This window comes from Diabrotica undecimpunctata, unplaced genomic scaffold (assembly GCF_040954645.1).
Source record: "Diabrotica undecimpunctata isolate CICGRU unplaced genomic scaffold, icDiaUnde3 ctg00000602.1, whole genome shotgun sequence".
Classification (NCBI taxonomy): Eukaryota; Metazoa; Arthropoda; class Insecta; order Coleoptera; family Chrysomelidae; genus Diabrotica; species Diabrotica undecimpunctata.
In genome coordinates this window covers 661,936-734,024 of record NW_027311910.1, presented here as the reverse complement: position 1 = coordinate 734,024, position 72,089 = coordinate 661,936, and the positions used below count along the sequence as shown (strand labels likewise).

At 32.9% G+C, this 72,089-nt stretch overlaps 3 protein-coding genes across 3 annotated transcripts; 1 reads left to right on the top strand and 2 right to left on the bottom strand.

The window, feature by feature from the left end:
- Window positions 1-1,442: 1,442 nt before the first annotated feature.
- LOC140431249 (alpha-tocopherol transfer protein-like) lies at window positions 1,443-16,296 on the bottom strand. The gene is made up of 5 exons (XM_072519185.1): window positions 16,090-16,296; window positions 15,542-15,830; window positions 15,306-15,489; window positions 2,865-3,041; window positions 1,443-1,764 (listed from the first exon to the last, which is right to left on the bottom strand). The coding sequence occupies exons 2-5, from the start codon at window positions 15,820-15,822 to the stop codon at window positions 1,582-1,584; spliced, it is 825 nt and encodes a 274-aa protein (XP_072375286.1). The 5' UTR covers window positions 15,823-15,830; window positions 16,090-16,296; the 3' UTR covers window positions 1,443-1,581.
- Window positions 16,297-21,822: 5,526 nt separating this feature from the next.
- On the bottom strand, window positions 21,823-38,337 carry LOC140431247 (alpha-tocopherol transfer protein-like). The gene is made up of 5 exons (XM_072519183.1): window positions 38,215-38,337; window positions 32,046-32,335; window positions 29,077-29,260; window positions 27,037-27,213; window positions 21,823-24,743 (listed from the first exon to the last, which is right to left on the bottom strand). The coding sequence occupies exons 2-5, from the start codon at window positions 32,324-32,326 to the stop codon at window positions 24,561-24,563; spliced, it is 825 nt and encodes a 274-aa protein (XP_072375284.1). The 5' UTR covers window positions 32,327-32,335; window positions 38,215-38,337; the 3' UTR covers window positions 21,823-24,560.
- A 27,156-nt stretch (window positions 38,338-65,493) lies between these two features.
- LOC140431253 (uncharacterized) lies at window positions 65,494-65,859 on the top strand. Its single transcript, XM_072519192.1, has one exon. It carries the CDS (start codon window positions 65,494-65,496, stop codon window positions 65,857-65,859), a length of 366 nt encoding a protein of 121 aa, XP_072375293.1.
- The last annotated feature ends 6,230 nt before the right edge of the window (window positions 65,860-72,089 follow it).

The window sequence follows — 72,089 nt, the reverse complement described above, 5'->3', positions numbered from 1 at the left end:
CCATTAAGACAAGTATTCGCAGATCTTAGAGGAGTAGAAGTGAAACAGAGAAACATAATACCGGGAGCTTTAAATGCCAAACGCAGAGTACAGTTGCTATTATGGTTATGGAGTAGGAATAATTTGTTCAGTGCTGTTAGAACACAATAACGTACCTGAATTAAAACACGAAATATAAATCAGTTTTCAGGAAGTGGAGATAGCCATAAATTCACTCAAAAATGGAATGTCACCAGGACCAGACGGAATAACCAACGAGCTTCTAAAACACGGAGGAGAAAGTATAACCCTCGCGATGACAAAACTTATAATACAAAAACTAATATTGCACTGCAAGATACCAGACGCATGGAGAAACAGCGTAATGATAACAATATTCAAGAAAGGAGGTAAAGAGGATCCCAACAATTATAGAGGTATACATCCACTGAACACAGCACTCAAGCTTACCACAAAAGTCATAACCAACAAAATCAATAAACCAACAACTTCATCAGATGAACAACAAGGATTCAGATCCAGAAGATCCTGCGTAGACGCTGTATTTGTACTAAGACAAATGTTAAAGAAGAAGTACGAAAACAAAGCTTAAAAGCAAGTAAAGTGTCGGGATCTCTTAATCACACAATCTGAAAGAACAAACACCTAAGACCAGACACAAAAACAAGATTCTATAAAGCAGCAATTAGACCTATATTAACATATACGGCGGAGTCAAGACCTGACACATCTAAAACGAGATGACTGTTAGAAACAACAGAGATGAAAATACTTCGACGAATATCAGGGAAAAGTCTGTTTGATAGACATTGGAAAGATCATGCAATATAGAAAACATAAATGGATGGGTGACAAAACGGAAACAGGAGTGGAACGAACAAATTAGTAGATTGGCAGAGGAAAGCATAGATAAGTCACCAAATGAATGAAGAAGTATTTGCAGACCAAGAAAAAGATAATGCGATAATTTAAACAATTTAGGACGCTAATATTGAAGAAGAAACAGGCTTTAAAGCCTACATACAAGAAGGAAGAAGAAGAAGCTTTATACCCAAAGTTGAGACGTTGATAGCTTCCTCTCAGTCGCACTCACCTCATAAAAATATCGGCTACGGTTGAATATAAAGAGTTCTTTTAACCTATCAAGATCACACGACTCTCGGAGGGCTCATTGTTCCTGCGGGTCTGTGACGCGACCCAACTCTCGCATTTATTCAGAATTACGGGACAGTTTTTAGATTTAAAATTGAATGCAAAGTTTTTTACGCCTTTTAAAGTGGCTATTTGCAAATGCTCAATTACCTATTCACAACTATTAATCTTTTTATTGAATATATTAAACTGGGAATACTTAATTTCATGGTTTCACTGATAATTGTCCGAAAACGTTGCGATGAAAATTGCTGAAAATTAATGAAAATAAATAGACCATTTAGACCAAAAATATTTACTTCATTGTGAGTTTTTTTTTAATTCTAAATATTAATTAAACGTCTAATTAATTTTTCTCAACATATTTAACAATAAAAAATATAATATAAATATAAAAACTTAAATGAACAGTAGAAAAACAATAAATTTTTATTTAGAAATCGTTTTTCTTAGCCTTTCTTCTTCTTTCCAGTACAACTCCCTTTCTTTATATAACATCAATGTGTTTCTGTTAAGTTCATCTTCTGACTCCAGCTCTCCTCCCACCTCCTTGGGCAAACAACTTTTCGGGAACACTTCTTCCACGTTCCATCCCACCGGATGCATGTGTATCTAAAAAAACAAATTTTGTCTAAAGACGACTAAACAACTCTTGAAACATCAAATTTTAAGAAGGATCATTACGAGAGGCGAGTTTCTGGCGCCTTAAAACTGGAACATGCCGACTAAGTTAAGAAACCCCAAAAGAAAATCCTGGTCCTCCAAGCTTGGGAGTTGGAGCGATGGGACAGTCCCTCATCATTCGTAAAAAACTCTTTTGGCTAAAAATTCTAAACGAAACTTACTCAAGGCATGACTCACAAGACAATGGAAATTTTAATTGAAATGACGAAGCAAAAAATGGACATCATAGTAATCTCGGAAACCAAAAAGAAATTCCAAGGAAATGAACAGATTAAAGACTACATTCATGTATGGTCAGGAGTAGAGAAACACGTACACGCTAAATCAGGGGTCTCAATTCTTATAAAAAAATCTTTAAAAAATATATAAAAGACACGTATATATGCGTACATCTCTGAAAACATTCTGACAAAACTGTCATATCATACGGCATCGTAACAATAGTTGTTGGAGTCTGTGCGCCAACAGACGATTCAAATTAACAGGTTAAAGATTCCTTTTATGAAGAGTTATCAAACATTTGTAATAAAATAAAAAGTCATCAAGAAATAATACTGTAAGGAGACCTAAATGCCAGAGTAGGCTTTCAAATAGACGATGACTTGGTGGGACGGCATGGAGAAATAGTTAGAAATGGTTCAGGGGACAGCTTAATTAAATTGAGTCAACTTTTTGGTTTAAAAATAATGAATACCCAATTCCAACTTCGATCCAACAGAAGTCGATCATAGACTATATAATAATGAGACAGAAATCAAAATTTAAGTGCCAAGACTGTAGAGCAAAAAGAGGATCTAACTGTGGTACAGATCACTACTTTCTTTTAGCTAAGGGTTCTATATAAACAGCAGGTTTCATATTACCACCTTCTCCTCTCTAAACCTTCTCCTAAGCAAAAGTTATATAAATAAATAGTTAAATAAATATTTAAATTTGTGTTTCAATTGATGCAAGTTACAATTAATATTAGCTATGAGCACGTGTGCTTGGTTCTACAATACCTTCCAGGTTAAAGTGAAAATACTTACCCTTCTTACAATATCCGGGTCAATAATCGCAACAAGAATATTGATTAATTGTTCCAGAAAATAATTCCCGTTTATAAAATGCAACCCTATAAAAGGAAAAGGCAGCCCCTTTCCAAAATACGTAAAAAATTTTCTCAAGGACTCTGGCCATAATTTGAAAACATGCATAATCCCGAACTAAAAAAAAAATTAAATTAATATTAAGGTAACAAAGCATACAATAATAAATCATAACTAACAAAACATCAACATGAATGGACAGGACAGATCATCATCATCATTGGTGCTACAGCCCTATAAAAGAGCCTCGACCTTCCCAAGTCTATTACGCCAGTCAGTTCTATCCATTGCCAACTGTTGCCAGTTTGTTGCGCCTATTTGTCTACCATCCTCATCTACACCATCCCTCCATCTGAGTTTTGGTCTACCCCTTTTTCTACTTCCCACAGGTTGTGACATAAGGATTCTTCTAGGAGGGTTGTTCTGCTTTGATCCTGCCAGATGTCCTGCCCATCTTAGTCTTCCTATTTTTATAAAGAATACTACGTCTTTACCACCAAATATATGTTTATATCTGTGATATATCTCGTAGTTGTACCTCCTTCTCCAAACACCATTTTCACAGATGCCACCAAATATTCTTCTCATGATCCTTTGTTCAAATATAAGCAGGAGATTTTCATCTGCCTTGGAAATGGTCCATGCCTCCGACCCATATGTCAACACTGGTTGTATAAGGGTTTTGTATATGGTTATTTTTGTTTTTTGGCTTAAGTTTCTGCTTCTCATATGTCTACTCAGTCCAAAATAGCATTTGTTTGCTAGGATTATTCTTCGCTTGATTTCATCCGTCATGACGTTCTCCTTGGTGATCAGGGAGCCTAAGTATGTGAATTTGTCCACCATTTCAAAGGTAGAATTATCAACCGTGAATTGGTGGCCGATGTTTCTGGCTCTATTGTTGGGTGTTGATGCCATTATCTTAGTTTTATTTTCATTTACTTGCAGGCCCATATTTTTGAGGCGTTTGACAAGGTGGTATACATTTCTTCTAGCTTGCGTGTTGTGCGGGCAACTAGATCAACATCATCTGCATATGCCAAAATTTGGGATGATTTATTAAAAATGTTTCCTCTGCTGTCTATTTGGGCATCCCTGACCGCCTTTTCCAAAGCTATGTTGAAAAGGAGACACGCCAGCGCATCTCCCTGTCGCAGCCCAACATGCGTTTCAAATGCCTGTGATTGTTCGCCCTGTATTTGGACTTTGCAAACAATTTTACGAATTGTAGCCTTAACCAATCTTATCAGTTTATCGGGGATGTGGAATTCATCCATGGCTTCATAAAATTTATTTCTTAGGACACTATCATAGGCCGATTTAAAATCTACGAAAAGATGGTATGTGTCGATATTAAATTCATTGGTTTATTCCAGTATTTGCCTTAGCACAAAGATCTGGTCTGTTGTTGATCGACCAGGCCTAAAACCACTTTGATATTCGCCAAGAAGCTCATCTGAATATTCACTCAGGCGACCATATAAAATACTCGAAAATATTTTGTATGCTGTATTAAGGAGGGTTATTCCCCTATAGTTTCTACATTCTAATTCATCGCCCTTTTTGTGTAGCGGGCAAACGATCCCAATACACCACTCTTCTGGGATTTGTTCCTCTTCCAGGCTCTCAGTATGATTTTATATATATGATTAGTCAGAGTAGCACCTCCACATTTAATAAGTTCCGCGGGTATACCATCACTTCCTGGAGATTTATTATTTTTTAGGTGTTTTATTGCATCCCGTACTTCCTGAATTGATGGAGGCTTCAATGGTGTATTGTTGTTTGCTCCTGGGGGTGGTTGATTTGGATCTTCTACTTCGATAGTAAGCAGTTCTTTATAGTGTTCCACCCACCTTTTCAATACTTCTTCTTTTGTATTGAGTATATGCCCCTCCTTATCCTTACATAGTCCGATCCTTGGTTTAAATTCTTTTCTTGCTTTATTTAGATTTTTATAGAATTTTCTTGTTTGATTTTCCTTTTTAAATGCCTCAAGTTCTTCCAATATTCTATTTTCATAAGTTCGCTTTTTTCTCCGATGGATGTACTTCTCTTCTCTTCTGAGATCTTTACATTTTTGTTCTTTTTCTCGGGTTCTTCTTTGCTGCATCAGTTTATATGCATTGTTCTTTCTTCTTGTAATGTCCTCGCACTCAGCATCGAACCACTCATTGCGTGGTGGTGGTCTTTGCGGCCCTAGTAGTAGAATGTTATTTGCTGCGCCTTTAATGTAATTTTTACACATTTCCCATTGTTCACTAATTGTTAGATTCTCTTTAGTTATGTATTTAGTTTCGATATAGTTTTGAAACCTTTCTATCGTTTGCGGGTTTTTGAGGAGTTCAATATTAAGGCGCCTTGTTTTGTTACGTCTCTCCTTCTTCGCATTTGAGATTCTAGCCCGAATTCTTGTGCCAACTAGAAAATGATCTGAATCAATATTGGCGCCTCGATAGGTGCGGACATCCATAAGGTTGGAGAAGTGTCTAGCATCTATGATCAGGTGATCAATTTGGTTGTTCGTTAATGCATCAGGCGAGGTCCAAGTCCCCATATGTATTTTTTTGTGTAGAAAACATGTGCTTCCTACGATCATGTTCTTTGAGGCTGAGAAGGTGACTTGCTCGGTGTCCATTCGAATTAGTATTACATATTATGGAGACTATATTTACCAATGTGCGGTAGATATATTTCTTCCCTTCCGATTTTTGCGTTCAGATCACCGATTATTATTTTAATGTCATTTCTGGGACAATTGTCATATGTTCTTTCTAATTCATCATAGAAATTGTCTTTTTCTTCGTCTTGCTTGTCCTCTGTTGGAGCATGTACATTAATAAGGCTAATATTAAAAAACTTGCCCCTGATCCTTAAGCAGCTCATTAGCGGATTTATCGGCTTAAAATCTATAACCAAGTGCTTGACTTTATTATTGACTATAAAGGCGGACAGGACATACAGGAAACGATAAAAAAGCAAATACACCAACTTATATATGAAATCTAGAAACAAGAAGAAATGCCGCACCTTTGGTTCAAAGTATATGTTCAATATACTTATAACAAAGCAATAAGGTTTACTGCGAAAATTACAGAGCTATATTAAACACTTGTTATAAAATAAGGTATATATAGGGTAATATATATATAAGGTAGTTATAAAATAGGTAAGTTAATCAGATACTAGGGTAGTACCAAAGTGGCTTCAGAAATAATAACTGTGACAAATCAAATATGTTTACAAAGGAAATATGAAACTCATTAAATATTATGTTTATATGGAGCAACAATTTTTTTATTTCGAATATTTTCGACATATTGGGTCATTGACACGGGAGCAAAGGTTTACAATAGTATAGAATTATAAGTATCTACATTACACTTAAGCAGTTAAAGAAACACAAAACACAATATTATGTAAATTATGTTTTGTTAAACAATTGTGTAGTCTTTAAGAAGTCTATTAAGCTCTTGAGTCGGCATGAACAGTTCAGAAGTTTAGAGAACATAAGATGATCGTATGTCAAACGTGTGTGATCTATCATCAGTATTCGTATTGTTATCTTATATTTTCTCTTCAGGGATGTTAGGCATAAATAACATTAATAGCATGTTAATAATAATTTGTATCTTTCTGAGCTTTGTGTCTTTGGTGAATTTTGATTTTATATCTTCTTGGAGCTGTTTGTTGTATTCTTCATTTCCTTGGATGCCGATATGGGAAGGTACTCATATTATTGTTATTGAAGTCCCTCGGAAGGTGTGGAAATGGATCGAATCTAGTATCTTTTACACTGTTGTTGATTGAACATATTTTCTAACGAATGAATTGCAGATAAGGAATAGGTACACAGAGCTACACTTTGATGATTGTCAAAATAAAATTCGAGAGCTTTTGAAATACTAAAGAGTTTTCCAGAAAACACGCTACATTCGTTGGACATTCGGCATTGCCCTAATAGTGTATCAACTGTGGTGACAGAACAGCCAACTTCATCTGCGTTTCGGGATGCATCTGTATAAAGCACCTTATCATAGTGGAATGTATTCACAATATCCTTAAAAGCTTGTCGAAAAATGATATTATTTGTCGGTTGCTTATTAAATTTACAGAAAGAAGTGGATAAAAGTAGGTGCTCTAGACCATGGCGGGAATTCTGATCTTATAGATGCAAGTGTTTGAGATAATTTTGTGTCTTGGTACAAGGGTTGTACGATCTGTGGGATAAAAAATATACATCTGGCGAGTTTACGAGTCCAAGTATTGGTGACGTCAGATTACAATTGTTAAAGTCGGTTCACAACACTGCTCTCGGAATATGCTTGATAGCATTTCGATCTAGTCCTGCTGAAAATCTCTATTGTGAATCTCATGAACTCCTCCTTTACCTTCGGAGACAATCACTACTTCTGTCTTATGCTAGCAGAATTTCATCGAATCCGGTTAAGCCACAATTGATTGTAATGAAAATTACATTTTACCATCAGTTCCTAAACTAGACATAGTTAGTGCAGTTGAAAAAGTTCTCATTCGATATGAATTATTAAGGAGGAATTATTATGGAGAAAATAAACATCTGATAGCCAAAAGACACTAACGAAGAGGAAATCAAATTTTTTGTTCATTGTGAGCAATTATTTGATATTGTGCATACAGCCTACATAAATGAGGAGGTAAAATACAAACAAGCTTAAGTCACAAATAAGTAATTTTTCAGGGAGGGCGAAAAACTTGTAGATTTGCTCTGAAAAAGGATAATGAGTTCTAATCAATGTTATGCAATAGTATTGGTTCCAAACATGCGATTAAAATACTCATTTCAGTTAGGGTAGCTAAAAATAGTTTAAAAAATGATTTTGTTTTGTCAATATGGCAATAAGACCTTTTGCACGAACTCAGTGGAAATAAGTCGTTTTGCATGTAAAATGTTGTGCATATAAACTGATTTACATGTAAATAAAGTAATAAAGAAATGAATTAAAGGTTTAAATAGTTTTCTGAATAAACTTTTATTTTTATAAAATAATAATATAGGCATTACCTAAGTGAGAAACATTGTCATAATAGGTAGTTAATGCAACAAACAGTTTTTTAAATATGCAAGTCACAGCATTCATCGTCGAGGAAGTCACACATTTATTTCTGCTTCTCACCAGCAGCTGCTGTAGTGGATTCATCAAAAATTAAACTCTTGTCCCAACCAAGGTGTGGATCAGAAGTAGACCAGTCTTCTCCAAACATTTTGTTCAAGTGTTTGTCAACGTCTTTGGTTAACACATAATGAAGTGGTAGTTCTTCCAGTCTGGCTTGTCTTAGATTATCTTTCCCTTTCTTTCTCAAAGATACAAAAACTCTTCTTCTTCATACCTCTAGTTTTCAAGCCTCTTGCCAACACAATATTTTTGTAAGACTTTCCTTTTTATTTTTTTCGGAGGTGTTCAATTTCTTCTTGTGTTCGGTAGCGTGTTTCAATTCTCTTCAGTTCACTAATTGATTAGATGTCCTTATAGTATTTACTTAGCTTCTTAGTATCAAGTAGTAGCCAATATTTTCCTAGTACTTTTATCTTTCCTATACCACTGTAGATGTCATGGTATTCCTGTTTAATTAAAATTATGTTTTTTTTGCAACTGCTTTTCTAGTCTTCCAAAAACATGGTCGGCCGGTAAAAAAACTATGTCCGCATACAGGAAAACACAATAAAATTTTTTGGATTAATGTTTTGTGTGTTTCCAAAAAATGAATAAGTGTTCTCAGGACAATATTATTTTTATTTTGAGAAACACCATCCATCCATCCATCCAATGGCGCTACAGCCCAAATCGGGCCTTGGCCTCGTTCAACAGGCTTCTCCAACCATCTCTATTTACCGCTGTTCTTTTCCATGAACGCGTTCCCAGGCAGTTCCTGGCATCCTCATCGACTTCATCTTCCCATCTCTTTTTAGGTCTTCCAACAGGTCTTTTTCCCTGCATTCTTGCATTTAATAATTTTCTGGGGATTCTATTCTCATGCATGCGGACCACGTGCCCTGCCCATCGTAATCTCTGCAGTTTAGTATGTTGTGCTAGAGTTGGTTCGCTATATTGCTCGTATATTTCTCTATTGTACCTAATTCGCCAGTTGTTGTTTTCACTTATTGGGCCCAGGATCCTACGTAATATTTTTCTTTCAAACACATCTAATGCATTGGCAGATTTCTGTGTCACCACCCATGTTTCGCAACCATAACTTACTATGGGCCTGATTATTGTTTTATAGACCCGGAGTTTTGTTTTCCGGTGTACGTCTCGCGATTTGAATATGTGGCCCATCGCGAAATAGGCTTTATTTGCCAGCACAATTTTGAGAAACACAATCATCACTAAACAACTTTAGTACAGAACAGCCTTGAAAATCAGCTTCTATGAAATAGTTAAAAAGAGCCGATGATATTTCCACAGTACCTTTTTCTGCCTGCTCCTCTGTCCAAGTATAGAACATATGGTTTTGAGTTTTTAAATCAGTAATACAAAAGTTATAAAACCCAATTTGTTTTGCATAATAAGCTTCTTGAATTGGACTTTTCGGTAGTGGCTATTTGTTGAAGATCAAAGCAAAGGCTAGCAGAATGAGGAACATCCATTTTCATGTACTCATAAAACACCTTTATTCTTCTTGAATGAATCCGCTTTAACATTAACCATTAGCTGCGCCTTTTCAGCAGACCGTGCTGGTGCACTTTTAATTTGTTCTTTGAGAAGGCAACACGTACTGCAAGTATCGGAGGCAGGTGACTTAAAACCTATGTCAAAATCTTTTATAAAAATCCTCCTAAACTGATCATTATACATTTAACTTAGTTTACTAATACTTCACTCACTACTTAGATACAATATTTTGGATTTCTTTCTGTTGTAATATGATTCAGTTCCTCTGAGCTTTTTATGAACTATTTAACACTTTCCTTCTTCAGACAGTACTTATTTTGGTTAGTGTCACCTCCTCTTTTCTCTTCAACAGCAAACCCAAATTGCACTTTTTTGGCTATGTTTTCTATTCTAGTTTCTCCAGTACCAATAACAGTGCGAAAAAATGTTAAACAGACAGAAGTTTAACCACCAGAGACAGTTTGAAAGAAGTATCGTATTAAATACTGTCGCTCAGGTCCAGGTTTTTTCTTTTTGTTTTTGTTTATCGGCCTAGGTCTATTACTATTGATTTGTGTTGTATGAATCAGACTGGAAATTATATTGTCTTATCTTTTCTTGTCTGGAACTTTATAAAACTCTTCTTTGAAAGCTTTGGTGTAATTAGGCCTTATTTTTACACACGTGAAACGTTTATTATTGTGTTTACACGGTACAAAAACTAGGGCTCTTTTAGGAGCTGCATACCTGGTAATTTGTTCACTTTTCCTTTTTCCTCCTGTTACTCTTCTCTTTCTAGTCCCTTCATTTCGTTCACCAACACTTACACTTCCATCTGTACCATCCATTCTCCTTTAAATAATAACGTAATTACTAATTGTTTCTAAATACGTTGACAATCTAAATAGTAATTACAAAATCTTTTAATACAAAACCCTTACATCACCTTAAATTTGCAAGGCTCACTGGGTCAGTAATGGCAATTGCAGCGTTTCTATTGGTTGGTTGGAAATAAGCTGGTTTGCATGGACCAGTACAGTGGAAATAAGTTGTTTTGCATGTAAAGGTGTTTTTTAACATACTGTTACCATTGAAAATATTTTTTTGCATCAATCAGATAGAATAAACGACTTTGGCTACAACAGAAGTGGCACATCTAACTTAACTTTGATTTTTGTATGACTTAAGGCTGTTTGCGTGTTACCTCTTCAAATATAGGACATAAAAGAGAAAAAGGTAGGTACATATTTACGTTTTTTTTTTAACTATGCGTTAGGCACAGTCTTTAGGTACCTCTCTCTCTGGCAAGTTCTTGTCAAAAGTTCTAAACATTTTTTATTGTTTATATGAATGGAGCATGAGTTAACGAAAAAAATACAATGATTTCTTGATGTTCAATAAGTTCTTGAGATTCTGAAGAAAAACCACAGGTTCTAAAGCAGTTTTTCACTGTGAGGAGTGTTATGTTTCGCCATGCTTTGTCCACCATCCTCATTGCTTGGGAATATTGATAGAAGAAATCGTATTTTGCTCCATATCAGCTATCATTCTTCTAACAACTTCTTTTCTGTATAATGTTTTAAAATTTTTAATTGTACCCCCATCCAAAGGTTCTAGTTGTGATGTGTTTGGTGGAAGAAATTGTACTTTGATTGCCTTTAATGGTGGTATGTCCTCGTGTGCTGTACAGTTGTCGATGAACAGAATAATTTTTCTATTTGAAGTTACCATTTGCTTATCTATATTAATCAGCCATTTTTTAAAAAGTTCTGCTGTCATCCATGCTTTTTTATTGGCTTCATAATCCATGGGCAGTGATTTTAAGCCTGCAAAACACCGAGTTTTTTTTTGACTTACCTATAATTATGATTATGACTTATGATTGATAATGTACTCTCGTGTATTTCAAACTGAGCCGCAACTTCTTTTCTTTTGAATCCGTTTTTCACTGCTTCTATAGCTTTTAATTTATCAGCATATGTTAGCGTTGTTAATTTTCTTTTTGAACTCATTTTAAGTAAGTTATTACACAGTACGTAAAGCGATGTTTTTAGCACAGTGATCCATTTGTACATTTCACATTGTACAATGGACAATGACATTATGTAGTTTACATTAAGTGAACACGTACAAGCAATACATATGACTAAAAGCACGTTCTTTCGAAATGACTCATTGGCAAACAATTTTATGATATAGAAGTTGTGGAAACATTTCTTTAAGTTACTGAGGGCCAATACTGAGATTATTTATTTAAGTTGTAGAGGTTTTGGGCTCCGATGGAAAGGGAACATATAATTTTTTGAAGTTCCCGAAACAGGTCGATTTTTGTTAAAGTACCCATGTTATAACGTACATGGAGTAGGGATAATGTCACCGTTGTAGGTGTAGTGACGTAATCGTTAATTTTTTTAAATAGAAATCGGTATAATGCGACACCTCATTTAAACGAGAATTTAATTCTCTATTTAACGAGATTACATTTTTAACTAAAATATTTTTTTATTAGTATAAAAACAATTTTTTTAAATTTAAATTCAACTAAATTACAACTAATTATTTAATTAATAATGTACTTTAAAGTATCCAAATTATGCATAATAATTATTTTAAATTAAATGTTCGAAATGCCATCCATCGGTTTCTTGACAATATGCGAATCTACGGATACATTCATCAAGTACATTGCGGATGACTTCTGGAGTAATTGGACTCATTTCATGCCTTATTCTATCTTTCAAGTCCTGTAAGTTTTGGAGTATATTGACATAAAATTTTGATTTTATGTAACCCCACAGGAAAAAGTCTAGAGGTGTTAGATCTGGCGACCTTGCTGGCCACTCTATAAAACCTCGTCTTCCGATCCCCCTCCTGGGAAAGCAATGATTTAAAAATTTACGTACTTCACGTGCGTAATGCGAAGGGGCTCCATCTTGTTGAAACCAGATATTTTCACTCGGTAAATTTGGATTATTAGCATTTGGATACATGTTAGCAAGGACAGGTATAAGTTAATTTCTCAAAAAAGTTAAATAACGTTCTCTTGTTAGATTTTCTTCAAAGAAAAAAGGGCCAATGATTCTGTCATTAATGATCCCTGCCCATACATTTACTTTCTGAGGATATTGCGTGTGTGACTCAGTCATCCAATATGGGTTTTCTTGACTCCAAGATCTGCAATTTTGACGATTCACGGTACCATGTATAAAAAATGTGGCTTCATCGGAAAAAAAGGATTTGATTGATGAAATGTGGATTGCGGATACATACATCCTGCATAATATCAGAAAATTGAAGCCGGAGAACGGGATCGTCGTAGTTTAATTCCTGATGTAGTTGAATTTTGTAGGGATGGTATTTTTCTTTTTTTAAAATACGAAATACCGATCTTTGGGAAACTCCAGCATATTCACCCATTTATGTTGAACTACTGTGAGGATTGTCATGTACATTTAATAAAATATCAAGTTTCACATTGTCTTCAATTTTAGGACGCCCAGCATTTGGAATATGTTTAACATGCCCAGTTTCTCCAACTTTTCGGACTATTTTACTTACCGTTGATTGGCTGATGGGACTGTCTGGATATGTTGCGTTGAATAAATTGCATACCTCGTTATGTGTTCCTTTTTTTATCTCCGCATCCGCTAAGAATTAATATTTCTATGCGTTGTGTTTCATTTAGGGGAGTCACAATTTAGTATTCAAAAGTAAAAATTACAATTGACAACTGATGACAATTAACATTACAGTAACTATGCCACTATCACTTGCTTGAATTAACATTTGACAAAAAGTTTCAGTATTTATGAGAAAACTTTTTGTGTCCGTTATTATTTTTACTTATTTTTTTTTAAGTATTTACTTCAGAAAGTCATGGCAGGAACCGATGGATGGCATTAAGAATATTTAATTTAAAATAATTGTTATGCATAATTTGGTTACTTTTAAGTACATTATAAATTAAATCACTAGTTGTAATTTAGTTGAATTAAAACTAAAAAAAATTGTTTTTGTACTCTTAAAAAATATTTTAGTTAAAAATGTAATGATGTTAAATAGAGAATTAAATTCTCCTTCAAATGAGGTGTCGCATTATACCAATTTCTATTTAAAAAAATTAACGGTTATGTCACTACACCCACACCGGTGACGTCATCCCTACTCCATGTACGTTATAAGATGGGTATTTAAAATCGACCTGTTTCGGGATTTCCTTCAAAACTCGACGGTTCTATATATATATATATATATATATATATATATATATATATATATATATATATATATATATATATATATATATATATTCCATCGGACTGATTAAAATCGATCTTTATTCCTCTACCTAAGAAACCAAACGTTAAGAAATGTAGCGACTGTAGACTTATTAGTTTAATGAGCCATGCCGTTAAAATACTGTTGCATATTCTTCTAAATCGAATTAACAACAAGTGCGAAGAAATAATTAGTCAAGAGCAGTTCGGGTTCCGGAGATGCCTTGGAACTAGAGAAGCACTATTTTCTATACAAACATGTGCTTCATTGATTTTGAAAAGGCATTTGATCGCGTTCAGCATACCAGACTAATTACCGCCTTGCAGAGCATCCAACTAGATGAGAAAGACATCAAACTTATTGCCAAACTTTACTGGAACCAGACAGTCATTATTAATACCAACAACAGAGAATCAAAGCCAATCAGTATTGAACGAGGCATAAGACAAGGCTGTATACTATCTCCCACCCTCTTTAACGTGTATTCTAAGAATCTATTTAGGGAAGCTTTAAAAGATCAAAAAGGAATTATCATAGGAGGAGAAATAATTAACAATATACGGTACGCCGACGATACTGCGATTCTAGCTGAAAACATCTACGATCTGCAGGAGCTAATCAATAGAGTTGACATGGAATGCACAAATTGGGGACTGTCGATAAATATTGATAAAACTAAATACATGGTGACCAGTAAAGTGGATATCGGCGCAACCCAACTGATATTAAACCAACAACAGCTGCAGAGAGTTCAGAGATTCAAATACCTTGGATGTTGGATTACCCAAAATCTAGATCCATCCTTCGAAATTCGATGTAGAATTGAACAGGCAAGAAACTCATTTCAAAAATTCAAGCCTCTATTATCCAATAATTCAATAAATTTGGAAATCCGTGAAAAGTTTACAAGATGTTACGTGTGGTCTGTACTTTTGTATGGATGTGAAACTTGGACTTTAAACGCCGATATCATGAATAAAATCGAGGCGTTTGAGATGTGGTTGTATCGAAGGATATTAAAAATTCCATGGACTAGCAGAACCAGAAACGAAGAAGTTCTTCGAAGAATGGGACATCAACGAACTCTATTAAATATTATTAAGAGGCGTAAACTAGAATATCTTGGACATATAATCAGAGGACCAAGATATGAGTTCCTTCGGCTAATTCTCAACGGTAAAATCGAAGGAAAGAAATGGATAGGACGGAAGAAACTCTCTTGGTTGAGGAATTTGCGGCAGTGGACAGGTTTGACAGCGGACCAATTGCTACACGTAGCGCAAGACCGAGATCAGTATAAAAATATTATAAGCATGGTAGTTGCCGACGTTCCGTAGGGATATGGCACTCTAAGAAGAAGAAGATATATATATATATATATATATATATATATATATATATATATATATATATATATATATATATATATAGTAGGTATGCTAGTAGATTCAATTAAGTATAACATTCTTACCCCTTTCAAATCAGCTAGTATAATAACTCCATCGGGAGGGTTAGTGTGATGTTCGATATCAAAGATCATCAATGATGCTTTCATGATAGGATGCAGTTCAAAGCTAAAAAAATCAGTGTCCCTGACACTAGCATATAGAACAAGATAGTTATCTTCTGTTCTTCTTGGGATACTCACAAGTCTCCTAAAACAGAAAACTGTAAAGTTCAAATGTTTTTAATAATGAAAATACTTACAATGTGTTAAGAGCCATTTGAACATCTATTCTTTCAAGATTTCTGTCATCAAACATTTCAGGTGCCTCATATCTTAAGCCGTAATGCGATCTTATACAGTCTTTAGTTAGGTCGATGTCATTATTCCGCGACATTAAAAATAGAGCGATAAGTTCATCGTGAATTGAAGATGGAATATATGATTCAATAGTTGTGGGCAACCACTGTTTAATAATATTAATATTTTGTATAGAAGTTCTGTTTTTTGCAACCAAATCTTGAATGGTAAACTTAAAGTTCATCTTTTATGCTGGAAGCATCACATTTGTTAGTACTTGTGGTATATGATCAGGTTGTTGCTAATTGTATCTAAATCGTTTCAATGCAAAATACAAACAATTGATTTAATTGCTATATTGAATTACATGGAATAGGCCCTCTACACATGAAATCTGCTATGTGTAATAACAAACTAATCACCTAACTACGCCTAAATGCATTAATAGACTATTGAAAGTAATCTGGTTTGAAAAACTAATATATTATTAGAAAATCAACACAATATTTACCTTTTGTTTATTTCTGTTATGAAATTTACTTTTCTCGTATCTACTATAGTATCTTTTAATCACAATATTTCCGAACAGAAATTTTAATCTCCGCCTTCACTAATATCGCCTTGACTTTTATAAAATTATGTCGACAGGATAAGAATTTTGTTATCACATTTCTGATTTGTTGGTATATATACGGGGAGTTAGGTTATTAAGTGTTGTCTACTAAGCAAAAACTTTCTGCAAGACATACGGAGTTACATATTTCTAATTGACAGAGTGAGACAGCGATAGAATTGTTAAACGTAGTTAAATTAATTTAGTAGAATATTTAAACCCCCCCTTGACTATTTATGTCTTCTAATGTAATTCTTGACCTAGGAAGCGATCATAGACTAATAAGAACAAAACTAATAATTAACAAAAAACTAGAAAGAAAAAGAATACATGAAAAAAGATACAAATGGACATCTGAAGAAATCAAAAATAGTGAATTTAATAAAAAGATAGCGCATGCATTAAAACAAGTTAGTATGCAGCAGATAAACTCCAATGATATTGATGATTTGAATAACCTTATTACCGAAACAGTGAATAAAAGCCTTCTGCAACTGAAAAAACCAAAAACAACATACAATGAATTAGACAAAGAAATATTACAACAAATAAAAAGAAGGAAGATCTTAAATAAATCTAACAAAAAGGGAACCGACGAATATAGAGAACTTAATAGGCAGATTAGAAAAGGAATCAGACAACAAAAAGAAAAGAAAACGAAAAATTAATAACAACAACTATTGAAAAAAATAAGAGTATGAAATGCCTCAGACCGACACTAGGACGACGTCAGATGATATCATTAATGGGAAAAGACGAAAATGTAATCACAACTAGAGAAAATATACTGACACAGAACTTTACAGAACACATCAACAAGATTATGAGATGAGACCAGCACGGAAATTAATAAAAAATGTTGGATCAGAAATAATGCCAAAAATAACAATTTCAGAGGTAACTACAGCATTGGAAAACATGAAGAGAAATAAAGCTGCAAGAGAAGATAGTATTACCACAGATATGATATTAGGAGGTAAGGAACTAATTGCAATTGTAACTAAGCTTGTGGACAGTTGTTTACATCAGGGCAAAGTCCCTAATAACTGGAACAACTCTAAAGTAATCTTATTACACAAGAAAGGTGATAGTCGAAAATTGGAAAACTACAGACTCATCAGCCTACTGTCACACCTGTTTAAAATACTCACCAAAGTCATAACTACTCGACTAACAAGGAAATTAGACGAATACCAACCATATGAACAGGCAGGTTTTAGAAAAGGCTATTCAACTTCCGATCACCTGTTAACCACAAAAATATTAATAGAATTTCAATACCATAGAACACACGGCCGTAATAAACGCAATGCAAAATTGTAGAATAGACAGCAGATATATTAACTTATTAAAAGAAACTATGAACCAAGCTACAGCTACATACTACCTAAATGAAAATAAACACACGAACCCTGTACCATTAAACAGGGGAGTCAAGCAGGGAGATACTTTATCACCCAAACTGTTCACCTTAGTTTTGGAGGACGTTTTTAAAAACATAAATTGGAAATATAAGGGAATAAACATCAATGGCCGCTACCTCAGTAATCTACGATTTGCAGATGACATAAACCTGATAGCTACTGACCTACAAGAAATGCAAACCATGCTTTTGGAACTACATACCGAATCTTCTAAAATAGGACTGAAAATAAATTTAAACAAAACAAAAGTCATGCACTCCGAAGACACCGTGACAATAATAAACGATAAAGTTATAGAAAAAGTTGAAGAATATATATACTTAGGACAAAAAATAATACTAAATAGGGAAATTCAAACTGAAGAAATAAAAAGAAGAAGAAAGTTAGCTTCTGCAGCATTCGATAAACTGAACTATATACTCAGAAATCAACAAATTCAATTACATCTTAGATCTAAAGTTTTTGATGCATGCATTATTCCGATATAAACTTATGTGGCACAAACATGGACAATCACAAAAAAGAATATGAATATACTTAGAGTCACTCAACACGCGATGGAAAGAGCAATGCTAGGTATATCACTTAAGGACAAGAAAACAAACACATGGATAAGACAGAAAACCAAAGTCACCGATGTGGTGCAAAAATCATTAAAGTTGAAATGGGAATACGCTGGACATGTTGCTAGGAGCGATCTAAACAAATGGCAGAGATCAATTTTAATCTGGAGACCATACCAACACAAAAGACCCAGAGGCAGACCTCCTATGAGATGGACAGATGATCTGAAAAGGACTGCCGGGAAAAATTGGCTACAAGTAGCGTACAATAAAAAACAATGGAAAGGAAGACTTGAAGAGGCTTATGTTCAGATGTGGACGTGAATGGCTAGACGAAGAAGAAGAAGAATGTAATTCTTAGAAAACCATTGGACATGAGTAGAGATAATCTTCTTAATAGGATTAATACCTCTATGAAAGGTTGTCACTCCATCTTTTTCGCGGTCGTCCGATAATTTTTCTGCCGATTGGTGACTTATCTCTTGCTATTTTGACGACACGGGTCTCCTCCATTCTGCTTATGTGATTATTCCATTCTTTTTTTCTATTTTGTGTCCATTCATTTATACACTGTACGTTACATTTTCTTCTAATGTCTTCACTTCTCTTTCGATCTCTCAGCGTATTTCCTGTAATAATTCTTCTCAGTACTCTCATCTCCGCCATTTCCAGTAGCCTTTGCGTTGTGGCTGTGTCGGGTCTTGTTTCTGAGGCGCATGTCATTATTGGTCTTACACTGGCTTTATAAATTCTTGACTTCATCTCAGTGTCAATGTGTCTGTTTTGCCATATAGTGTTATTAAGGCATCCTGTCAGTCCATTTGCTTTTTGTACTTGATCTCTCACTTCTTTGTCCAGGTTTCCATAGCTAGACAGTGTAATTCCCAGGTATTTTATTTTTATTACTTGTTCAATACTGATGCCATCAATTTCTATTTTACATTTGGTTGGTTCTTTGCTGACTACTATTGTTTTAGTTTTCTGAGATGAGATAGTCATATTAAAATCTTTTGCAGCAGTCTTTGCAGACTATCTTCATCTTGGGCTATCAATATTACGTCGTCTGCGTAACAGAGTATTTAGTCTGCGTAACAGAATAGAGAATGGTTATCCAAATATAGTAGGTACGAGTAAATAGTGGTTAATTGATTTATATCACTAATTTTGTTAATTGCATTGGCATTCTGAGAAATGGATACCATTTCTAAAAACAGTCTTTTAGTCTCTTTATGATGTTCTTTATTGACATGTTCTACAAGAGCAGATCTTTCAGGATATAATCTGCTATCACTCAGGTGACTAATTAAAGCGTTTCTTAAATAGTTTTTAATTCTTTTTAATCAAAACAAAAAAATACGTTCAACGGAAACTGAAGTTGCGGATATAGTAACAATTAAAACAAATAATTTGTATGCTGCATAAAATATTTGTATTTAGATCAGTTACTGAGGGTTTTTACCTCCAAATTCTTTATAACTGAATCGATTCATTTGAAATTTTGTGTGTTGGTAAATAATTACCCAAGGAACAAAAGCTATATAGTGCCGATGTGCGCTTCCACCCTGGGGGTGTTTGCCAACTCTTTTCGAGGGTGGAAATTTTTTCACTCTAAATAACCACTCTATTCGATAGAAGGACAAATTTCAAACAAAAAAATATAGTAAACATTTTTTTCGCAAGATCAATACTTTTTGAGTTATTCGCTGTTGAAAAGTGTCATTTTTCGTTAAAAAAAAACATGTTTTTCAAAGGTTTTTTAAGAATAGCTCTGAAACTAAGAGTTTTATCAAAAAAAGTGTAACGACTAAAATTAAAGCTCATAAAAAAAAAAGATTGGCTTTTCAATGAATATTTTCAGTTCAATATTAACTGAGTTATGGCTGTTCAAAGAAGGTTTGTTTTTGTTTTTGTCTTTCAATACGAGTATTTAACGTTAAATAACGGAAAACGGGTACATTTCTCGACAAAAACTCATATAATATTTTTAAAAGAGCTTGAAAAGACCTTTAAAATGAGTGGTAGTAAAAGTCCTTTGCACTAACTGTACGTGAGATACCATCAAAAAAACGATGGGTTTCTCAATTTTTTGTAAAAAAAAACGCAATAAAACTAACGTCATGTTCACTAGGATTAAAATAAATTGTTTTTCTTATAGAATTCACTTTATTTTAGTGTTTTTTGTATGATCCAAAAGTTTAGCCACTTTAGAATACCCAGTTTTTGAAAACAGTATGATTACATTTTTTATTTTTTTTTTGTAAATATTAAAAAAAAAAATATTTTTTTATAATAACTTCAAAACTATAAAAGATACGTAAAAGATGACACAATACAAAAAAATAGGTTTTTTTTCGTCAAAAATTTTCGTTTTTTAATTTTTTTGTAGCTTAAAAAATAACGGAGATATAATTGGTTGAAGTTTGCTTTATAGCGCATGAACCACTGGTCTCCGACCCTTTGACCCTTCACTATTTAAACATGAAGGACTTTAGAATGTTTTAACATTCCTATACTTATAGCCCGTTAAATTACCTGTAAAATCGTTTTTTATGCATGTTGTAGCATCAAAATTAACCGAGTTATTGTAAAAAAACCAATAGTACTTTTTAGAATAAATTTTGGAGCATGGAAAAATGGAACTAATAGACATTTAATATATACATTGCATCTATGTATCTCTCTCTCTCTCTCTCTCTCTATATATATATATATATATATATATATATATATATATATATATATATATATATATATATATAACAAGTTTTGGTTTTATGTACTTTTTCGTCAGTATAGCTCTGGATGAACATAACATACCAAAAGGGTTTATTTACAAATCCAGATATGGTTGGGAAATAACAGCTTAAATATTTTGGATTGGGGTTAGTCTAAAAGTGGAGATTCTTTGGAACCAATTAAAATGCAAAGTTTACCAGCTCCAGAAGAACTGCTGAAAATTATTTTTTGCAATTGTACAATAGGTTGCGGATTAGCGTGTGGCTCTCTTAGGCTGGGATTATTTTGCAATGCAACATGCGGAACATGCTGTGGTGACAATTGACAAAATTGTCCTCCAGTAAACGAAGACCAATTGGACGGTGAAAATTGTGATTCCGATGATGAATAGATATTCATTTATTTTATACCTCGTTTTATATAAATATTATTTATTTTTAGTTTTTTAGAAAATAAAAAAATTGTAATATATTATACACTAAATTTTTTCTATTTATGTCCATGTCTAAATTAAGAATTTAAGGATTTTATTTTCATCAAAAGGGGTGTGGTAAGGGTTGAAAAAAGTAGGCTCATTTTATAAGTAAAAAATTAATTTTTGTCTACAAACAATGCACTCTAAAAATGTTTCAAATCGTTAAAAATATTTTTTAATTTATTTTTGACAAAGGGGGTGGTTGTGAGAGTTAAAATGTTGAAATTATAATAAAATGTTATTTTATAAGCAAGAAATTAATGTGTGTTTAATAAAATGCACTCAAGAAATGTTTCAGACCAATAAAAATATATTAAATTAATTTTTTAAAAAACTGGTTGATTGTGAGTGTTGAAATGTTGAAATTATAATAAAAAGTTATTTTATATTAAAAAAATTAATTTTCGTTAAATAAAATTCACTCAAGAAATGTTTCAAACCGATAAAAATATTTTTTAATTCATTTTTAATTCATTTTTGTTATAAGGGTGGTTGTAAGGGTTGAAAATTTCCAATAAATAAAATATAATTGTATAGCTAGGGTATTAATTTTTATTTGTATTTAAATACATAATTGAAATGTCTCAAGCTGATACGACTATTTTTTAAAGGATTTTAAGGGTTGAAAATTGTGAATAATTAATTTTCATATTAGAGAACACATTACAATATTTACCTTATGCGAATAAACAAGATTTAAGTGCATAAAATAATTAAATCCGTGTTTTTCCCAGTTTCTTCAATAAGGGGTAGTTTTCACCCCTTAAAAACAAAAAGCGCACCTAGAGCGTATATAACTTTTGAAGTGGAGGGTAGGATAAGCTTAATTTGAAATTTTCAAAGAAATCGATGCAGTTATAAAAAATTCGGAGGTATTACCATATTTTAAGCCTCAGTAACTGAACTAATTAGTTCATTCTCGTTAAAATATTGATAATTTTAATTATTATTATTTTAATTATTTAACAAAATTTTAATAACGTTTAAAAGTATAAAATTGTTCATCTTCCTAAATGGCAATTAGTTCATTAAATAATTTTTATTTATCAAATAATTCAGAATATTGTGTTATTAAACTATTTATCAAATTATGTGGAAAACTTTTTGAAACATTTTGAAATTGTGAAGAATTTGCAACGCTAAAAAATATAAATCTTTTAAATCGAACTTCTGGTTCCATAATAATAATATTAATATTATCTAAAATTTCAAAATGTAAAGCTTTATTTTGTAGTCCGGCAATATCGGACGACTCTTTCATTCTTTTAGGTGGGTTTGAGTTAAATTCTGATACTCTTGTTTCAGCTTCAGAAAATAAATTATTAAAAGCCTGATCGTTACAAAGTTGTATTATTCTTCTCAAATCTGTATCAATTTTTTTTGACACAAATTTATATCTAAACATTTTAGTTGTAAAATTTTGTACAATATGTCAGTTATATCAAATATTTAGTTACAAAGACAAAGAAGAAAACCAAACTTAAAATTTTTAAAATTTTGTAAATATCCTCGAGCACCATTTATAGATTCGGCCCCCGATTTTCGTCTTCGATAATTTTATTGAAAACTGAAATTAACTCATTCCATTTTAAATTAACAACGCTTACAATTTTCGACTTGAAGTCCATCTAGTTTCACAATTTGTTGGAATACTTCGATTTAGAAATGAATTCAGAATAAATGTTCTTTTCGCCCAATGATTAAAAAAATCAGGAATTGATGTAAACGTTGCAAAAAATATCCTACAATTTCTAATACATTTTGACCCGTCTTGCAAAACTAATTTTAATCTATGAGCACTTCTTCTTCTTGCAGTACCGTCTCCTATCGGAGGTTGGCTACCATCACAGCAATCTTTACTTTGTTGGCTGCAGCTCTGAACAACTGTATTGAACTGCACCCATACCACTCCCTTAAATTTCGCAACCAGGAAATCCTCCTACGTCCCACATTTCTCTTTCCCGAGATTTTTCCTTGGATTATGAGTCTAAGCAGAGTCTTTTCTCCTCTCATTATGTGGCCCAGATATTCCAGTTTTTTCATTTGTATGGTTTTTATGACTTCGCATTCCTTTCCCATCTTCAACAGAACATCTTGATTTGTTACTCTTTCTGTCCATGGTATTTTCCACATTCTCCTGTAACACCACATCTAGAATGCCTCAATGTTTTTGATGTTTATCTTTTTCAGTGTCCAGGCTTCCATGCCGTACAGCAGAACGGAGAAAACATAGCACCTTAACATTCTCGTTCTTAAGTTTATATTTATGTCCCGGCTGCATAGGAACTTTTTCATTTTGACAAACGATTGTCTCGTTATCTCTATTCGCCTCTTGATTTCTCTTGTCTGGTCATTAGTATCAGTGAAGCAAAGCCCTAAATATTTGTAGGACGTAACTCTTTCAACTGGCTGATTATTTATGGTTAAATTCACATTGGTGTATAGCTTCTTTGTTACAATCATGAATTTAGTCTTTTTGATGTTCAGTTTTAGACCATACTTTTTGGTTTGGGTGTTTATGTTTTCCATCAAAAACTGTAAATTTGCTAGGTTATCTGTTACTATTAGCGTGTCATCATCATTCATACCAATGTTTTGTTCTAGGAGCGCTTCCTGACATATTGTTTCGTTATATATATTGAATAATAGTGGAGAAAGCACACAACCCTGACGCACACCTCGACGAATCTCTATGAGCACAAAAATGTATAAACCTTTTATAGGTTTTATAGGTTTAAAAACTTTCCGTTTTCTGGTTATTCATATGTTTGGATTTTTGTATTCGATTAATTTGGATCAGCCATAACTTTGTTAATATATGGCTCATTCAGTCACGAATAACTCCAAAAATATTGACTTTTCGAACAAACTCTAAAGAATATTTTTGTCTTAAAATTCACTTTCACATATTTTAGCGATTACCATAGTTTTTTTTATAAACATTTTCCACCCTCGTTTGAGGTGGTAACCACCTCCGAGAAAAAGCACATTAAAATAGCGTAGATTTTGATCTTTGAGCTATTTTCTACCTGCTGTCAAAATTTCAAGCAAATCTATACATATAAAAAGAATTCTGAGCAGAAAAGCATTATATCCTGGACTACAATAACAAAACACCTAACAAATAACAAAAATTAAAAAATAATTAGTATTAACAAAAAAAAAAAAATTTTATTTAAATATTCTTTTCCTCATCGTTTCTTCCTCCTCCCAAAAATCTTCACGTTCTTTAAAAAAATCCATAGTTTTCTTAGTAAGCTCTTCTTCTAGCCCTAGATCTCCTCCCATTTCCTTAGGAAGGCATTCCTTTGGCAACAGTTCCATTGGATTCCAACCTTCTGGATGAACATGTAACTGAAAAAAAAGGAAATCATAAATATATAATTTATATTTGCTGAAGTTTCAATTACGTTAACACCAAAGCTTAATCATGGTTAAGGTTATTTACAATATTTCTTAGAAAACATTTTGTATTTCCATAATGCCAAATTCCTTCCCTTTACTTCTATAGCAAGTTAAATTAAAAACATGTGTTTATATTAAAAAGTTTTGAAGTTACATATTTTGTTCTCCTTTACGTTTCTGGTTAGCATTAGTCGAACCGAACCGTATCACTCTTGATAATGGCTCCAAAATGGGTGCCGAAACGTCGAGTAATAAATTCTCAACGCGGTTCTTCCCGAGAACTAAGTAATTTTCATTCATCTGACCGCGGAAATTTATCCGAACATATATATATATATATATATATGGGACATTTTATTTAAAGGGACAGTTAGTTTTGAACATCGCGTCGAGTTTTTAAAATGTAACACACGAATTGTAATAAATGTAAATAAATTATATAATTATTAGTGTGAAATAAATTAGTTATATTGTACAAATAAAGACTTTAAATAAACTTGTAAGTGTTATAAGGGTAGAACCTTTGATAATAAATAAAGACAATAAATTAGTTTAATAAAAATACAACAGTATCTAATAAATCTCTTTCAGTCACTCGACGATTTCTCAATACGATATCCTATATTTTTTCTACGATTTCTGGTGTTGTTGCTGTTTTTGGAATTCTTTACTGTAGATCCTCTTGAAGGCTTGTACGACTACGTTTAAATTCAGCAACTCATCTTTTTAATTGAAGGCGAAGATTCCTTATACGCTTTTAACATTCGTTCATAAATTTCCTTTGCCACATTTTAACCCTCCAAAAAATAAAAAATTTAATCACTGCACGATACTGGATTTTTCCATTGTAAAAAAATCCTGCGACACGTCGATACTAAATGGCTTGTAAATAAAGAACGAATTGACAGATTGAAATGAAACTGAAAATGAAATATACGTTTATGAATATACCGTTATACCATGCGGTCCATATGTATGGAATAAATTCATTTTTAGCGTTATTATGTACGATCTGAAAAAAACCTAATACAGGTCGATTTTTATTCTTAAATTGACAATTTACAGTATGAAAATATTATCTCCTTTCAGCACCCCCTTTAAATTATAAGCACCCCCTCGAAAATTTTAAATAACAAAGGGGGTCGTGTGGCACCTTGTTAGAAAGGGATTTTAGTCCTCTGTTCAGCAATATAAACTTTTTTTAGTTTGTGCAATCATAACTGAGAAAATTGATTTTTACAATTAAATTAAATGTTCAACTTGACCACCATTATTCACTTTTTGACAATAACCGAGGCGATTTTGGAATTCTCGTACAAACATTTTGTATGACCTGGGGGGATAGTTTGTCTATCGTTATCCTAACTTTTAAATCAGCAATATTGCCGGGTCTATTAAAATATACTTTAAAAATAATCAGGTATTTTCGAATCTGTTCTGCTAAACATTAGGGAAAAACCTTTGAAGATAATAAAATATTAGTCAAAAAGCCAAATAAACAATTTAGGTATTTAAAGTTACTAAAAACATCAGTATAATATTTCTGCGCGTTTTAAATTTAATTATGGCTCATTTGTCAGAGACTCAAAGAATAGACATTTTAATTATGATTGGTTTTGGTAAAAAAACAAGAACTCAAAAGAAGGTTTGTGAAATGTTTAATAATAAATACTCTGGTCAACAAAACAAAATGTAGTGCGAGAATTCCAAAATCGCCTCGGCTATTGTCAAAAAGTGAATGGTGGTCATTTTGAACATTTAATTTAATTGAAAATTACATTGAAAAATACATTCTAAATATTATGTGACATTATTATCTTCATTCAACCTAAAGTTTTGTGATAGAGACATTATAAAAATTTTACATCTCAAAAATCAATTTTCTTAGTTATGATTGCACCAAACTTTATATTTCTGAACAGAGGACTAAAATCCCTTTCTAACAAGGTGACACACCACCCCCTTTGTTATTTAAAATTTTCGAGGGGGTGCTTATAATTCAAAGGGGGTTCTGGAGGGGGATAATATTTTCATACTGTAAATTGTCAATTTAAGAATAAAAATCGACCTGTTTCAGATTTTTTTCAGATAGTACATAATAACGCCAAAAATGAATTTATTCCATACATATGGACCACATGGTATATACCGTTATACATTACTTATACCAACAGTCAAAATATAGGCTAGTAACAACACTCTCCTGTCGAACCGCAACACTTATTAGACTATGTATACTTACCCTTTCTAGTACATCAGGGCTAATAAATATCCTAAGCATGCTCATCAAATTATCCAAAAAGTAATTTCCATTCATAAGATGTAACCCTACAAATTGAATCGGTACTCCTTCTCCAAGATATGTGAAGTATTTCTTCAAGAGATCTGGCCTTAACTTGATAACGTGCCTTATATCAAACTAAAAATAAAAATAATTAGTTCGCAGCTGATTTAAAAAGTTTGTTTTCATCTAATATAAATTAGAACATATAAAAAAGACAGTTAAGGTTTGATTTCAGGTATAGTGCCACTACAATTCGTTTATACGCGATTCGTCTTTTCAGGACTTATCAGAGCGCCTTAATAGGAAGCCCTAAACGTGAAATCAAATCTTTTCTGTCAAAGGAAGTAATAATAGTAAATTATTCATCGTCTGTTTGCTTTGTAAAACCTTAAAGGAAAAAATTTAGGTGAGAATCTGAATTTTGTTTTCAAACAAGTAGAAATCTTCGTATTTTTACTTTACCCTACTGAAATACGTATAAACGAATTCTAGAGGCACTATTATACGTGAAATCAAATCTAACTGTATTTTTTAAATCTTTATTTACTCGTATTTAAAGTATTAGGAACCAGTTTGTGAAGGGTGAAACTTACTTAGATGAATCGATATGATATGAAGTGGAATGCAATTTTATATTTTCCATGTTGGTTTATTCATCTTCTGTTTGCTTTGTAAATCGTAAAAGGCACATATTTAGGTCAGAATCTGAATTTTCGTTTCGAACAAGCAGAAATCTTCGGATTTTTAATGTTTCTTTCAAACATATAATTTTGGCTTGTTGTTTATTAGAATCATATTAAACGTAAAATAGCCCACATCACCCAAATTATTTATTTCATTTAGTTATTCAACATCATCATTGGCTGATAACAGCTGATATAGTGGTATACAAGAAATTAGGCTGTTGAACTAAATAAAATACAGGAATTATTCAGAAATTCAAGGAAGAACAAACAAATGGAAACTAAGAAAAACTGATAAACCTTAAGAGAAAACGTCATCCTAGCCACATACATACATGATGTACAAACGCTTAAGTCAGCAAAATGCTATGAAGAACCTTCTTGTTCTTCTGATAACCCAAACGCTATTGTATTAGGAGACAATAGTAGTCAAAGACCTACTGAATAAAAACAGAACAGTAGCGTTATCAGTCGAAGAAGGCTCTGGAGGTAAGTACCATTTATTCAAAAAGATCGCAGTTATTCAGTGAGACAGTCAGCAAACATTAACATCAGAAATCTGATACATACTAGATCAATCATTAGAGTATTACAAGACTTTTATGAAAACCGCCAATTGGTCTCTTAAAGTGATGCTCTATTTTTTTATTTAGTAGTAGAAAATTCTTGGAGATTGTATAAATTAGAATCTGAATCTTTTGCAATTTCTAAAAACAAAATCATGGATCTTTTGAAGTTCAGGATGCAAGTATCTGAAGGGCTTGTTAAAGAACCACCTAACCGAAAAATAAATCACAAAGAAATTGAAAGTAATGAAAACGAGAACCCCAATTCCTCTTATAAATACAGACGATCAGCTAAACCTTCAGAGGTTAGAAGGTACGATGAATATAACCATTTTCCCACTTTCGGTGAAATCAATAATCCTCGTGCATATAGAATGGAAAACTGTCGCAGTCGGTCAAAAATACGTTGTGAAAAATGTAATGTATACCTTTACTTATCACGAAAACAAAACTGTTTTGCGATTTAAACTCTTTAAATTAATATAGTTCGGATCTATTTATGCATTTTTATTATTTAATCGAAATCACTAACCTATTAAATACCTAGAAGTCACGATAGTGCACAAACACAGGGTGAATATATTCCCCATGAAGGGGGAAGTATTTTTTCCAATATTTTTTAAATTTAATGTAAGGTCCCTTTAACAACACTAACATTAAAAACTAAAATTTTTACAAAAAAGAAGTCTAAAAGGGATATGAAACGTTTAATTGTATACAAAAAATTATTGTTTATAACAAATACTTACCCCTTGCATATCGGCTAAGAAAACAACTCCATCAGGAGGATTGGTTTGGTGTTCTATATCTAAAAGCATCAATGAGGCTTTCATGGTCGGAAGAAGTTCGAAATTTCTATAGTTTGTATCTCTCAGACTGAAATATAATACTTGATAGTTATCGACTGTTCTAACTGGGACAGTGATCATTCGTCTAAAATAAAAATAGGGATTAATCGATCAATAGTTTGTTGTACATAAAATATTTTTCAGTAATAATAATAATAATCATCAAGAATCAGTACTGATCAGCGGCAATTGGTTGATCAGACATTAAAGGCAAAGTGGTAAGCACGAAAAGGCGTTTGGACAATTATGAGAAGGCAACGAGAATATATATATATATATATATATATATATATATATATATATATATATATATTCTCGTTGCCTTCTCATAGTTGTCCAAACGCCTTTTCGTGCTTACCACTTTGGCTTTAATGTCTGATCAACCAATTGCCAAAGTGGTAAGCACGAAAAGGCGTTTGGACAACTATGAGAAGGCAACGAGAATATATATATATATATATATATATATATATATATATTATATATATATATATATATATTATATATTTTATATATATATATATATATATATATATATATATATAATATATATATATATATATTATATATATATATATATTATATATTTTATATATATATATATATATATATATATATATATATATATATATATATATATATATATATATATATAACCTAACCTAAGCAACAACTCGGAACGCTATCAAAATTTAATTCAAGAAAAATTACAAGACCCAACGAATAGCATACACTTATTGGAAACAATCTTAAATTGCGCCAAAGAAGTTGGAGGATCACAAACACACAACAGCAATAGAAAACTTTCAGATGAAACAACAGCTCTCCTGAAACAACGAAGAGAAATGAAAATTAACTCCAATATTAATAGAATTGAATATACCGAACTGTGCAAAGTAATACGAAAAAAGATCGCAGAAGATATAAAAACCTACAATGAACGACTTGTACAAAATACAATCGAAAACCGTAAAAGCTATAGGAAAACCAAGAGTTAGTTGACAATCGGTAGAAAGCAAATAATAGCATTGGGAAACAACAACGGAAGGATCACAAATAGAAATGAAATAATAAAACATGTAACCGAATTCTACGAGGGTCTATATAAAGCTCCGGAAGCACAAGAAATAGGCGAAGAAGAAATTGCGGTTCAAGAAGATGTACCAGATGTTCTCTTGGATGAGGTAGAGGCAGCTCTTAAGAGCATGAAGAACGGCAAGGCAGCCGGTAATGACGGTGTTACAGCCGAACTTCTAAAGATTGCTGGTAAAACAACTTGGAAAATCCTAGCAAAAATATACACAGACTGCCTAAAATCGAGACATATTCCAAAAAAGTGGAATTCAGCCAACATAATCCTTATTCACAAGAAAGGTAGCAAGGAAGACATTAGAAATTATAGACCGATCAGCTTGCTACCTGTGATATACAAGGTATTCACCAAAATCATTAACAACAGAATACAGAACACACTTGACGCTGCACAACCCCGAGAGCAAGCAGGATTTAGAAGTGGCTTCAGCACAATGGATCATATTCAAACATTAAGGGAAGTAATGAGCAGAACAAAAGAATATGATCTACCACTGGCGCTAGCATTCATAGACTTCGAGAAGGCATTTGACTCCGTATACCCAAGAGCAGTCATAGAAGCTCTTGTCGACCAAGGAGTAGATAAACCATATGTCGAAACGCTAGCAAATATATACAAAGAGACCACAGCTAGAGTAAGCATATATGAAAATACCCCAGAATTTCCCACTCAGAAAGGAGTCCGACAAGGAGACACCATATCCCCTAAGCTCTTCACTGCAACCTTAGAAAATATCTTCCGGAAATTAGACTGGAACAACCAAGGTCTATGTATAGATGGAGAATACCTAAACCATCTTAGATTCGCTGATGACATCATTCTAATTGCTAGAAGTCCTGAAGAATTACAACTGCAAATTAATGACCGTAATACAGCCAGCAATGAGGTAGGCCTAAAAATGAACCTAGCAAAGACTAAAATAATGTGCAATGATCTGATCGCCAACGTGGAAATAAAAATTAATGAAACCTCGCTAGAAGTAGTAGATGAATACATATACCTGGGACAGCTCATACATAAATCGGGATCACTACTTCCGGAAATCAACAGATGAATAAAACAAGCGTGGTCAGCATTCGGACGAAATTCCATAGTCTTCAAGTCCAAAATGCCACTATACCTCAAGAAGAGAGTATTTGATCAATGCATATTACCCGTCTTGACATATGGATGTGAAACTTGGATATTAAAGAGAGAAATAACGTCGAAACTCCAAGTAACTCAAAGAGCAATGGAAAGATGTATGCTAGGGATAACAAAGAGGGATCGTAAAAGAATTGAATGGATACGGAGGCAAACCCAGGTTACTGATGTAATCCAAAGAATAAAATCCCTGAAATGGCAATGGGCAGGACATATGGCAAGAAGAACAGATAACAGATGGACCACTAGAACAACTATGTGGTACCCCAGGAACGCTAAGAGACCAAAGGGGCGCCCGAATCTCAGATGGGATTATGATATTAGAAAATAACAGGAACAACGTGGTCTCGAATAGCACAAGATAGAAAAATATGGGCGCAAATGAGCGCAAATTATTAGAACAACGTATAACTAAGACATCGTCGAATAATAATAAGAACATAAAATAACATTGAAATAAGGGAGGCTGCACCGTAATTGGAAACGGTTGATAAAGCTGCACATGATGATGATGATATATATATATATATATATATATATATATATATATATATATAAGAATCACTTATCTATGGTCATTCAAATACAATGCTGAAGTTTATACTTAGTATTTAAAGCTTAAAATAATACTCACAGTGTGTTAAGTGCTTTTTTAATATCTTCTCTTTTGGTATTTCTGTCATCATGTATTTCAGGTGCCTCCTTTCTTAACCTATAATATGCAGAGACAGTTTTCTTAGTAAGATCTATGTCATTATCACATGACAACAGAAACAATACGACTAATTCATCTTGTATTGTCGACGGTACAAAATCATCTTTAACTGTCAACAACCATTCTTTGACTACGTCGATATTTTCTGTAGAAGTTCTACCCTTGTCTAATATATCTTTAACGGAGAACTTAAATTTCATTTTAAATATCTGAAAATTTCAAAAATAATAACAGAGACATAATAAACTGTAACACTACTGTTTATTTTTTCATTTGCTATATAAAATATACAAAGATCCAAGACGAAATCATCAAATAAAGAAGTATAAAATGTATGTGTATCTATTACGACAACAGCATTAAACTTACAAGAAGGTGATTATCATTTGAGTACACTTTCAACATTGTGTCTCACGTTTTATGAAATGTCACGTATTATGTCAAATGTCATGTTTTATGTCCAATATCACGTATTATATCATGTTACGCTTTTTACGTAACGTGACATAACACGTGATATTTGACATAAAACGTGACATGTGACATAAAACGTGACATGACATAAAACGTGAAATTTGACATGAAATTTGACATTTGACCTAAAACGTGACATAATACGTGACATTTGGCATAAACGTGACATTTTAAACAATGTTGAAAGTGTACTTAAGTGATAACTACCTACTTGTATATTTCATGCTGCTGTCTTGTAATATACAGTGCGTTAAGTTTTAAATACCGGGATAAACAAATTTGTGCAACAACACGTACATTCATTACGTTCAAGTAGAAGTATTTCTAGGGAGTTAGATGTTAGAAAGTTTATATAGTGAAACTGGAGAACCATCTTTACTATACCGTCGCATTTATTTAACATTAACACATGCAACTTCTATAGCATCCAATCGAAATAGACCTATTTTTGATAATACATTCAATAACAAACATACTCTTCAAAATAGATCTAATTCACACAAACCTTTCTATGAGAGAATTCGATTCTATCTAAGATATTTAAACCTAGATTTTCCAGATATATTTCAAATACATTTGAACCATCCTCCACCTTGGTGTACCAATATCCCCGAAATAAATTATAATCTTACTGTATTTAATAAGCATTCTACAAATCCGGCTGTTATTAAAAATAACCTCAATTCAATCATAAACAAACATGGAGAAAATTGCAGCAGGATATTTACAGATGCATCCAAATGCAAAACAGGAGTTGGTGCTGCATATGTAACGTCTAACAATCAATTTCAATTCAGACTGCCCAAATATTTCAGCATCTTTTCTGCTGAACTTTATGCAATACTCAAAGCTCTTGAACATATTAACAATAATAAAATACCAAAATGCTTGATTCTAAGTGATTCCCTTGGTGTTTTACAAACCTTAAATCATATGTATCCTAAAAGCCCCCTAGAAAAAATGGTAAAATCTGAACTAAAGCAAGCTGAAGAAAATTCCAGACGCATTACCTTCATATGGATCCCATCTTATATTAGTATTGATGGAAACAAAGCTGCAGACCAGTGCGCGAGAACAGTGTCAGAAAGTGTCGAAACAGATGTAACGGAGTGTCAGAATCCCGTGGGTGATATAAAAACGTCTATAAAAAATTTAATTACGTGTAAGTGGATTACGGAAAATTAAAGACAATGTTTATCCATGACTACCTAGAACTCGAAACCGAAAACTGCAAATCATCATTACTCGTCTACGTTTAGGCCATACAAGATATACGCATTTGTACCTTTTTACCAGAGATAATCCCCCTAAATGTGACATTTGTGACGAAACAAACAGTGTTAAACATTTTTTAATTGACTGTCCACTTTTTGCCAATGAACGCAACAGGTTCAATATTCCAAACAATATCAATAAACTCTTCGGTACAGACTTAAATTATGCTGATTTGGGAAAATATTTAAAATGTATAGGATTATATTATAAAATTTAAACTATTAGAATTGTACAACAACACTGTATTCCCGCTAATCACCTTATGGTGGATGTGGTAAACTTTTTCAATAAAAAAAAATATCCTCATTAACTATTGTCTAGGAGACTCTTTAAAACTAGCCCAGTCTGGTTAAAAAAAAGGTGTAAAAATGTTTCGCAGATATCTGAAGCTTTTAAGACATAGGTGGGGGATACTAGATGATAAATAGATGAAAAGATACTCCTAGTTTTACCTTGCGTTTTTTTAAGCAATAATTTATGGTCACAATTTGATTTTTTGTCTATAAATTTTTTCCCTTATATTTTAAATAAACAATATTTATGTCATTTTTTTATGTCAAGAATATCTTTATTTTCCCGTTTTTTAATTAAAATTGATAAATAATTTACAGAGATATTTGCAAAAAAGCAGTTTTTTTGCACTAATTTATAAACTTTATTAATTTTTTTTATTAACAAAATAAAATGGTATTAATACATTTAAACATCAAGGAATTACCATCTTTTAGATTTGTGCGAAATTTCCCCCCGATCAGTCAAATATTTTATAAGTTATTTAATTTGTTTATCCCTAAGGGGAATTATTTAAACAATTGAGCTTGCCCTATGCATGATGCTAGACACATTCAGCAAATTTCATAGGATTCTTTAAGACTTAGACTATCTCACAAGTTAAATGCATATTGAGTTTTTATCGAAATTATTTACAAAATAAACGTTTGAAAAAGGGGTATGTTTTTTACTTAAAAACAATTGTAATAACTTCTATATTTTTCAAGCTACAGACTTATACGTACAACCATTGGATAGCTGGTAAACTAGCTCACATTAAAAAATAAAAAAACCTTCTATGACCAATAGGAACGAAGTTAGTGACTATTTTTAAAAAAATCATATCTCCATTGTTTATAAACATTAAGAAGTAAAATTTGCACAAATTTTGAATGAAAATCTAAAGTTTATATTGAAACTTATGGCTATAAAATTTATCTAATTTTTCGAAACGACGGTACTTTCGAAAGATCGACATAGGAAAGTGGAGAGGATATCTGTTTCAGCTCCGTTTTTTTTTTCGGCATCGGAACTTCAAATTGCAACACGTAGGAAAAATTTACATTATCTCGGCTTCCTTTGTAGCTGCAAGCCTCTTTTTTTATTCTAGGGTAGCTCGTCGAAATATAATTAACTACATAGTTTTCACTGGCCGGAAAATATGGGAAAACTCGGAAAAATTGAGTCCATTTGAAATTCACCCTAAATACTTACTTTTTTTTAATTTGCTCGAATAGTCTGTCGCAGTATTAATAATGATGACATAATTTTCACCCCTCATAAATCTCGGAAAATCCCGGAAAATCAACATATGTTTTTTCATTTTATATCAATGATGTAATAATACTTATATATTTTATAAATTAAATTTCAGGTAATTTTTTACACATTATATTATTATATTCCTTATATTAATTATAATTGTTTGTATTTTTATAATTAACAATATTGATTTTTATTCTATTTTTCTTACAAATATGATATACAATATTAATCTAGTCTGCCTTACTGCTTTAATAAAATAAGTCGATTTTTTCATCACTTGCCTTATTAAATTTTGCAATGTTTATTGAACTTTACTTTTTTTATTTTCTTTGCATACATTGGTTTAAAAGTTAAAATTTGGTTCATTTATTCGACTTCACTGTCAGGTGTGAACCTTTTTGTTGCAGGTTGTTTGTCTTCACTTATTAAGTCAGTCTTTCCATACATTAACATATTAATGGGCGATCTTAATGCCAAGGTGGGTCAAGGTAAGGTAGGAGAACAAGTAGGAAAATATGGGCTTGAAAACAGAAATGACAGAGGAGCTCGATTGATTCAATTTTGCCAAAGTAAAGACTTCGTAATAACAAATACCTTTTTCAAATTACCTCCTCGACGGTTATATACATGGACATCTCCACAACATACCAAAGAAAAAATAGTGAGAAATCAAATAGACTATATTATGATAGCAAGGAGGTATCATAATGCTGTTAAATGTACTAAGACGTACCCAGGAGCTGATATAGGCTCAGATCATAACCCTGTAGTTACTGTGATAAAAAAGGCGAGGCCAAAAAAGATTAGAAGACCACACAGAAAGGCACTAGATTTAAATAAACTTAGAAACAAAAATATACGACAAGAAACAGGAGAAGAAATAAATGAAAACCTCCGTTCAGTGCAGCAACAAATTAACGATACAAACAACGTTAACCAAAAATTAAAGTACATAAATACAGCTATACAAACAGTAGGAAAGAAACATCTTACAAAAACAACAACAAAGAATAATGGGTGGATGACACAAGATATACTAGACTTGATGGAACAAAGAAGAAAGATGAAGAATTACCCAGACAAATACAAAGAAATAAATAAACACATAAAAAGAGAATAAAAGAAGCCAAACAGGAGTGGATTAAAGAACAATGTGAAGAAATGGAAACCTATGAGAAAAAGTACGATGCGTTCAATATGCACAAAAAAGTAAAAGAGATAACAGGAAGCATAAAGAAATGCCAAATAGGTAAACTTAACGACAAAGATGGAAATCTTATTGTAGATCTAGAGAATAAAATAAAAAGATGGACAGAATACCTGAATGAATTATTTGAAGACGATAGAAACAACTTAACTAAGATAATCAATGCAACTGGGCCAGACATATTGAAAGAAAAAGTAGAATACGCAATAAGAAACGCTAAAAATGGAAAAGCAAATGGACCTGATGAAATTTCTACAGAACTGTTGAAGCTTTTGAATAATAAATCTGTAACCATAATATTAAAGTTTGCAGAGAGGAGCTAAAACAGTTCCCCTCCTCTTTCCTATGTCGATCTTTCGAAAGTAACGTCGTTTCGAAAGGTTTTAAGTTTCGAAAAATTGGATGAATTTTATAGCTATAAAATTCAATATAAAGTTTAGATTTTCATTCAAAACTTGTGCAAATTTTACTTCTTAATGTTTATAAACAATGGAGATATAATTAACAAAAAAATTGTCGCTAACTTCGTTCCTATTGTTCATAGAACGTTTATTTTTTTTGTTAAATGTGAGTTTTTTTTACCAGCTGTCTAATGGTTGTACGTACAAGTTTGTAGCTTGAAAAATATAGAAGTTATTACAATTGTTTATAAGTAAAAAACATACCCCTTTTTCAAACGTTTATTTTGTAAATAATTTCGATGAAAACTCAATATTCATTTAACTTCTGAGATAGTAGTCTTAAAGAACCCTATAAAATTTATTAAATGTGTCTAGCATCATTCATAGGGCAAGTTCAATGGTTTAAATAATTAGTCCCAGGGATAAACAAATTGAATAACTTTTAAACTATTCGACCGATCGGGGGCAAATTTCGCACAAATTTAAAGGACGGTAATTCCTCAATGTTGAAATGTATTAATAACATTTTATTTTGTTAATAAAAAAATTAATTAAATTTATAAATTAGTGCAAAAAACTGCTTTTTTGCAAATATCTCCGTAAATTATTTATCAATTTTAATTGAAAAAACGGGAAAATAAAGATATTCTTCATATAAAAAAATGGTATAAATATTGTTTATTTAAATTATAAGGAAAAAAACTTATAGATAAAAAATCAAATTGTGACCATAAATTATTGTTTAAAAAAAACGCAAGGTAAAAATAGGAGTATCTTTTTATCTATTCGTCATCTAGTAACCCCCACCTATGTCTTAAAAGCTTCAAATATCTGCGAAACATTTTGCCGTGAAATCGATGATTTTTGTATAACCAGACTGGGCTAAACGCTTATTACTATGGAGCCTATTAAATATTGGTTTTCAAACGGAAATTGCACATTCCTTACACATACCTTTACTGCACGGACATTTGAAATGAACTATAGTAATATCAGAAAAAATGGCAAATCTGACAACATTGCAAGCATCAAATTTAAAATCTTCATATTGCAAAATAGGTGTAACCCTGTTTTTTTTTATAATTCGGACCATCCATCTAAGAGATAATTAGGCGTTCCGAGACTTTTGAAACACGCTGCATATATTAAAGAGGTTGTAAATTGCAGTAAATAAATAAAATTAAAACATATTTACCTTGTTTAATATTTGCGTGTTTATTTATTTAACAACATACACACTGTGGTTATTTCAACTTCCAAAATGTACCGCTTGCTAAAAGTTTATCTCTACATGAATGAAAAGGATATCGCAAATTTTTGTACTTGATAAAATTATTTGTAGGATATAAATTGCATATCACAGTTAAGATTACATTTCCGTTACTTAAAAAAGGTTCGTTTTATATCGCATTAATTTTATTTAACAAAAAATATAATGTTAAGAATCTCAGGACGACAAATATAAAGTAGCATACAGTGTGTTCCAACGAAAATTTGAACCTCCCAGAAACTCACAAACCAAGAGTTTCATCAAAATTTAAGAAAACGCGTCAATTTGTATTGGGAGGAGGACGAATTTTCATGCAAAATTCATGTCCTCAAATTTAACCCCCTACTGATCTGCATCAACCCCCAGTTTTTGAAGTTATACTTCTATACGCACGGTCGGCGTTGGAAATTTGCATGGGAGTGAATCTGTGAAACCATTACATATGTAAGATAATGAGTAAGAGAGAGACATAAGATATATTTTCTCTCTCTTCCTCTCTCGAGAATAAAAATGTTCCTTTTGTATATATATTTAATACAGTATACTCCCTCTATAACGAACACGGTTATTACGAGGTTTCGCTTATAACGAGATACATTAGATGTCCCGTGAAATTTCTATTGAACTATAACCGTCTATAGCGAGGAAAATTTGGTTATAACGAGAGAAAATAAGATCCAAAAACGTGTTTTTTACGTTTTTGGTAGGGTCGTGGCTATAAATAAATACCTTTTCAAACAGCCCCTCAATAAACTTAACTGCAGTCCGCAATAAACTTCTTTACAATGAATAAATACAACTGTTTCACATCTTTAGAAAATATGATGGAATGATACTGGACCATTTAAAGCAGTTAAAAATAACAGAGTTCTTAAAATTGCAGAAGCAATAGTTTATGATATCCTTGAAAATACGCTTTATACATTATGTAGTTGGAAAAAAATATAAGTACAGATTTTTTGTTTTAACGTATATCATTGATAATAAAAGTAAACAACTCTTTTATGTTTTAATATATTTCATTGACAATAAAAGTAAATAACTTTTTTTTCAAAAACGCCATTCAAACAATATTTATTAGCATCTTATATTGCCTCGAATGGCTTCACTATAGGAAGTTAATGGTTTAGAAAACTACAGATTCATATGTATGCACAGTATTATGATTGTCTGATATAACGAGATCGGCTTATAACGAGGTAATTAGTCTGTCATTTCAGTTCTCGTTATAGAGGGAGTCTACTGTATTATAAATATATTATATTATATATAATTATATATATAATATAATATATATTAATATTATTATTTATGTGATATGTTTTGTATTATTTATTAAATGTTCAGAATTATTTTAGGCTTTTGTATTTCAAAATAATCACTGTATGACAGACAACTGTCAATTTTGAAATCCGTTAGTATCATGTCTAATTGGCAAATCTTTTACGTGTTTGGTTCATACGCTGGTGTACGTGAGTTCGAATCCCAATATGAATTTCCTTTTTTATTTTTGAAATATTTAAAAACCTCACGTTAATGTTATTAAATATATATAATATACGCAAAAATGCTAAATTTTAAAATAAAATGAAAATTTACAACATAATCCGAGTTGTATTGTAATTTTTATATTAATAACAAAATAAACAATGAATTTTACTGCAGAGTTTGTGTAAAAAAATTTTTTTGCATTCAACTTCTTTTATACATATATATAAAAATAAAAATTCATTTACTATGCTCCTATTACCGGTCAAATGTTTGTATACAGCAAACGATGCACCATATACCTATATACCTAATTATTTTTCTCTTTCTGCTATCTCTTACCTATAGCATTAAATATATAATGATTGTGCAGATTGACTCCCATATAAATTTGTAACGGCGAACGCGTGTATAGAAGTATAACTTCTACCGGCAGTCCCACTGGACTGCCACACCCGTTTTTTTAAATAGCCGTGGTCGAGTGGTATATCATTCGAAAGGTAGTTTTTTCTCTACACCACACTTTTGAAGATAATTTTGGATTTAACTAATTTATTGGTTGAACATCAGTTCTTCTTCTTTTTATAGTGCCGTGCACCTATAGTGCGTTGGCGAATTATCTTAAGACCAGACGTGTGTCTTTTACGGCATGCAAAAGATCGCCAGTGTTATTTATGCCTATCCAGTTCTTTATGTTCCGTAGCCACGAAATTTGTTTGCGAGCTACTCCTCTCTTGCCTTCAATCTTTTTCTGGATGATTAGTTGAGGGATTGCGTATTTTTTCCTCTCAGAATATGGCCAAGGTATCCAATTTTTTGTACCTTGATCAAATTGAGTAGTTCTGTCTCAGTATTTGCCTTTCTTAAGACTTCCTCGTTTCTCACCCTATCTGTCCACGGTATGCGGAATATTCTTCGCAACGTCCAAATTTCGAAGGCCTCCTACTTATTAATGGAAGGTACTCTTAACGTCCATGTTTCCATGCCGTAAAACAATATGGACCATACATAGCATTTAACCATCCTGTAGCGGAGATTGAAGGAAAGATTGCGGTTACATAGTAGCGGTATAAATTTGATAAAAGCTTGTCTTGCTTTTTATTTACGGAATTTTATTTCTTGTTGAGGATCCCATTGGTCATTCATCATCATTCCCAAGTATTTAAATGTTTTCACTTGATCGATTGGACCATTATCTACTTGCAGTTGTATTCTTAAAAGTGCATTTTTTCTTATTGCCATGCATTTAGTTTTTCCAGCATTTATCTTCTATCCAGCCTGTATTGTGTATTCCTGTCCATTCTTTAATATTTCTTAACCAGGATAATTGTTTGCGGCCGACTCCTCTCCTACCTTCGATCTTCCCTTGTAGGATTAACTGTGGTATTTCATATTTTGCTCCTCTCAATATGTGCCCAAGGTAATCAATCTTGCGTTTTTTAATTAATTCAAAGAGTTCTCTTTCCACGCCGGCTCTCTTAAGGACGTCATCGTTTCGAACTCTATCCATCCAAGGTATGCGCATCATTCTTCTTAATGACCACATTTCAAATGCTTCAAGTTTGTTAATAGATGTTTTTTTCAAAGTCCACGTTTCCATGCCATAAAGCAAGATGGACCATATGTAGCACTTGACCATTCTGTAGCGTATTTCGAAATGTAGGTTTTGATTACATAGGAGCGGTCTGAATTTCACAAAAGCTTGTCTTGCCATTTGTATTCGGGTTTTTATCTCTTGTTGTGGATCCGATTGGTCATTGATTGTGGTGCTAAGGTATTTAAAAGTTTTCACGCGTTTTATGCGATCGTCACTTATGCATATTATCGGGTTTTCTGGAGGGTTTCTGCTAATGACCATATATTTCGTTTTCAAAATGTTGATTTTGAGGCCATATTTTTTACCTATGCTATTCACCCTATCAAGTAATAACTGCTGATCTTCCAATTTATCAGTTATAATCACTGTGTCGTCCGCATAGCATAGGTTGCTAATTGGTATGCCGTTCACCTTAATGCCCAATTCCGTGTCTTCTAATGCTTCCGCAAATATATTTTCAACATATAAATTAAAAAGCATCGGAGAGAGTATGCAGCCTTGGCGGACACCTTTCCGGATTTCAAATTCATCCGTATATTGGTCTTGATCAATCCTCACCTTTGCCATTTGGTTCCAGTATAGATTCTGAATAATTCTGATCTCCTTCTGGTCAATGTTGGCCCTATGTAGTAGTTCCATCATGATATCATGTTTAACATTGTCAAATGCCTTCTCGTAGTCGATGAAGGTGAGGTAGACATCTTTTCGTTGATCTAAACAGTTTTGCATTAAAGTGTTCAAACAAAATTGCCTCTCTTGTTCCTAGTCCTCCCTTAAAACCGAATTGTGTTGACCCGCTAAGTTCTTCTAGTATCTTGTACATTCTTGAGTATAATATCCTAAGGAAGAGTTTCAGCAAGTGACTCATTAAACTGATTAAGCGGTGTTCATTGCATTTTGTGGCATTAGCTGTTTTTGGGATCATCACAAAGGATGACTGCAGCCATTCTCGCAGAATGTAACCAGTATCATAAATTGTATTAAACAGCTTTACCAAGATTTCGATATTCTCCTCGTCTAGTAGTTTTATTGCTTCTATATTAATTTCATCTGGACATGTTGCTTTATGCATCTTTGTGGTTCTAACTGCATATTCTATTTCACTTCGCATTATTGATGGCCCTGATAAGTTTTCGGAAGGAAGTTTGCGCGTTGGTTGTGTTGGTCTTTCGTCATTAAAAAGTCTTTCTGCGTATTCTTTCCACGCCATTTATATCCCCTCTTCTGACTGTATGTATTCGTTTTTGTCGTTGCGTATTCTTGTTCTGTTTTTATCTACAAGCCATATATTTTTCCTACGGTGTTTATTTTATTTAACATCAACTGCATATCACGTTCGTTGTCTGTTATTATCGCGGTGTCGTCGGCGTAGCGAATATTATTTATCAGGAACCCGTTTACCTTTATTCCACACTCAGAGCCTTCCAGTGCCTCTGCAAAAATGTTCTCCACATAGAGATTAAAGAGCATAGGAGACAAAATACACCCCTGTCACACCCCTTTTAAAATTTCAAATTCTTCTGTGTTGGTCGATTTGCTCAGTCTCACTCGTGCTTTTTGATTCCAATAGAGGTAGCGATGAACATCAGTAATAACCAAAAACATAAAATTTCATCAGATTAACCAATTAAATGTTAAATGGCCTCCTGTGACCTCCGTACAATAGTACAGTCTATTTTTAAAGTCTCTTCGTACATTTGCAAATACCTCTGGTGTAAATAATCGGCATTCTGTCATAATTCTTTGTCGCAATCCTGCAAGATCTGCAGGCGGAGTGGCGTATATTTTTGGTTTTAGGTATCCTCACAAAAAAATCCAAAAGCGAAAGATCCGGTGATCTGGCCGGCCACTCTATTGAACCACTTATGCCAATCCAACGCCCTAGAAAACGTTGATTCAAAAATTGTCTTATGCGTATATCATAATATGGGGGTGCCCCGTCTTGTTGGAAAGTCAGTTCATCCTCTAAAAGATTATTATCAGATTCCAATGTGTCAGTGATCAGCGGATCAATAATGTCTTCTAACAAATTTAAATAGGTTGTTCCGTTGAGATTTCCTTTAAGAAATATTGGTCCAATAACGTGATTCCCAAAAATGCCAACCCATACATTTAATTTCTGAGGTGTTGGTGTCTGCGTCTCCATGAATAAATGAGGATCACTGGTTACTCCAATAACGACAATTATGTCTATTATCTTCACCACTTAACATAAAAGTACACTCGTCGGAAAAATACGTATTGTACAATCGATAGAATAGAATAGAATTTATTTAACCAATATACAAAAATTGTTTTGTTATTGACAAGTCAAAGGAATAGTGACAATACATATAAAATTTTTGGCGATTTTAAACATTACAAACCGATATTTAATATTAACAATTACAACAGAACAAGACTTCAAAATTGCAAAAACATGGTTGCAAATAAACAAACTTACATTAAATTATGAAAAAACTAAATAGGTACTCATCTACTTTTTGCTATATACAAAAGTTGTCTGCCAATTTTTAATTCGTTAAATATAAATAACAAAGATCATTGAAGGTACTGCGTCATGCGCCAATGTTTTTCTTCTATTTCCTTTTACAGTAACATTATCTTCAAAATGCAGTTCACAAATCCTATAACTATTATAAAGTGAATCCATTTTAAATAACAAATCTTCTCGTCTGCAAGCTTCTATCCACACTTTGGCACTACAAACTTTTAACAGAACAAATTTTAAACAAAGAACTTTTTCTGTATTTATAAATAATACTTTATTACTTACAACTATAAGAGTATTAGTATATTCTAAGTATATTGTAAGTAATGAAATATTTAACTTTTGTCAATATCTAATCTTAATAAATTTACAGTTTTCTCCTAAGTCACAAAAATGTCACTAAATATTGAGATATGCAACAAATAAAGTTTTAATATTTTTTATTTGTAATTCCCATTTAAAACTTCTAAATATTTTATGTACTTCGATCCATATATTTGATCTTTTTTATTTATATTTAACGAATTAAAAATTGGCAGACAACTTTTGTATATAGCAAAAAGTAGATGAGTACCTATTTAGTTTTTTCATAATTTAATGTAAGTTTGTTTATTTGCGACCATGTTTTTGCAATTTTGAAGTATTGTTCTGTTGTAATTTTAAGATTTTCCCAATTATCGGTCTAATTATGTTTCCAACAATTTTTAGTTTGAGCATTTTAGTAATTTCTTTGTTTCGTTTAAGAGCGTAGGCGCAAAATTTCGGGCCAATGCTTTTTAACATTTTTTTGGAATCCTGAGAAAACTAACAAATATTTTTGAAAAATTTAAACACAGAATGAAAGATTACATTATTACCCGGGGGAGGGCCGAAAGTCCCTTTCATAAACAAAAAGTTTTTTTGAATGAGATATTTGAAATTAAAAATCACACTAAATTTTCTCTTTTTTTTCACCCCTGTAACTTATTAAAATACACATTATAGAAGTTTTCGGGGACTTTTGGCCCTCAGTAATAATGTGGTCTTTCATTCTGCGTTTAAATTTTTCAAAAATACTTATTAGTTTTTTCAGGATTCGAAAAAAATGAATACATTTAAAAAACATTTGCCCGAAATTTTGCACCTACGCTCTTAAATTAAATATTCTCGTGTATAAAACCCTCTATATATTTTTATTTCCTAAAAATATTATATTCGTATTTTTGTCTTCGAGCGCGTTGACACCCAGCCACCATCTGTTGATTTTTTGACCTCAGCCTTCGGAGACTTGCGTCTTTCAATAAAAGAAATAGCACTGACACCAAATTTAATGTTTTCATTTTGAACTGTCCCTTGGCAGACCAAAGTTTATTTTTTATAGCTCGGACAGACACGTCGGCGTCGGCTTACTGTTCGAAAGTCAAACCAATACTATTATGTAATAACTAATAATAATTACAAAGCAATAGTAATTACCTGTTATTATTCTTAGGAAATCTAAATAAACTTATTCCTTTTCCTGTCACAGGAAAAGGAATATATTCAGAAATATATTCAGACATTTTAAATATAAATTAAACTTTTAACTATAAACTATAACTATAAACTTATATATTTAACTATAACTATAAACTATAACTATAACCTTTTAACTATAAATAAATTATATAAATGGTCAAATGCACTTGTTGTGTCGAGTATTTACAATAGACGCCTACGGACTATCGAAAACAACCAGAATTAAAGAATAAGCACGTGTTTTTGACAGTTAAACAACCAGAATCGGGCATGCGTATACAAAAATGGTACACGCTTTTGGACCGTTGTGTCGCTTCTATGTGTGTTCGGTTATTCTATGGTTTCAGTGCTGAGAATTTTTGCTCTGAGTTCTCGAAAACTTGAACAAAGTGTATAGGGATGTTATTTTAGCGGACAATTATTCTGACAATTTAAATGTTAGGGAAGTGGCCTTATGATTGATGGTCTTCAATGTTTGAAACATTTTTGTTAACGCCTGTCACGACGAGATGAAGGTTTGATTGGATTTTGGTTGTGACTTTTGTGGAGTGTTATTGAAATATATGGGGCCAATTAATAGTGATTGTTATGATATTGTTCTTAGTTTTGTCTGGAATTCGTAGATATTTAGGGGTTAAGGTTTAGGCTTATGACGGGGTGCTGTTTTGTCTAATGAATAGACTTTTAAGTGGGCTATATTATTGGGAAGAAGTTCGTTTGATTTTAAAATGTTGTTGAGAAGTGTTTTGTTGGCAAATGTTTGGTGGGATGTGTTCTATAAAGTAATTGCTTGGGTTGTGTTGTCTTGTTGAGTTGTCTTGTGTTTTTTTGTTGCTTTGTTTTGTTGATGGTTGTAGGGGATGGTTCGGATCGATTGTTTGAGTTAATTGTTGTGTAGATTGAGTTGTATGTGTTTCGTTTTGTATTTTTTGATTGTAAGGTTGGGGGTTCCCTGATAAATGGCTAGAATCAGAATTCATAGCGATACCTAAAAAACAGGGGGCTAAAAAGTGCGAAGAATATCGAACAATCAGCCTAATGAGCCACATGTTGAAACTGTTTCTTAGAGTCATCCATGGAAGAATTTATAAGAAGTGCGAGGAACAAATATCGGACAGACAGTTCGGCTTCATTAACGCAGTGGGTACCAGAGAGGCACTTTTCGGAGTACAGGTACTGATTCAAAGATGCAGGGACGTTAACTGCGATGTATTCGCGTGCTTGATCGACTATGAAAAGGCATTTGACAGAGTTCAACATCAAAAGATGATAAACATTTTAAAAGAAGCAGACCTGGATGACAAAGACCTCAGAATATAGATTTCAGAACTATACTGGAATCAGACCGCATACATGAAAATTAACGGAGAAGAACAGATCACATAAAAATACTACGCGGAGTTAGACAGGGATGTATCCTATCGCCGTTGATATTTAATATGTATGAAAATTTTTAACGAGGCTCTTTACGGAATAGACGAAGGCAACCTTCTAAATGGTGAAAGAGTAAACAATGTTAGATATGCCGACGACACCATGGTGATAGCAGATAGTTTAGAGGGACTTCAGAGGCTAATGGACAGAATAAACGAGTACAGTCAACAGTACGGACTAAACATTAATACCCACAAAACGAAACAAATGATTATCAGCAAGGAGAATATAAATGGGGCTCATCTTTACATTAATGGGACGCAAATAGAGCGAGTAAAACAGTATTGCTACCTGGGAACTATTATAAACGAACAGTGGAGCAATGTACAGGAAATAAAGTGCCGCATAGGAAAGGCAAGAACGGTCTTTAACAAAATGAGCGCCATCTTCAAAAGTCACAACATATTCCTAGATACAAAAATGAGACATTTGAGATGCTATGTTTTCTCTGTGTTGTTGTACGGGGCGGAAGCATGGACGCTTACAGACACCACTATTAAAAAACTTGAAGCATTTGAGATGTGACTTTATAGAAGAATGCTGAGAATATCATGGACAGCAAGGATCACGAACAAGGAAGTTCTAGAAAAAATGAAGAAGGAACCAGAGATTGTGTTTACGATCAAACGCATAAAATTGCAATATCTGGGACACGTTATGAGAAATCAGCACCGTTACTCCCTGCTGCAGTCTATATTGCAAGGTAAAGTCAAAGGTAAGAGAGGACCCGGTAGAAGGAGAATATCATGGCTGCGGAATTTAAGAACATGGTTTAAGAAAACCTCAACGGAGCTGTTTCGAGCTGCAGCGAGCAAGGTCATGATTGCCAATATGATTTCCAACATCCGAAACGGATAGGAACCAGAAGAAGAAGAAAGGTTGGGGGTAAAGGTTCAATAGGTATTGTTTCTGTCGCAGGTTCATGTTGTGTGTTGTCTGTAACTGCAATATTAATGTACTGTAATATGGGATATAAGGTATAAGGGGTAATGTGTTGATTTTGGATTTGGTTGTAAGTGTGGCAGATTTGTAAGGAGAGTTGACTCTAAGTGACTTGAATTTTGATAGATGGGTAGATTTTGAATTTTAAATAAATAATCGGTTGAATCTCTGTTGATTGCGGAGTAATTAAAGAATGAGTGCATTTAGATTTGTTTATGTGATGTTTTCTGGGACTGGACGGCAAAGTGGGATGGGTGTTTTTTGGTTGGATCTGTTTGTGATGGTTAGGTATTTGGCTCCGGGTAAAGCTTTGAGTTTTTTCTGTAGAGGTTTGGCATTAATGGGGTTTGTTGTGTAAAGGTAGGCTATCTTATTCAACTTGTTCACATAGACTGAAAATAAATTGATTTCGTCTTCTAACATATCCGAAACGATTAGGATTAGTGGGGTTTGACTGCAGAATTTGGTTAGAGATGTGGTTTATCGTATATTTTGTATCGTATAAGTGTTGCATCGAGTGATTCAAGGGACTCTTCGTTCTAGTATTCGTAATAGTTCCGTATACTCGCCGCTGCTTCCCTAAGTTCCTCAGTTGTTTGAATCGGGTGTCCATCTATATTAATGGACACTCGGAACAACCGGGATGAGCGTAAGCATACCGACTGGTTATTAATATCCTCTAACAGGAGATTAATACTGGACTACTGTATTTGTTTGAGTTCTGATTTGAGATCTTTTGAGGGTTTTGTGACATAAAGTTGTTTGTGTATTGTGTCATTTGTTTGATGTTGTATTGATGATGATATTGTAAAGAGTTGCCTGAGTTTAAGGTGTCTAAGAAAATTGGTAGTTGGTTGTAATACTCTGTGATTTATGGAGTGACTATGAATGATGAGTTTTGATGTGTATTTAAATTTTAATTCTTCATTGAAATATTCATAGTAAAATCCCAACATTTTTTTTATAAATACATAGTTTTCGATTAATTTTCCAAGGTCACAAAAAGTGTACGAAACCTTCACTAATTATCATCATTCAGACTAGTTTTTCTTGTCCTAACCGCCTTTTTGTTTATCAACTCAAATAAAGCTAATGAGAGCTTCTTTGATTTTATTTTAGTCGCTGGAGGAAGAAGGAATATAAAAGTCAATACAATAAAGATTATTTTGGATTTGGGGTAATGAATTTCAGTTTAGTTTAGTCGGAGTTTTTTTTTGTTTTTCCCGGGTATTGGAGTAGCTGTTCGGTTTGATGCTAGAAAAGTGGGCTTACAGCTTTCACCCGGACGAGTCCCAGCGGCGTAAGGCGTCCGGAAGAACAACCTTCTCGGTTTGAGAGTAGTCAGGTTCTTTTTTTTATTGTTTTCGTACTATTTTAAAAATAAGTTACTTAAATATTGATTAAACTTTTAGTGCGTGAACGAACCAAAACTTAATAATAATTTTAGTCAATTTTCATAATTCATATTTGCGTATCATTATCTATATAACATTCAATTTCTTCTTAACATCATTTGCTTATTTTTTTGTCATTAAATATTTTAAATATATATATGTATTAGAAATAACAGGGTAGGGGTGGATTTTAATACACTTTTGTAAGGTCATTTGTGCACAAAGGTCCATTTTGTATTTTTACAGCCCTACTGGTAACGTCACTGATTCATCTTGAATCTGTTCCTTTCTGAACAGACCAATTTAAATATATCTACAGGTTATCTGATTGGAATCAACTTAGAAATTGTCAAACTGATACATTGTGTTAAATATAGGGAGGGGTTATAATTGTTTGAATATATAAATAGGTTGGTTGTCAGTAAATTTTGTTTTAATTAATGAATAAAACTTCATAATAAAAGTTCATACTTTTCTAGTACATTAGGGAATGTAAATATATTGTATAAAAAAAAAGATCAATAGGATTTTGTATGATAAGGGTATTTAAAATGAAATATTTATATATATATATATATATATATATATATATATATATATACATAACTTTGTTGAGGGGATTTTCATGTAGGGTATTTAAGTTAAATTGTACATTACGGTTTACAGGTTTTCTATTTTATTATTATTAAATTGGGTTATAAGTAATAATCTGTTTTATTAAACCACCTTTTTTTTAATAAGGTTATATCTAGTTACAGAAAACATAGTTAGCAGCAGCAATAAAGTCACTAGGTGAAGTGTTTATTAGACTAAGAGTCCAGTAAACATCTTCCTGGCGCCCAAATCATTCTTCTCTCCTATATTCCTGTTGTCAGTACTTACTCTTAGTTCGTTTTGGTTATTCTTATATTTTCTTAGCTAATATACATCTTTTCTATTCTTTACTGTTTTCTCAGGGCATGCAAATAGGCCTAACCTTACTTTGAGTATCAACTGGCCAGTCTCAAGCATACCCAGCTAGCCGAACTGCATACAGTTTCAACTTTTATTTTAATTTAGTTTCAAACTTATCTTCACACTACTCTACAGATCTTATAACATCAGGGACCTTGTCCCAAGTGATCTGCCTACTATTTGTTACAGTAGCGCCCAAATTGGAGCAACATAAATTTGTTATAATAGGTGACTTTACAGTAAAGGCATCTCAACCTGTGATATTTAAAAATTAAAAACCGGGAAACTTTGGTGTTCCCGACGAAATTCGGCTGAGAAATGTAGGACCACATTTAGCAGGTGTTCAAAAAAATTATATAAGATGCAGATTTTGCTCAACAAAAAAGATGAAAAACGAACTAACATTATATGTAGTTATTGTCAAGTAGCTTTATGCCCAAAAAAGTGTTTTAAATCATTTCACACTGCTGTAGTTGAGACCTAAATTAGTTTTGTCACCCATATATGCATTTTTGAATTTTTTTATTAAATAAATTGTTTCACAAACTGTACAAGGGTAATTCATTTCCCACCTACAAACATTTTTTAAGGAACAACGGGAAAATATACTGGGGTGCAAAATTAACCGGACACTCAATTTTTTTTTTGTTTTTTGTTGGTGTTAGTTATTGGCTTAGTATTAATTTAAGTTTATTGTGGTACTGTACCTGATTATAAGCTCGGATGTAGGTTTTTGTATTGTCTCCTGTTTAAAACCTGCATTAAAAAAATTATGACCCCCGAAGAAGTAGCACAAGCTGTTGTTTAACAGGATGATGGGCGGAGCATTCGTTACATCGCAAATGCTTTAGGAATTTCTCGAAGTACAGTGTTTGATGCAATACAAAGATTTCGGGAAACAGGACAATACACTAGGAGACCAGGTCAAGGTAGACAAAGAACCACAAGTCAAGTTGAAGATCGCTTTCTTAGGTTACAAGCATTACGCGATCGTACATTATCAGCACCAGTACTTGTTCAACGATTAAATGATGTCTATAGAAACACAGTTTCCGTTTATACCGTTCGAAGACGCTTAAATGAATATGGATTAAGATCCAGAATATCTGTCACGGGACCTCTATTATCAGCAGATGATCGGAGGCAACGTTTACATTTCGCTCGCGAACATCTTAATTGGAGTGTTGACGATTGGAGTGCTGTGCTTTTCACGGATGAATCAAGATTTAACAGATACTCATCGGATGGACGGCATAGGATATGGAGAAGAACTGGTGAACGTTATCAGCAATGTTGTTTTGCTCCGAGAGTTCAATTTGGTGGAGGTGGTATAATGGTGTGGGCAGGCATTTCCCTAGAGGCTCATACAGAACTTGTTACAATTCAAGGGGGCAGTTTGAACGCTCAACGGTATATTCAACAATGTTTGGAAGATCATGTAGTGCCACTTGCCTAATTTATTGGAGAAAACTTTCGTCTAATGCAAGATAATGCTCGTCCGCACATCGCAAGAATAACACGGGATTACTTGGATAAAGTTGGAATTCGTTTATTACCATGGCCGCCAAGAAGTGCAGACTTAAATCCAATAGAGCATGCATGGGATATTCTGGGACGACGTATTCGACGTAACCATGGTGAGTTTGAAACCATGAATGATTTGGAGCAAGCAGTTCGTGACGAATGGGAGCAAATCCCTCAAGCAGACTTTGCTACCTTGATCCGAAGTATGCCTGATCGAATAAGGGCCGTAATTAGGGCTCGTGGAGGTAACACACTCTACTAAATTATTAGATATTTAATTGGGAACATCTTAGACTCTTTTAAACTCCAGTTTTTAGGAAAAATGGCCGGTTAATTTTGCACCCCAGTGTAGTTCCCACCACTTTTTTTTATTACTTTTTCAAATTATTTTTTATTTCAATATAAATATGTTTTATATCATACTAGTTTATTATAGATAAATTCACATTCAGATGGCAGCGTTCCAGAGATAGGCCTGTACTTTCTATATGCCAGAAATAACTACATTGTTGTCAGTTTTTAATCGTACCTACAATCGTACGTTATGGGCCGGCTCCTATAAAAGAATTATAATTTCGGAAATATTTATGAATGTGAAACGGAAAAATACTACATTTTTTTAATTATATAATTTTTCTGTTGGTATTTTAAAAATAGAAAGTTATATTTCGGAAATCTGGTCTTTTCGGAATTATATCTTCTGTTCAAAATTGTTTACAATTCGTGGAAATGAAATAATTATTTGTATAATCCGTTTTTGATCTTAATGTCCTTTTAATGACACACTTTCTCTACCTGCATTTACAGTTACAGACATTAAAAAATAATTTAGAATTAAAAAAATATACCTATTTATAAATTCAAAATTATTGTCTAATGCCAGCAATTATAAATTCAGGTAAATACTTGAGAGTCATTAAAAGAATTTTCAGTTGATATCAGACGTTTGTGTCGTGTCAGTGTCAAAATGGCCGCGAGTGTAATAAAATTCAAAAACGGTAATTTGTTAAATAGTGAATGCAAAAAAATAGTGTTAAATGTTTTTAACTATTTATCAAACAGTAATAATGATAAAAGTGTATTAACAATAGTGCGGGAAGTTTCTGCTATGACTGGAGTCTCTGAGCGAACAATATTCCGATATAGAAGTGAAAGTAAAAATGGTCCACTCGTAACTCCTAAAAGAAAAAAAAGAACCGGTTATTTGAATAGTCGTGAGAATAGATATGATGAAGCAACTCGGTCTAGAATAAGACAAGTAGTGCACGGTTTTTTTATGGACAATATTCCTCCAACCCTTGACGTAGTACTAGAAAAAATTAAGCAAATGGAGCATCTTCCGAATTTTTCCAAGAGTACGTTGAGAAGACTATTGCACGACATGGGTTTTATATATGGCAAACAAGGTAGAAATTCAATATTAATAGAAAAACAAGAAATAGTCGCTTGGAGGCGTCACTATCTCCGAGAAATAAAGAAACTGAGGAACGAAGGAGCCAATATCATTTATATGGACGAATCATGGGTTAATACTGGAATAACCAATGGGCAAGTATGGCAAGATACAACAATAAAAAATAGCCGACAGGCTTTCGTAAATGGACTTACCACAGGTTTAAAAACTCCGACCGGAAAAGGACCAAGATTTGTTTTAGTCCATGCAGGAAACAAAGACGGATTTGTTGAAGGTGCTGACATCACTTTTCTTGCCAAAAAAGGTGCTGAAGATTACCATGAAGAGATGGACGGAGATCTATTTGAAAAATGGTTTGAAGAGATGTTAATACCGAATCTCCCAAAAAATAAAAAGAATGTCATTATCTTGGACAATGCATCTTATCACTCTAGGAAATTAAATTTTCCCAAACAATATTGGGTGAAACGTCAAATTAAGGAGTGGCTCTATGAAAAGGACATTTATTTTGAAGAAGATTACTTAAAAAATGAACTTCTGGAAACTGCTAATGTATTTAAAAATATTTATGACAAATACAAAATTGATTGTATTGGTGAAAAATACAGGAATCACACTGACGAACAATGCCGCGTAGATGTACATATCTTAAGACTTCCGCCTTATCACTGTGAACTGAACCCAATAGAAATGGTGTGGAGTGAAGTGAAACGGTACGTGTCCTCTAAGAATTCAAGTTTCAAACAAAACGACGTTAAAACATTGATTTATGAATGTTATGATAAAGTACAGAACAATGGACATTGGAAAAATTACGTCAACCATGTTATAAAATTGGAGAATAATTTTTGGACAGTAGACAACATTCAAGATGACATTGAACCTATTAGAATTTCATTAAACGATGACTCTGAAGATGAACTAGATTATGAAAATGAAGATGATTGAAAATTGTTTTTTGGGGGTATTCTTTTCTCAGTAAAGGTAATAAAATATTTAGTTGATCTGGTTGAAATGTAGCACACTTAAATAACTCATTAATCGACATAATTTCAAGTAGTTATATTAGACGTCATTATGCAAAAAATAAAGTTATGAACATTTAATAAATTAGTGCACAATTGAGGCCCCTAGAACACAAGGGGTGTAAGTGCCAAAAACAAAGTTTTGAAAAATCTTTGTTCAAAGTTCGATATAAATTTAAAAACCTAGGTAGCACTTTTTCAGTTTTCAGCATGTTTTCAATGACATGTAATTTTTGATGGTGTTATTGTTGTTAATGTAGAAAGTTTGAAGCCAAAAGTACGTGCCTGTTGTTAGATATCAGTTGCTAAGTGATAAGCAACTGCACTTGTGTTCTAGGGGCCTCAATTAGGGGTTTTTTGCAATTATCTCAGTCATTTGTTTATGTATTTTAATTTACAAACTAAAAAATTAAAAAACTGTTTAAAATCTGCAACATTTATTTGAAACATTTTTCCCTAAAATGCACGAGGAACAAAATAGGCCAAAAAATGATTTTTTCCAAACTTCATCTTTCTTTAAAAAATAAACAAAGCAAAATTGGCTGTAATTCTTCAAGGAATTATCATCAGTTATCCCTTATCTACCGTTTACAACATTAAAAAACCTGTAGAATATTTTTCATATTTTTTTCCCTATTAACTGCGGTATTATGTATAAAAGCATTTTAGGAATTATTACCATTTATTTCATTCACGAATTTTCTATTAACAACTTTAGCTTACCTAAACATATCTTAGTTTACCGTGAGTTTGGCCCTGCTTATTTTACAAAAGTAGCAAAACTTACAATGGCAGTAGAATTGGCAACGCTGTTATCCTATATCCGTACACTGCCATCTCAACGTGACTTTATCATAGTGTGTTTTTATTGCTTAGTTACCAACTACGTAATAGTGTACTTTATGACCCGCACGCATGTATTCTACATGGTTTTCTGTCATCCAGTGCTGTAATTTTTCATATTCCTTGTCGTAGGCATTTCTGGACTCGACTTTTTCCGACCTTTTTTTTTTAATTTGGTTAGGGATCTCAAAAATATCTTGCATTTTCACGGTTTTAGTTTGACACGTTTGACAGCATTTCCGTAGCGTAGCAACATGACACGGACGATAGAATGTCTACTAGTAAATATATTGTCAAAATGAAATCGAATTTTCGGATGTTTTAGAACATATTTATTTGTAGATGCAATAACGAACTAGTATGACATAAAAGTTTGTATGCACCGCGGGTATTAATAGATGTATATGCTCTCGGGCGAGTTACAAACTCTCGCGCGACTTACAAACCCTCGCGCGACTTACAAAACCGAGGGCCTTTGGCCCGACGATGGCCCGTTGCCACGGACGAATTTTCGGATATTTTAGAACATATTTATTTGTAGATGCAATAACGAACTAGTATGACATAAAAGTTTGTATGCACCGCGGGTATTAATAGATGTATATGCTCTTGGGCGACTTACAAACCCTCGCGCGACTTACAAACCCTCGCGCGACTTACAACATCGTCGCCCTCTGGGCATAAACATCTATTTAATACCCTTGGTACATAAATAAGTATTATTTACCTCCTTTAGATAAAACAGTATTTAAACAAACAAATTAATTCTCCTTATATACTGTTTATTATAAAACTTAAGAGGTCGCTGGTTAAATGATATTAAATAAATAATAGTGAAGAAAAAATGCAATATTTTATTTGTAAATAAATTAGCGAAAAATAGCAAATACAACTGTGAATAAATTACGAAATTAACTAGCCATACTCATTATTGTTGCCTGTACAAAGAACATAGACTTACCCTTTGAAATATTGAAGTCGTATTCTTAGTCAGGGAAATCTCGTTGGTACCACGTCGGGACGCCCGCCGACACTCGATAGGACGAGAACCGATCACACTAGGTCCGTTTGGTTCGCTGTCTTGGGATGAAGTGATTTGAGACTTAAGACGGTCAGAAAAGAACCCTCTAACCGTTACGTATAGTCTGTATACCAATAGGGTACACCAATAAATCACTCTATTGTATTGCGATTTTGAGTGGCGATAATTTAAGTTAATTGTCACGGTAATACAAAACCGTACACTTGTTTCTATATTTGTGACCAAAAATACAAAAGAGAAGCCAAATTCTCGGCACTTAAAACATAATAAATGAGATAGCGAGTTTAACAATTTTACGAAATAACAGGAAGCAATATATTTTAACAAAGTCGTTAGAATACAGCATTGAATTAGATCACATTATAGTACACTAAAAGAAAAATATTAATAGTAAAAATATGAAAAGAAATAGTACATGATTTCCCAAACATATGCCATGTCTGATTAAGGGTTAAAAGTTTGGAATACGTCATTTTGAGAGGTTTTCATCTTTTAACAAATAAAATATTTATACTTACGTATACCGTTCTGAACACGGTTAAATTTTGTTTATTTTCTTGGAGTATATTACTGGTTTTTTGCTTTTAAATGTACATTTACAAATTGGACCCTTTTTTAAAATGACCTAGAATTTATATGTTGTTGTTCATTAGGTTAAGAGCATTAGATACACACGTTATTTATTTTAGATATAAGTACAATAATTGCAATTGCAACAAACATTTCATTTATTCGTCGTTCTTAACCGAGAAGTAAGTGCATGATGGTTTGCTACAAATCTTTTACAAATTACAAAAGCTCGGTTGGTTGCTTCCTAAAATTTGGATTTATTATAGGATTATTGCCAGGTAGATCCCAAAAAGACAAATCAACTTTCGCTCAGAGGTGGATTTGTAGCTGCTTCTATTCGATTGCTTTATCTTGCATGTCTATGTTTGTAAAACATACAGGTTCGATAAACATTTTAAAGAGTTTTTCAGTGTCTACGTATATCTTATTCGAGTTTAACAGCTGGCGTTCTATTTTGCTTAATCAAAATTGTTTGTCCCAAATGTATAAGAGTTTTACAGCAATTGATAATATATTGGGACAGTGCCAACGAAAGGTACCAACTGTTCAACTAATTTTTTTTCTAATTATTACTGGAATCTCTTTATGTAATACAACCTTATTATGCATAATGATATTTGAAACTTCGATACTAGAAAATGTAGGCAGATTTTTTTGGACATGCAGTATGTATAAAGTAAATATTTTCGTTGTTTTTTCTTGTTTTACCAGCATCTTTTTAACAGTGATCGCATTAACGAAATTAACCTTTTCAAGATCAAACCAGTCTAAGATTTTATTTTTTAAACAAATAAATAAAATAAAGTCCATACACAAACACGGATTTGGAGGTGTTAAGATGTTTAATGAAATTTCTGGAGAGTTTTTGTTAATATTTTTGGCATTAAATCTGATTGATGTACTCTATGCAGCTAATGGTTTGTTACATACTAAGTTTAGAGGAGGTCAAGATCGTATTACGGCTGTTTATGGAATTATTTTGACAACATTCGAATGTGTAAGTATATCCAAATTTCGTCACATCTCTAACAAATTTGTTTTATAATTTTTAGTCACATTTTTAACACATTTGTAGTTTTTAAATTATAACTCGATTTCAACTTCACCTAACCACCTAATTCGCTGTCGGCCTGCTTCTTCTTGCCACAGGTGTTCCTTTAATTTTTATTTTTACCTATCTATACCAGAGAAATAAAATTCCTCTCGTGACTGTGACTAATCCAGGTATCTGACAATTTTTAAGTTATTATAGGCCTATATAAAGAAAACCTGAATGAATGTTTTTTCTGAAAAATGCCATTTTTTCTATGTTTTGTTTACCATTAAAAATCTTAATACCATACCGATCACTCATCTTCTAACGCTGCCAGTGCCTACAGGCCAATCTCACTAACATACATAATGTGCAAACTACTAGAAAAGATAAATAAACGTTTGCTTTGGTTTCTTGAAGAAAACAATCTGATAGATGCAGCACAGTCCAAATTCAGACCCAATCGAAGTACGATGGATAACCTGGTACTTCTCCAAACAGAAATAACCCAAGCTATATCAAATAAGAATGACGTCATCACAGTTGCCTTAGACTTAGAAAGTGCCTTCTACACAATAAACACAGCTGCTATTATTGGAAAACTTGAGTAACTCAATTTAAAGGGGTAATATTCTCACTTTTAACAAACAATTTCTTACAAGAGATATCATTCAAAGTAGTTGCAAACGAGAAAACATCTACATTACATATCTCACAAAATGGAGTTCCCCAAGGCTCAGTTCTCAGCCCCACACTATTTATTCTTAGCATTAACAGTATAAACTCTCTTGTTCTCCCTCCAATAAAATACTCAATATATGCAGATGATCTTGTTTTTTTATTGCCAAGGTAAAGTTACAAGAAGTACATGCTCTTTACTCCAAAATACTCTTAACAATCTTCATAACTGGTCCACTAAAATTTTTATCTGGAAAAGTTGAAGTCATAAACTTCTCTAGAAGTCATCACACTCGCACTCCTCTACTTCAGTAAAATGGATCTCCTTTTCAAGTGTTTAATAAACACAAATTATTAGGAGTAATATTCGATAAAAGACTTACATGGAGAGATCAGATACAGAATACAAAAACAAACTACCACAATAGAATAAATATCTTAAAAACTCTAGTTCATTATCAATTGGGGGCAGAAGAGAAAGTCCTCTCAAGAATTTACAGAACATTAATTCGCTCTAAGCTGGATTACGGAAACATTCTCTACATATCTGCTTCCGACACTCACCTTAAAAATCTGAATACAAATCACAACACTTCTTTACGCGTTAGCGTCGGCGCCTTTAAATCAAGTCCTTCTGAAAGTCTTTATGTTAAATCTTCAGAACCTCCACTTTTTATAAGACGGAAAGCAACATTTACTACTGTCTTACTTCTCTAGAATTTTCGCTAATTAAAAAAACCCAGTAATTAGACTAATTAATACTCCCCAACCTGTCCCAGATAATAGCCACCCTCGAGCACATTCTCTTTCACAAATTTTAAAAACTTTGCTGAAAGACACAGACCTAAAACTCACAAATCCCTTTCCTACGTCCAAAATTCCCCCGTGGACCAAAAAGCTACATACTGTCCTTACCAGCTTGAGTCGATACAAAAAAGAAGAAACGCCCAGAACTCTCTTGGTACAAACATTTGAGGAACTTACAGATACAGCTATATGAAAAATTTCTCTACACAGATGCCTCCAAAAAAGAACAGGCCGTCGGCTGTGCCGTCAGTACCTCAAATACAATAGTAGCATCATATCGGCTTTCTAATAGATGCAATATGTACACAGCCCAACTGTATGGAATACACAAGGTATTAGACTCGCCCATTGCCAATGAGAAATAATTAGCAATATGAACCGATTCTCTCTCCCCAATTGACTCAATCAGAAATATATACTCCATACATCTCATTGTACAGTGCATCCACAGTATCTGCCAACAGCAGTCAAAAAATGGTGTTTCAGTAACTATCACCTGGATACCATCCCATGTTGGTATCAATGGGAATGAGAACGCTGATCATGCAGCAAAACTGGCCTGCTCTTAGAAAATATGGAAAACATACAACTTCACCAAGACCTAAAGGCCAGTATCACGTACAACGTACTAAGCACATTACAAACACACTGGAACGTGGAAAATGCAAAACTACGCACAATTGAACCATCTGTTACCTCCATCACCTTGCCTCAAATGAGCAGAAAAAAAATATTAATATCAAAAGTCTCAGAATAGATCACACTCGACTTACTCATGAATATTTAATGTCTTCTGAAAACTATCCTCGCTGTGAACATTGTAATGAGTCCTTGACAGTCCTGCTCATATTACTACAATGTGTCCAGTACAAACCTCAAAAAGACTACTACAATTTTCAAAATAATTTAAATGATCTACTCGTGTCTACAAGCATGTACAGTGCCATAATTCGTTTCCTAAAATACTGACACCTTTACTACTTAGTATAATTATATTAAGATGTTGCTAATGTATCCTAACTTGTAAATAAACAGATTGTATATGTATGTAAACATAAAAATGTTGTAATAAACTTTGTACCAGTGTCAATGGCTCATAGTTGCCGAGACACTTTAATTTAAAATAAAAAAAAAATCTATTTGATATTTGTAAAAAATTACAAATGTTTATCTTTTAAAACCCAAAAAGGTGTAAAACGGCGATTTTTAAAACTTTTAAAATTAATTTGTTGCTTTCTCTCTCTCTTGTCGTTTCCTCATTGCTGAGGATCGTGATTTCCTACAATGCGGGCTGTCAATTCTCTCCATCTCTTGCGATTTTGGGCTGCTCTCATGGACTCGGAAAACGTCTCTCCAGTGGCTTTCTGTACTTGATCTGACCATAGGATAGGTGAGCGTCCTCTGCCTCTACGTCCTTCTTCTACGTTTCCGCACACAATTAGTCTTTCTGTTGCTTTAAAAACTACAAAATAAAGCAAAAAGGTTATTTGTTCAAAACTTGTAAAAATTAACCTAGGTATTTGATATTCCACCCAAACTTGGATATTGTGGTCTTTAATACACCCTCAAAATTTCAGATCGATTCCTTAATTAGTTTAAGTTGTTATTCTATTTGTTTATAGTAATTCTACTTATGTGGTAGTAAGTTTTGCGTTGCTTCTTCCGCTTTTTTTAAAATTTGGTTAGGGATCTTAAAAATATCTTGCATTTTCACGGTTTTAGTTTGACACGTTTGACAGCATACATAACACGGACGATATAATGTCTACTAAATATATTGTTAAAATAAAATCGAATTTTCGCATTTTTTACAACATTTTTATATGTAGATGCAATAACGAATTAGTATGACATAAAAATTTGTATGCACCCCGGGTATTAATAGACCTATATGCCCTCGGGCGATTTACAAACTCTCGGGCGACTTACAAACCCTCGGGCCAAAGGCCCTCGGGTCTTTCATCGTCAACATCGTCACCCTCTATAATAATAAACATCTATGTAATACCCTTGGTACATCAATAAGTATTATTTACCTCCTTTAGATAAAAAAGTATATAAACAAACAAATTAATTCTCCTTATATGCCATGTCTTATTAAGATTTAAAGTTTGGAATACGTCATTTTGAGAGGTTTTCATCTTTTAGCAAATAAAATATTTATATTTAGGTATACCCTTCTGAACACGGTTAAATTTTTTCTTGGAGTATATTACAGGTTTTTGCTTTTAAACGTACATTTACAAATTGAACCCTTTTTAAAATGACCTAGAATGTATATGTTGTTTTTAATTAGGTTAAGAGCATCAGATACAAACGTTATTTGTTTTTTTAGATATAAGTACAATAATTGCAACTGCAACAAACATTTCATTTATTCGTCGTTCTTAACCGAGAAGTAAGTGCATGATGGTTTGCTACAAATCATTTACAAGTTACAAAAGCTCGGTTGGTCGGCTCCTAAAATTTGGATTTATTATAGGATTCTTTCCGGGTAGATCCCGAAAAGACGTATCAACTTTCGTTCAGAGATGGATTTGCAGCTGCTTCTATACGATTGCTTTGTCTTGCATGTCTGTGTTTGTAAAACATACAGATTCTATAAACATTTTAAAGAGATTTTCAGTGTGTACGTATATCTTGTTCGAGTTTAACAGCTGGCGTTCTATTTTGCTCAATCAAAATTGTTTGTCCCAACTGTATAAGAATTTTACAGCAATTGATAATATATTGGGACAGTTCAAGCGAAAGGTACCAACTGTTCAACTAATTTATTTTCTAATTGTTACTGGAATATCTTTGTGTAATACAACCTTCTTCTTATGCAGAATGATATTTGAAACTTCGATACTAGAAAATGTAGGCAGATTTTTTTGGACATGCAGTTTATTTAAAGTGAATGTTTTCGTGGTTTTTTCTATAACGATGTCTGATAATTTTACCAGCATCTTTTTAACAGTGATCACATTAACGAAATTAACCTTTTCAAGATCAAACCAGTCTAAGATCTTATTTTTTAAACAAATAAATAAAATAAAGTCCATATACAAACACGGATTTGGAGGTGTTAAGATGTTTAATGAAATTTCTGGAGAGTTTTTGTTAATATTTTTGGCATTAAATCTGATTGATGTACTCTATGCAGCTAATGGTTTGTTACATATTAAGTTTAGAGGAGGTCAAGATCGTATTACGGCTGTTTATGGAATTATTGTGACAACATTCGAATGTGTAAGTATATCCAAATTTCGTCACATCTCTAACAAGTTTGTTTTATAATTTTTAGTCACATTTTTAACACATTTGTAGTTTTAAAATTATAACTCGATTTCAACTTCACCTAACCACCTAATTCTCCCTCCAATAAAATACTTAATATACGCAGATGATCCTGTTCTTTATTGCCAAGGTAAAATTACAAAAAGCACATGCTCTTTACTCCAAAATACTCTTTACAATCTTCATAACTGGTTCACCAAAATTGGAGTCAAATTTTCATCTGGAAAATCTAAATTCATAAACTTCTCTAGAAGACATCACACTCACCCTCCTCTACTTCACCTAAATGGATCTCCTCTTCAAGTGGTTAATAAACACAAATTTTTAGGAGTAATATTCGGTAAAAGACTTACATGGAGAGATCAGATACAGAATACAAAAACAAACTACCAACATAGAATCAATACCTTAAAAACTCTAGTTTATCATCAATGGGGGGCAGAAGAGAAAGTCCTCTTAAGAATTTACAAAATATTGATTCACTCTAGGCTGGATTACAGAAGCATTCTCTACATATCTGCTTCCGACACTCACCTTAAAAGTCTGAATATAATTCACAACACTTCTTTACGGATTAGCGTCGGCGCCTTTAAATCAAGTCCTTCTGAAAGTCTTTATATCGAATCTTCAGAACCTACACACACATACAGTGCCATAATTCGTTTCCTAAAAGACCTTTACTACTTAGCGTAATTATATTAAGATGTTGCTAATTTATCCTAACTTGTTAATAAACAGATTGTATATGTATGTAAACATAAACATATTGTAATAAACTTTGTAATACCAGTGTCAATGGCCCATAGTTGTCGAGACACTTTAATTTAAAATAAAAAAAATCTTAATATTTGAAGTAAAATAACAAATCGTTAACTTTTAAAACATAACAAAGCTGTAAAATGGCGATTTTAAAAAGTTGTAAAATTAATTTGTTGCTCAAAAACTACAAAATAAAGCAAAGACGTTATTTATTCAAAACTATTGTAAAATCAACCTAGGCATTTGATATTCCACCCAAACTTGGATATTGTGGTCTTTAATACACCCTCAAAATTTCAGATCGATTCCTTAATTCGTTTAAGTTAAGTTATTTTATTTGTTTATCTTAGAGACCTTTTTTTGCAGTCACATTAGTCATAAAATAATGAAGATACAGCAATTCTACTTATGTGGTAGTAAGTTTTGCGTTGCTTTTTCTTTTTTTTTTTTTAAATTTGGTTAGGGATCTCAAAAATATCTTGCGTTATCGCGGTTTTAGTTTGACACGTTTGGTAGCATTTCCGTAGCGTAGCAACATAACACGAACGATAGAATTATAGTAAATATATTGTCAAAATTAAATCGCATTTCCGGATGTTTTACAACATATTTATTTGTAGATGCAATAACAAACTAGTATGACATAAAAGTTGGTATGCATCGCAAGTATATAGATGTATATGCCCTCGGGCGACTTACAAACCCTCGGGCGACTTACGAACCTTCGGGCCAGAGGCCCTCGGGTTTGTAACATCGTCGCCCTCTGGGCATAAACATCTATTCATTACCCTTGGTACATAAATAACTATTATTTACCTCCTTTAGATAAAAAAGTATATAAACAAACAAATTAATTCTCCTTATATGCCATGTCTGATTAAGGGTTAAAAGTTTGGAATACGCCATTTTGAGGAGTTCTCATCTTTCAACATATAAATTATTTATATTTCCGTATACCTTTCTAAACACGTTTAAATTTTGTTTATTTTATTGGAGTATATTACTGGTTTTTGCTTTTAAACGTACATTTACAAATTGGACCCTTTTTATAATGACCTACAATGTAGATGTTATTTTTAATTAGGTTAAGAGCATCACATCAGATACACAAGTTATTTGTTTTAGATATAAGTACAATAATTACAATTGCAACAAACATTTCATTTGTTCGCCGTTCCTAACCGAGAAGTAAGTGAATGATGGTTTTCTACAAATCATTTAGAAATTACAAAAGCTTGGTTGGTCGGCTCCTAAAATTTGGATTTATTATAGGATTCTTTCCGGGTAGATCGCGAAAAGACGTATCAACTTTCGTTCAGAGATGGATTTGCAGCTGCTTCTATACGATTGCTTTATCTTGCATGTCTATGTTTGTAAAACATACAGATTCTATAAACATTTTAAAGAGATTTTCAGTGTGTACGTATATCTTGTTCGAGTTTAATAGCTGGCGTTCTATTTTGCTTAATCAAAATTGTTTGTCCCAACTGTATAAGAATTTTACAGCAATTGATAATATATTGGGACAGTGCAAGCGAAAGGTACCAACTGTTCAACTAATTTATTTTCTAATTGTTACTGGAATATCTTTGTGTAATACAACCTTCTTCTTATGCAGAATGATATTTGAAACTTCGATACTAGAAAATGTAGGCAGATTTTTTTGGACATGCAGTTTATTTAAAGTGAATGTTTTCGTGGTTTTTTCTATAACGATGTCTGATAATTTTAGCAGCATCTTTTTAACAGTGACCACATTAACGAAATTAACCTTTTCAAGATCAAACCAGTCTAAGATCTTATTTTTTAAACAAATAAATAAAATAAAGTCCATACACAAACACGGATTTGGAGGTGTTAAGATGTTTAATGAAATTTCTGGAGAGTTTTTGTTAATATTTTTGGCATTAAATCTGATTGATGTACTCTATGCAGCTGATGGTTTGATAGATACAAGGTTTAAAGGAGGTCAAGATCAAATTATCGCTGTTTATATAATTATTTTAACAATATTCGAATGTGTAAGTATATCCAAATTTCGTCACATCTCTAATAAATTTGTTTTATAATTTTTAGTATATTTTTAACACTTTGTAGTTTTTAAATTATAACTCGATTTCAACTTCACCCAACCACCTAATTCGCGGTCGGCCTGCTTCTTCTTTCTACAGGTGTTCCTTTAATTTTTATTTTTACCTATCTATACCAGAGAAATAAAATTCCTCTCGTGACTGTGACTAATCCAGGTATCTGACAATTTTTAAGTTATTATAGGCCTATATAAAGAAAACCTGAATGAATGTTTTTTCTGAAAAATGCCATTTTTCCTATGTTTTGTTTACCATTAAAAATCTTAATACCATACCGATCCGCAAACATCACTCATCTTCTAACGCTGCCAGTGCCTACAGGCCAATCTCACTAACATGCACAATGTGCAAACTACTAGAAAAGATGATAAATAAACCTTTGCTTTGGTTTTTTGAAGAAAACAATCTGATAGATGCAGCACAGTCGAAGTTCAGACCCAATCGAAGTACGATGGATAACCTGGAACTTCTCCAAACAGAAATAACCCAAGCTATATCAAATAAGAATGACGTCATCACAGTAGTCTTAGACTTAGAAAGTGCCTTCGACACAATAAACACAGCTGCTATTATTAGAAAACTTGAGCAACTCAATTTAACGGGTAATATTCCCACCTTTATAAACAATTTCTTACAAGAGAGATCATTTAAAGTAGTTGCAAACGAGAAAACATCTACATTCACTCAGCTTCACACTATTCCTTTTTAGCATTAACAATATAAACTCTCTTTTTCTCCCTCCAATAAGTTTGTTATTAAGCTTTTAAGGTTATGTTTTGTATTGTTTGTTGTGTGAAGGGAGTTTAGTTTGTTCTAATAATTAGATAATTATTTAATGGTTTATGATGTCTAATATTAATAACTCTTATAATCAGTCTTATGTGAAAAGAAGAGGTAGTGGGGTGGGGTACAAAATTAAAAGAAAAGTGGAAAATTTCGAACCTGGATTTGAGGTTCGAATCGGTTTGTAAATGCCCCTTTGTCCGCTTCTTGTCGGTCGACGATGATAGGTATAATAAAGTTGAAGTTGTGGATTAGTAGTAAAAGTAAAAGTGTTGATTTATTGACAGCTACTGGTAATTACACAATATGATGTTCGTTAGGTAACTACTTATGATTGACTGTATGTAGACTGCGCTCACATGAGCTCAAATCCCCAATTTATAATTTCACAAATAATTCATACCTCAGCATAGAGGTCATTGATTCTGACCATACCATACCAACAAACTTTGCTTACCCTACAAGTTAATCTACGCCTTAATTGCGACACTTAGGAAGTTCAATTAGAAAATAAATTATTCGGCAATTTATTTAGTTGTAGGTAAATGAACTAATTATTAAAATATACGATATGGTTTTACAATGTCACTTATAGACGGTGAAACTATAATAGATTAAGAAGTTAAGAATAATGTGAGATTACAAATTAAGGGGTTAATTTGTGATTGAACATATTGGTCACTATATAAAAACAAACAGACGACCAATAGAAATATTTAAAACATATAAAATATAAAATAATAATATAAAAATAAACATAACACTAATTCACTCAGTTTTTGAATTATTATCTCACCCGAGCAGTGCTACCTATAATTTGATTATTTAGAATTTATGTTTCAGCTAAACTATCTAATTCAAATCTAAGCTAACAGGGGCTTTCTTTAAAGTACTATATAAAAATTTGGTTGTGGTAAAGTCTGGCTTCGAGGCGCTGGATGAGGTTGGATGCAAGAACCTTGATGCCTTTGTTTTCTGGCTCTCTTGGAATTTCGAATATATCTGACTACCTTCCTTTATTTTCATATGTTACTTAAAATTAGTGTAAGTTATTGTAATCTACTGCAAGTAGATTCCTTGGGACCAACAACGAGCGCACAACACCACCTCTCCTTTTTCTAGGTTTGTGTCTCTTTGAAATGTCTTCTCTAATTGCAGCAGCCTCGCATATGCTAGCTGTTCTAAGTCCCTCTAATAGGCTTCTATTAGAATTGAAGGGTATTTGAACTTCAAATCTTCCTTCATTATCCCTTTTTACTGTTCTTTTATAATGTCCTTTATACTCTTTTTCTTCTACTGAAAGAGTATTGCTTTGATCTACTTCTTCTAACTTTCAGTATTTTTTTATTTCTTCATCGATCTGTCGTCTAGATATCATGCTGAGTACTTGTATATTAGGGATATTCTCTTGCTGTGCTATCCCTGACATTATCCCAATTTTGTATTTTGGGCGAGCAAACCATTCTTTGTTCGATCTACTCCGTCCAGTAATATCAAACTATATTCTTTGGCTCCTAATAGAATATCTATTGAGCCAGTTTCATTAAAATTTGGATCCGCCAGGACTAAGTTCCTATGGTTCCTTTCTTTCATCTGTATCTCCTTCTCCGGTAGATTTCTTGTTATTTTTCGTAGTACAATTGCTTCGGTCTTCATTTCAAATTCGTTTTTGGAATGCGCCTCTAAGTTTAATGTTACGCTCCATTTCGACGTCCTTTGGTCTTCATTGCCAATTCCAGATATCTGAGCGGGGACAGCCTTTCTTTTTATTCCGAGACTTGTAGCGGCCTGCTCCGTAATGAATGATGACTGCGAGCCTTGGTCAATCAATGCTCTCTTCAATTGATATTTCATAATTTTAACCAATAGGTGATTGAACAAAAAAAAACAAAAAGGGATGGATCAGAATTTGTCAATTCCAAAGGTGTTTTGGTTTATGAAAGGAAGACTGGGCCTAACTGTTTATGTAAGAAAAAATGCACAGATTTATTTTCTTTTGAAGAGAACGCAGGTATTATTAAATTTGTATACAATGGTCAACCTAAGAATGAGTCAGATACTTTTTTGATGGGCTTTATTAACAGATCAGATGTGACTAGACATAGGTCTAAAAATGAAGACTCAAATACAATCATTTTTTAAGTATTTTCATTACGAAACAAAACAAAAGTGGAAGTTTGTAGAAAGGCATTTTTAAGTTTACATTCAATAGATAATAAAGGATTACAACGGTATACTAACTTAAAAATAAAGGCGAGCTTCCATATAACAAAAATCAATGATATGTTTTTAGACAAATATCTTGAAATTTCGTCAAATGATGTCAAGTATGAGTTCTTTTTAAAATACTATAAGGAAAACATTGATTTTAAGTTCGGCAGGCCTCTAGTTGAAGTCTGTTCAGTCTGCGAAGAACTCTCTGTGAAAATGAAATCTCCTTTTAATCAAAATGCAAAGTTATCAGCTGCTGCTGATATTTTTATACAGAAACGAAGAGCTAAAAAATTGTACTCTTAAATAAAATGTAATTACTATTTAAATGAGAATAAGTCACAATTAAAGGTTAAAGTAGGTTTATTGACATTTCAATTTCCACTTCGGAAAGCGTTCTCAAAATACAAACATTAGTAAATTAAGTAAATTTTGTTTTTTTATTACTTTGTGAAAAATTCTTCTAATAATTCAATTTTATCTGACTCATTTATATTGACAATTCAGACATAAAGACCATCCGTTTCTTTTAGGACTATATTTGAATCATTCCATTGAACACCATGTTCATTATCCCATCTATTTTGTCTAAAACCAAACCTAACAATGAACAAGAAAGGACAAAGAATTGCATTTATAAAATACCTTGTGAATGCGATCAGTTTTATTTAGGTGAAACATCAAGGTCATTAAATGTTAGAATAAGTGAACATCAATCTTATATTAAAAATAGAGAATTTGATAGATCTCAAATATGTAAACACACATAGGGTTCAATGGAATGATTCAAATATAGTCCTAAAAGAAACGGATGGTAAAAAGAGATAAATTAAAAAAAAACGGCTCTAATTATGCTAAATGAGACAAATTGTGTCGCAAATTCCTCGGTAGAATGTAGTAGGATCTGGTTACCCATATTAAAAGAGGAAGTTATTAAACGGAAAATACCAGTATTAGTATAACAGCATTTAAATGTAAATAAATAAGTTTGTAGTAACAAAAAAGCCTTGATTTTTCACTTGACTAAAAGGATAACATTACAATAAGTAAAATAGTAATTACTCAATAAATGTGTACATATAAAACATAATTGTTACATAAATAACTTCTGCTTACCCCATACTACAAAAAAGTAATTAAGAGTTTCATGCTGTTAAAAATAGTTAAAGAAATAAAACGTTTATTTTAATTTTACAAAGTAAAGTTTTGCAGACCGGACCTTCCCAGGAAAATTTTTGTTCTCGTAAAGCTATTTCGGACTTTATCTCAATATAATGCAAACAAACCATAAAACTATTATATCATTGTTCGACAGATTAGGCGAAACACGGTCATTTCATCCCGAAAACAGGAATTCTGGAAGACCGAGAGTAATTGATGCGGATATGGAGGATAAAATTGTTGTGCGTGTTGCAGAAGATCCAGAAACCAGTACAAGGCGGCCACTGGTATAAACAAATCTACGGTGTCATAAATAATACGTACATAAAATCTGTATCCGTATCATTTTACTCCAGTACATAATCTTTTACCACAGGATTTTCCAGCAAGGCTCCGATTTAGTCAGTTTACGATAGGGCGGCATTTAGATGATCCAATGTTATATAATAAAATTTTATTTACCGATGAAGCCACATTTACTAGAAGAAGTGTGTTTAACTGGCGCAATAGCCATACCTATGCGACAGAAAATCCTCATTCATTTCAAGAACATCATTTTCAACATGAGTTTTCCATAAATATCTGGTGTGGCATATTTGGGGATTGTATAGTCCCGAACTAAATCCCCTAGACTTTCACTTGTGGGTTGTGGGGCTAACTAAAGTCACTTATTTATATAAAAAAAAACAAATAACCGTCAAGAGTTATGGCAAAATATTGTAGAGGGAGTTAACGTAATTAGGGCCCAAAGAAACTCATTATTTAAAATAAGACAAAATTACACAAAAGATTTAGATTATGTAGTTTATCTAATGGTGAACATTTTGAACACTTATTGTAATTGTTTTTCGTTTCGTTTTGAATTATTCATCTTGTCAATTGTTTTATATTCACTTCATTGTATAGTTTAATTTAATTTCTGATTTTTTAAAAATTTGGTACTGTGTAAAAGGTTTAATAAAAATAATTGTTTCAATAATATGCATTCTGTTTGCAACAATTATCTACTACTAATACATTTAATATTTACTGGTATTTAAGACATTTTGAATAATGTTTGAATTTACATAAGTTTCTGTAAAATTTTTTCATTTTATGCACATCTCTAAAAAATACGGTTATTTCGAAAACGGTGTACTTTTATGATTTGAAACAGGAATACCTTTTTTGTGTAGAATTGAATGTTATTTCTTGTTTTTTCCTAGAATGTTGTGACGGTTAGCTCTTTCAAAGCGACAGACTCAGTAAAACACAGGTTGAAATAAAAATAAATCTATTAATTTCAACGTATATACAAAAATAAAATGTATTCTATGTCCCCGTCTGGATCCCGCGAGAGTGAATTCCCCGGCGGACGCCTGTAAAAGAAAAATTATTATTACTAACAAAAAAATGGAATACGCAAATTCAATCGCACGGTGACTTTTACTCGCTTCCACCTCAATCCAGTGGAAGAGCCAAGCGCACTCGCAATCGAAATATTCGGTTGTGCAGATCCACGCTATACGGTAACGTTCAATGCACGATACCCACGGGTTCTGCTTGATTGAGGACAGAGTATAATCCTTACTACGGAAGTCTCTCTCTCTCCGGGTTGGCTCGCAGGTTCAATACACTAGCGAGCCAGAAAGCCTAGAGTGTTAGCCACAAGACTCCTTTAATTCCGCCAGTCGCTCGCCTTAAATAGCCGCTCCGAACCTCACCTCGTCGTCTTGTCGTGGAAATGGATGCGTGATTATCGACACTCCCACGGTTTGAACTGTTGAACGTTCAGCACATCGTTACACCCCCTTCTCGTTGGAAAAAAAAGTAACATACTTGTTTTTTGTATGACGTCTACAGCCTTGTGATACCATCTATCCCTCGCGGTATCTTTTCCGCAATCTTCCTCCCGTTGTTACACCATATCCGGTATCTTTTGGTCTCCCTCTCGATCAGGTGATTTGGGACGATCTCTATGAAATCGGAGTTTTTCCCGGGTTCAGGTTCTTCTGGAGTGGACGCGGATTGGGCTTCTGGTCCTGTTGGAGTATCAGGTAAGCTCTTCTTCCTTGGTAAGGTTGCATCTTGTATCTAAAACATGTCGTTTTGGCATCGTACTCTGCTTGGTCCGTACATCTCCAGTTTCTACGACAAATCTGATTTGCTCGGGTCTTTTCGTCTTCTAAAGCTTCGTATTCTTGGGCTAAATCTTGTAATTCGGTTTAGTTTTCGAAATCCCGGCGGCGAGCATAAAGCTTATATTCTGGTAACAAATTTTTGTATATCCTTTCGAGTTCTTGGTTTCTGGAAAAAGATCCTTCTCGTCTGATTAATGTTTGAATCTCCGTGATATATCTATCCACTGGTTCGTTTTGTCTCTGTTTTCTGTTTCGGATTTGCTCCTGTAGTTGTAGCAAATATCCTTTGGGATAGAAAGCTTTTTAAAAATCTTCGCTGAAATCTGTCCACGCCTTCCAATTTTTGTTATTGTTTCGGTACCATAACAATGCGTGGTCTCCTAACAATTCTAGTAATGCTCTTAGTAGATCTTGTTTATCGATCTCGTACGCCAAGCTTAATTCATCTATCCTGTCTAAGAATTCTATTGCATCTGAATGTTTCTTGTCGAAGTGTGTGTTCCACTTTCGTACTTGATTTAGCAATTCTGATTGCCCCATTTGTTTTGCTATTGTTAATTCCTGTGATTGTCTTCGGATGACCGAAATTTCCTGGGTCAGTGTATCGGATTCTGTTCCCTTGGAAGTTTTTTCTTTTGGGTTTGTTCCAGTCGCTTTCTCGCGA

Excerpts from the sequence above, each read along its gene's own strand:
- LOC140431247 (XM_072519183.1), bottom strand. The coding sequence starts at position 32,326 with ATGAAATTTAAGTTCTCCGTTAAAGATATATTAGACAAGGGTAGAACT. Across the intron at positions 29,261-32,045 it reads AAAAAAGCACTTAACACACT|ACGAATGATCACTGTCCCAG; the intron begins GTGAGTATTATT and ends TTTTTATTTTAG. Across the intron at positions 24,744-27,036 it reads GCCCTGATGTACTAGAAAGG|TTACATGTTCATCCAGAAGG; the intron begins GTAAGTATACAT and ends CTTTTTTTTCAG.
- LOC140431253 (XM_072519192.1), top strand. The coding sequence starts at position 65,494 with ATGTGCAAACTACTAGAAAAGATGATAAATAAACCTTTGCTTTGGTTT.
- LOC140431249 (XM_072519185.1), bottom strand. The coding sequence starts at position 15,822 with ATGAACTTTAAGTTTACCATTCAAGATTTGGTTGCAAAAAACAGAACT. Across the intron at positions 15,490-15,541 it reads CAAATGGCTCTTAACACATT|GAGACTTGTGAGTATCCCAA; the intron begins GTAAGTATTTTC and ends TTTCTGTTTTAG. Across the intron at positions 1,765-2,864 it reads ACCCGGATATTGTAAGAAGG|ATACACATGCATCCGGTGGG; the intron begins GTAAGTATTTTC and ends TTGTTTTTTTAG.